The sequence below is a fragment of the Natator depressus genome, chromosome 5 (genome assembly GCF_965152275.1).
Source record: "Natator depressus isolate rNatDep1 chromosome 5, rNatDep2.hap1, whole genome shotgun sequence".
Classification (NCBI taxonomy): Eukaryota; Metazoa; Chordata; order Testudines; family Cheloniidae; genus Natator; species Natator depressus.
Genome location: NC_134238.1, coordinates 120,963,326 through 121,035,414, shown reverse-complemented (window position 1 = coordinate 121,035,414; position 72,089 = coordinate 120,963,326).

Here is a 72,089-nt window from a genome sequence, read left to right as displayed (position 1 = left end):
ACCTCCAGTGAAAATGAACGTTTATACAACAATTGCAAAAATATAGCTTGTGTTAGAAAAGACTTGGTCCCCATCATGTTGTAAACACACTAAATGAATCTGTGTATTAAATTTGGGTTACTGAAAACAAGAAGAGATGTAAAACAAACAAAAACTTTATTATGTTAACTAACTTAAACTATTTAAGATTGCATCCCACAGACCAAAGACACCAGACTATATCACACCACAAAAACACCGGAAGATCTCACTGTACCATGAAGGAACCCCCAAGCATCAAGAAAAGAAAAATGAAGTGTTTTATAAATAAGAGACTGGTGAAATACACCTTAATTGTCCATATAAAGTAGATTAAGTTAGCAAATCAGCCAGAAACCACTAGCTGGACCAGATTAAACTGTCATTTACTTTCAGTTTGGCTGTTGTGTAAATAACTGTATTATCGCAGTCCAACATTTACAACGTGCATAACTTTGCTCAACTGTTTAACCAACACACAGGCAAAAATCAACAAATGAATGGCAGTAGACAACATGAAGGCAAGGCAAAAATAAATTGGTAAAGGAATTAAGTTACACAGTAACTACAAAGTAGGTAAACAAATTCCCAGTTAGTACTAGTCACAATCTGGGGTCAGTGACCCTGCATCCTAAGTGAGGCACATGTTACTCAAAACAATCTGGTTCTGTGTCTGGGTACCAATCCTACCACCTGACCCAGCAATACTGGATACATTGCTTACAGTCCATTCCGTAGGTTATCTACAAAACAGCATCTATAAAAAAAACAACTGATTCCATTTCCGCGACTGGTGTATCACAGAGCAATGCAACAAAGACGCTCTCTGTTCCTGTTTCCTGCCCAGAAAGACTTACCAGAGAGTGACAGCAGTAATGGTAACCTATAACATGGATGAACAGTACGGGGTGGTAACTAATTACAGACATTTATAAAAAGGCCTCATTGGTAGTGTCACTACTCCACATTTCTGTTTTGTTTCTCATATACATAGCACAGTGGGGCACGTAATAATGCCTATCCCACTATTTCAAAACACTCAGCCTACTACTAATAATGATATCGAGGACAACTGTAATTGCCCTCATAGAAGTTTGTTGCTATCTGCAGTTCCACAAGGGCCAAACTCCAACACCAGATGGAAAAAGAATGGTTATGCTTGAATATAAGGTGGTGTCATATGTACACATACATACTATATACATATATACCCATATACACTACAAATATATGCACCATATCCATATTATCCATATATATTTGGGAGTGTCACCAAGGCTCAATCATAAAACTACATTCTTCAGGGCCTAACATTCCCAGGCCCACCATAAGGGACTACATACATTGGAAAATAAAATCTGTCCATCAGTCGTACGAGGGTATGTGCAGATGAAGGAACAAATCGACCATGAATGTATGGATGGTAAAGTAAGGTAACCACATAACAGTGTTTAGCCCACTGGGTCATCTTCAGTCCATACATTATGCTTTTCTGGGATGATGGGTAAACTTTCTCCACATAAAAAGACAAAATGTGGGGGAATGTAGTAAGTTGAGGACCTAAAACATGAGGCCTTCTATCAAAGACTTGGAATGAGGACTAAACTAAAGTGGTCAAAACTTTGCTGATATGAAGCAAAGTCAGGTTGTGAGCAAGAGGCAGGCCCTGCTCACAGAATTTGGTAAGCACGGGTGTCATAAATATAAAGGGAAGGGTAACCACCTTTCTGTATACAGAGCTATAAAATCCCTCCTGGCCAGAGGCAAACCCCTTTCACCTGTAAAGGGTTAAGAAGCTAGGATAACCTCGCTGGCACCTGACCAAAATGACCAATGAGGAGACAAGATACTTTCAAAGCTGGAAGTGGGGTGGGGGAGGGGGAGGACAAAGGGTCTGTCTGTCTGTGTGATGCTTTTGCCGGGACCAGGTCAGGAATGCTCTTCAGAACTTCTGTTAAGTTAGTAAGTAATCTAGCTAGAAATGCGTTAGATTTACTTTTGTTTAAATGGCTGGTAAATAAGCTATGCTGAATGGAATGTATATTCCTGTTTTTGTGTCTTTTTGTAACTTAAGGTTTTGCCTAGAGGGATTCTCTATGTTTTGAATCTGATTACCCTGTAAGGTATTTACCATCCTGATTTTACAGAGGTGATTCTTTTACTTTTTCTTTAATTAAAATTCTTCTTTTAAGATCCTGATTGATTTTTCATTGTTCTTATGATCCAAAGGTTTGGGTCTGTGTTCATCTATGCAAATTGGTGAGGATTTTTATCAAGCCTTCCCCAGGAAAGGGGGTTTAGGGCTTGGGGGGATATTTTGGGGGGAAGACGTCTCCAAGTGGGCTCTTTCACTGTTGTTTGTTTAACACGCTTGGTGGTGGCAGCATAGGGTCAAAGGACAAGGCAAAGTTTGTACCTTGGGGAAGTTTTTAACCTAAGCTGGTAAGAAAAAGCTTAGGGGGTCTTTCATGCAGGTCCCCACATCTGTACCCTAGAGTTCAGAGTAGGGAAAGAACCTTCACAACAGGGCTAATATTGCAGAAATACATTCCTAAATAATGCTAGGCATAAGAATACATATGCAAACACATTCCAGAAAGGTGGTACCAGAACACCCCAATACCAAACACAAAGATAACAGGAACATGCTGACCCAGCTTAAGGATAAGGTCAGGATGAGATCATGAGTAATAAAGATATTTTAATCGAACCTATAGGTACAAGGCAATGGGAGGCACCCTAACACGTCAAAAGGTGGCGCCCTGATACTTCAGGGGCGATAAGGAACTTGTTTGTATTGGTGCATAAAAATGTATCTCAGACAGAGTGTGTTTGACCAGCAAAGGGGGCAGTGGAAAGTCCCGCCACTCACTGAGCTGTGTCCATTGTCACGAGCATATATGTCTTAATATCCTCGTAGAGTCTCCCAGGTGCTACTACTGTGCTTCGTTGACAATAAACTTGGCCAGGTGCCTTCACTACTAAACCAAGTCTTGTGGTCTTATTGGGCCATTTGATCGGAGCCTGCTATACAGGCTATCTGGCCAGAGCCAGTGCATCACGCAGAGAGAACACACGCACGCAGCCGAACATCTGACGTCACACGCCTCTGCAAAACAGCAATGATTTAATTGAGTGGAAGATTGTGATTTAAGAGTTTTACCACTCACTTTGCAGAGGCATGTGCCCATAAGGTAAGGCTGTGGAGGATCCAGCCCATGATACACAGCAGCCCAGATGAAGACGGCAAAGACCTATAGTGGTATCTAGTCCATCTCCATTCCTGTGAGGGATTGTATATTATTCAATATGGACTTCACTTAATGCCCATTAAGTCATTAGAAATATATAGGATCTACTCCAATGCCTAACAAAATCACTGGGATTAATACTCTGTTCAGTCTTGTTTAAAGTGTCCCAAACATTGGAGTTTTCTCACAATTATCTTGGGCGTCTCTTCCACAATTTAATGGATCACACTGGCAGGAAAGCTTTTCCACTGGTATTCCTTCCAAATATCCTTTTCTTCATTTTACCTCTTTACTTCTACGCCCTTTGTATCAACCTCAATATTTCCTCCTCATCACTAGTGCTTACACCCTTAGGATATTTATCAAATCATGAAAATGTTAGCACTAGAAAGGACCTCAAGAAGTCATCAAGTCCAGCCACTGTGGTGAGGCAGAACCAAAGTAAACCTAGTTAGTTTTTTTCCATTATCATTCTTCAGTCATTTCTATATCACGATATATATTTGTCAACTCTTTTAGTTTATATCTCCAACCTCCTGATCATTTTCGTTGCTATTCACTAAATCCCTACCAATTTGCCTACAATTTTCTCATAGTGTCCAGAACTGAACATAGTATTAGAGGTGTGTTCTCCTCTCCATGCTCTATGATGTGTTGTTTGTGCACATACAGCCCAGGATTGCTGAGCGATGACCAGCCTTTCACTCAGACCTCAAGATAAATTTCCATACACTTGGAAATTTAGATCAATAGAGTAACCCACAATAGTTTGAAACTAACGAAATACCAGGCCTGGCCCTCTGTTTTGCCTTCCACGTAAGTAGACACTCAGGAGCAAAGTCAGTGAAGCAAAGATTTGGAAAAAATACCGTGAACTTTGGACTCTTGTTAACTTCCTTTTGCTTTAGGAATTGGGATGGAAAGTCTAGATCAACCTCTCTCATTCCACTTCAAGGCCCCAGATGAAGCTCACAAGTGCAAATAAGGAAGAAAAAAAGTTTACAACCAAATGCTTTCAAACCTCTAAAAGACTTGGCTTGTGTTCATTGCAAGTGTGAACAGGTGGCTCAATTCTTCATCCCAGCAATGAAATATATCCTTACTTAGAAGGCTAAACCTTTATAGAGCTGGGTGTAATTTTGATACATTTCATAGTGTCTCCATCTTTCCAGTAAATATTATGATTACCATGATGCCATCCTCGTTATACTACAAAAACTAAATTAAGTGGAAAGACTGAAAGCAGCATCTAATCCATCTTTGCCCCCTGACACACTGGGTCTGCCAGAAGGTACCAACTTTAATATATGCTGCAGTATTATTTCTCTGGCAACACCACAAGCCATTAAAAACGACACCTTAAGCATTTTCTTAAAGTGGACCCAGCATAATGTCATTACCATAAGTACATCATCAAGCAATTTAAGAAATATATTAATATGGAAGTGGTTACTCACAATATTTTATGGGTAGCCATAGTTGTCAGGGATACCAGTATTTACCATAAATGCCTTCCACAGATGTCTAGATTTTACAAACAAGGTAAAAAGAGCTCCAGCTATATTTGTTCCTGTGATCAACAAAATGTCAGCCTCAGCATGAGAAGCTTTTGTAATCATGCTATTTACACAATATAACTAATTTTAAAATCTGCTTAGCATTCTGAAAACTCTGAAAACCAACTAGCAGCTGAAGGAGAATGTTCTGTTATGAATAAAAAGAGAGGTCTGAATTTGTGTACAGCACGTTGATTACTGACAAACATTATTGTTTCCAGTCATCATTAAGAATGTCAGTGGTCTACCTTCTGCACACAGTTAACCTATTCACTCAAGACGTGGCTAATCCAAAAGAGTTTTGCTACCCACTGGCCTCTTGGGTGAGAGGTGCAGAAAAGGCTAAACAAGAGCGTGGATGAGTGGTCTCCAAAGCTGTTCTGTGTCACAGGTCCAATGTGACAGTAACAGATCCCCACTCAGGGGTCTGTGTTTCCAGTGCAAGTCTGGGTGGAAATTCCCAAAGCTGTAGTTCTGGGTTTACGTGCAAAGTTTCCTTTTCACATGGAATCCCAGGCAGATGGGCTGTCAGGAGCGAGGAGAGTTCTGTGAGGACATGCCAAGTCCTAATGCAGCTTTGCCCCAGGCATCAATGAGAGTTGTGCCCTAAGCTTGCAGATTGATTGGCACTGGGCACAGGGACAAATCAGTTTCAAAACCACTATTAATGATGCAGCACATGAGCCAGTAATGTTACACTAGCATCAGTTCAAAGCAGAGCATTTTTCAAATTTTGAAGCACAGTCCCTGCCCAAAATTGCTTTATAGTCTGACTGCTACAGTTGTCAGCTAGGCCTACTTCAAAGTTATCCATACTAGGTTATACCCTTTCTGGTTTTTCCTGAATGCTTGGGCAATGCATCTATGTCTGGACCTGTTCACAGATTACGATATCAGAAGAGCCACTGCAGACATCTAGCCTGACCTCCTGCATAATACTGGCCATTGGAATTCCCTAAATTCATTCCTCTTTGAACTAGAGAGACTCAAAAATGAGCCTAAACTTGTCTTCTTAAGGTTACAGCATATCTTCTAGGCTAAAGATGCCCAGCTTGCTCACCACATGCACACCTCAAGGTCTGAACCTGAGCAGTTGTCTGTGGTTGTGGTACTTTAGTTTGGTGGTCTTGGAACCTTGGTGCTTGTTTATCAGTTTGCTGCTTGAAACTTGCACTGAGAAGTTTCTCCATATTTTGGCTTCTGACTGTTTCTTAGGGCCTGATTCTGATCTCACTTAGACTAGTGAGACTTCTTGGCCAAGTCCCTCCTGGCTCATACCAGTGCAAGTCAAAACAGGATCAGAACCATTGTATATTTTCCTGGAGATGTTATAGGACGATTTTTTTTCAAAAGCACCTGATGAGAAGCACAAATCCCATTATGCTCCTGACTTTGAAAATCTACCCTGGGCTTTGAGAATAGAATTCTATTACAACTGGTACTACTGGAAAAAAAGGGATTACTCACTTGCAATACTTATCTGAAAATATAGATTGTGGTAAACCCATTCTCAGCCATCCCCACTCCTGCAGAGTTGAGGACATATGTTTGCATTTGTTTGTCCTTTCTTCCTTTCACTCCCAAAAGAAAAGATTAGTAAGGGTATTGGGTGCTTATGCACCCCTTGAACAAAAGGGGAATGTACCACTGTCTGGGGGGTGTGGGAGAAAGAGACAGAGAGAGGAGCTGTCCTAACACCGTGGCTCTGGAAATCCTCAGCAGCTGTTGCGGTGGGACCACAGAGCCACAAGTGTGGCTCTTTTACAACTTATCTTTGGAAAACAATCACTCTTTTCATCAGTTCTTGACTTTCAACCTGATTAAACTACTCTTAGGCAGACAGAGAAAGTTAGTTCAAAATACATTGATTTCTGTGCTTCATTATTTGAAATAAATCCCATTCCCATTGGAATAGCAATCATCTGAAATTAAATACCTCTTTTTTTCCAAGAGTTTATTTCTTATCTTGCTATAGGAGGAAGATCTTTCCTGTCTGAGCAATGAAACATTTATATTTCTCTCTGTTGATCTTTGAGAAGGAAATCACAGAAGTGCACACCCATACAGTCTAAAGGAATGAGCAGAACACTGGAAAGCAGGAATCTGAGTTCAAATCATTGCTCTGCCACTCACTCCTTGGTCTCAGACAAGAGGGAGACAGGATGATTTGCATCTTTGGAATCAGGACTTTAGAGCTTGATGCTGCAACACTCATACATGACTTTACATCACACCTAGATTTGGTGTGCGCCAACGTAGCTAAGAAACAGTTGTGTAATATTTATGTACGCCCTAAGTGTCATGCAAATTTTAAAATCCCAAAGAGGGCATCCCACTACACAAGCCCCCTATCAATTATTCCAAAATATATATTTCCCTCCCTTATTCCATCAAATTCAACCCTTTCTACCATCCCAATTGTATTAATTTTGCTCTCCTCCTCCAATTGAGTCATTTTCTCCCTCAATGGGTCATTACCCTTGCGGGGCTAACTCTTTACATTGTGATGGGTAGAGGAGAAGCAGCAATATGCTTTTAGTTTCTATAGAAATGATAAGGCATCAATTAAGGTCAGATCCAAACGCCACCCATTGTGGGAGCACTGAGAGGAATGAATCAAGATTAATTTGCTTGGGTGGAGAGTCATGAAAGCGAAATCTGTGTGGATGGTGTGGTGTGGATGGAAATCTGTGTGGATTTATCTGGCTAAAGAACACCGTAGAAGTCGAATGGCTGCTGAATCCTGAATATAAATGTGAGCTTACAAGTAACAAAGCTATTTTGCTGCTGTGGCAAGAGAACTATGAAGATTTCCTTGATAGAAAGAGAGAATGACCTCACCTTTTTACATCAAGAGAAGGTTCTCAATTCAGCTCCCTGATTTCAAGCTGTCAGTTGAGATTCCTCTTTGCTGGTTTTAAAGCCCCAAGCCAGACTTTGAAATGGACAATTCTTGTTCTGAACAGGGAGCCTGGACTCATACTATTCCAAATAAGTGAGAAAGCCAGCATTTAAAGTCTACATTTCACACACACCCCAAAAAAATCCACATATTTGAACGTTGCATTTCTTTGAAGGAAAAAGAAATACTGTATAATTAAGAATAATGAAGGTAGTACAATATGAATCAATCCCCATAATTCTGCTGTACAGTCATTAATAATTTGATCACAAACGCATGATGATTTTCAGAAGTTACATATACACAATCACCCGGACAGTTCCGAGGTACTTTGGAACCAATATAAACATTGCACTGGATCTTGATTTCAATGGAGGGATGATTTATGCCAGTTGGTATTCTGACCCTGTATCTTTTATCATAGAGTCCTGCATGCAATAATTGTTTTAGAATCATAGGAATATAGGATGGGAAGGAACCTTGACAAGTGATCCAGTCCAACCCCCCACACGGAGGCAGGATCAAGTAGATCTTGAATACTAATTTATTCAGTCTTAGTTTTCCTTTCTGTGATATTCAGGTACTACAGAGTCTGAATCCAAAACACAAAACAAAAAAAATAAAACAGAAGTGATGTTTTTCTCCACCAGACTTCCGGGAGTCTGGTGTCATTTTCTGTTTACTCTCTCTGTTTACTTTCTGTTTCTCAACTCTCTAAAGAATTCTCCTTTCACTGACAGCATGAACAACATTATAGAGTAGTGAATCAAGTTAGTCTGTAGATCCTTCCTCAGGGAAGAACATGTATTGATGAATGATTGATGATGACCATGAGTAGGCATTAGAATAGTTTCTTGACTACTTTCAAAGTGTCAAATAAGGAAGTCTAAGGAATCAGTCACCTCTAGAAATGCGGAAAACAAAACATCAAAACCAAGAAAACATGATAGCACATACTATATTTATGGTAGGTTTCAGAGTAGCAGCCGTGTTAGTCCAATTTCCATCCCACCATCAACCTCAGCCTGGACCAGTCCACACAAGAGATCCACTTCCTGGACACTACGGTGCTAATAAGCGATGGTCACATAAACACTACCCTGTACCAGAAACCTACTGACCGCTATTCCTACCTACACACCTCCAGCTTTCACCCAGACCACACCACACGATCCATTGTCTACAGCCAAGCTCTACAATACAACCGCATTTGCTCCAACCCCTCAGACAAACACCTACAAGATCTCTATCAAGCATTCTTACAACTACAATACCCACCTGCTGAAGTGAAGAAAGAGATTGACAGAGCCAGAAGAGTACCCAGAAGTCACCTACTACAGGACAGGCCCAACAAAGAAAATAACAGAACGCCACTAGTCATCACCTTCAGCCCCCAACTTAAACCTCTCCAGCGCATCATCAAGGATCTACAACCTATCCTGAAGGACGACCCATCACTGTCACAGATCTTGGCAGACAGGTCAGTCCTTGCTTACAGACAGCCCCCCAACCTGAAGCAAATACTCACCAGCAACCACATACCACACAACAGAACCACTAACCCAGGAACCTATCCGGGTAACAAAGCCCGTTGCCAACTGTGCCCACATATCTATTCAGGGGACACCATCACAGGGCCTAACAACATCAGCCACACTATCAGAGGCTCATTCACCTGCACATCCACCAATGTGATATATGCCATCATGTGCCAGCAATGCCCCTCTGCCATGTACATTGGTCAAACTGGACAGTCTCTACGTAAAAGAATAAATGGACACAAATCAGATGATAATAGCTCACCTTAAGTGATCACTCTCGTTACAGTGTGTATGGTAACACCCATTGTTTCATGTTCTCTATGTATATAAATCTCCCCACTGTATTTTCCACTGAATGCATCTGGTGAAGTGAGCTGTAGCTCATGAAAGCTTATGCTCAAATAAATTTGTTAGTCTCTAAGGTGCCACAAGTCCTCCTTATATTTATGATAGATAATCTAGTTTGGATAACTGTGCTAGGGAGATTCCACACAACCATGTCCTTTCTGGCTGGTAAAAGCTAGTACTGGAGGACGTTATTGAAGTTTCACTTTGGGAGGGCAAGTGCCAGCGTCTCTTATGTTTGGCCAATGCTCAAGGAACCATCTCCAGCCACTGAAAGTCTCCCTAATCATCCAGTTTCTAATCTCCCTTTCTGAAAAAAAGTTTTGGAGAAGGTGGTGTCAAAGCAACTCTGGCAATGTCTGAAGTCATCAGGTTTTTTCACCTGTGGTAAATCCAGGCGTAGGTCGGGGGAAAACAACTCCAATGCCCCCTTCTCAGGCACTCTGGTGGTACGGGTCCCCAGATCACCTGCTGCCTCAGAGTCCCAGTTGAAACTGGAGGTTTATAGCAGGGACAGAAAAGTCAATATAGGTGCCAGGAAGTATTACATTTTCCTGTCAAATTTGTGACTCTAGTTTCATATCAACTGAAACTTCATTTTATGCTGAATAAACTATTCATCCAAAAAAATGGTCTAGTGATGATACTCTTTCTTTGCAGGCTTGCCAGTTCTGTCCTCAACAGCTCCAATGGGGCGAACAGAAATCTGCATTTTGGCAGTCTCATAGAGATCTATTTCTAATGTCGACTTACCCTCCAGGTGTCCATCGCCTTGAAATACATCCTTAAATTGTTAGAATGCCGATCAGCGCCCACGATTCTCCCTCCTCTCACATGTTGGGGATAATCTGGGTTTATGTATCAGTCAAATCTATGGCTTGCATTGCCCTGCTGCCCAGCAGTGTTTGCTGCACCTGTATCAGCCACTATAAACTCTAGGAGATCTTGTCTGCTGGTCTGTGGAATTCTCAGGGGAGCGTCCCCAGCAGAGAGCTCAGGCAGGACGGACAGGACGGTCCCGCAGACTGCATGTGGCCCGCGGGCCGGAGTTTGCCCACCCCTTTAACAACCGGCTCCAAACCGGCTCGCGCGAACTGGTGCAAACCGGCTCCAGCTCACCACCGCACATAAATGGTTCTTTTTCCCACCCTTTGGGGCTTTTTTCTTTCTGCCTTTTATGTTGCTTTCCCCAGTATATACAGTAGATCACAATGCCTGCACTGTTGGCCGATCTGTCCTGCTTTCTGAATCTCTTTAGCTTGAGCCCGTGGACTTATTTTGCACTAGTGGCTGTCGTGGTTTTGATCTTTTTCCTGAAAGAGTTCATTTGTCTTTGCTATTTGGAGGCATGTCTCTAGCGGCCGATCTGCTTCTCTCAAGAACCCCTCCTGAAAGCTGGAATCACATGTCTCACAAATGACCTTTCACCAGTTAGGGAATCTTAGGCCTCCAAAGTTACAGATGGATGCCAGAGTTCTCAACTCTGCAACAGAAGATATATCTGTTCCCTCTTCTGCTTCTTGGTTTCAGGTAAAAACAGTATCTCTCTACAACCTAATTCTGTCTGGGGTCACAGAACTCAAACACTTCATCAGCTCTTTCAGTGTTTCAGACATTGATCCTGGAAACAGCGTCTCATTCACTTCTTATCTAGGGTAACCAGATAGCAACTGTGAAAAAACAGGACAGGGAGTGGGGGCTGGGGTAATAGGCACCTATATAAGAAAAAGTTCCAAAAAACGGGACTGTTCCTATAAAAACGGGACATCTGGTCACCCTATTCTTATCCCTTCCCCTCCCCCACAGTGAGATAATAAAAAGCTTTGCCTTCATTTCTTCCCCTCCCCCCACATCTTTATTCCCCGCAGTCAGCTCTGAATACAAACTCAATTCTTGCTTCAGTTTTGTTTGTGCAAAAATTTTGTCTGGAAATCCACCTGTCTCAGTGGACTGAAGTGCTCCATGCAGACTGTTTGCTCTGCTTCTGGATGCTGCTTTCTTTGCCTCTTACTCCCAATCTTCCTTGCTGTGGGGTCCCACTAGACCAGCTGCCACGGTCATGTTTCATGTACCGCATGCAGGGTAACACAAGAAGACTCCCGATTACTCAAACAAACTGTCTCTTTATTAAGAGAACCATTCACAGAGATGCTGCAACAGCAGCTCGCATTCCATTCCTGCGCACACAGACTGCCATAACCCTGCCTCCCCCAACTCTCCCCTCCTGCAACCTGTGCCCCTCCCTCCAAGTTCCATGCAGGTTGCTACAACATTAAAGACTTTCCCTTCACACTAACTCATTTAAACTCACAGTCCGATTGTTAAGACAAACACTGCTCTCGTGTATATGGATGTCAATCCAGAATAATTGCAAGGACTTCACTTGAACTCCTTTGGTTTAGGTTAAGTCTTTATACTGTGACAAGAGTAAACTATGCTTCAACAAAAATATGAATTACAGAATAATTTCTGTAGTAATTGAACTGGACATTTATTGGTCTATCCACCATTTCTTTGTATATACATAATTGCACTCTTACAGAGTTACAGAGCAGAGCACTAGGACTGTCCCACGATTAAACTGATGTGCAGTGAGGATAAGCTAGAAAAGCTGACAGAGCATGTGTAAGGAGGGATTTATTTCAAGTACAGCGTATGACGTATTAAAAGCAGCCGATAATGTCAAGCCATTTTTCAGCTCTGCACAGATAGAATAAAAGGGTAAGTGGAATTAAGAGTCCGATACCTTAGAGGCTAGAATGAAGAAAGAAGCAAGGGGCAAGCCTAAGAATTTGCCAAAACAGAAACACAAATCCCTGACGTGTACCAGAAGAGGAGGCATTTTTACTTTGCTAAGAAAGGATCCTGGCCAAGGATTTGGGGCTGGATCCTCAGCTGATGTACATGAGATTAACTCCACTGAAGTCAATGAATTACACCAGCTGAAGAGCTGGCCCTGAGGTCTTTCTCAAATGAACAAATAAATCTGCATCTCAGACATAACAAACACACTGTAGTAAATGCCTGCGAGGTCTTAAAAAGGTTCTTTTAAACAAATAACGTAGGTCCAGATTGATCTGATCTCTGGCCCACATAGATATTGTCAAGGCTGATTCCCCACTCTGGCACTTTGAGTGCAGAAGGTGGGGGCCCGCAAGGATTTTAAAAATGAATACTGGGCACTCCAGACTGGTACTAAACTTCCAAGGTTGCAGCTTTTCTCTGACCTTGGATGGGTAGATCCTGCTACCACCGAAATGCAAAAACCCCTTTGAGAGCCCAGGAAGGAGCACTTGGGAATTCCTTCCTTTGGGGTACCCTCAGGCCCTTTCAAACCCTCCCCTCCATCCCCCCAGGGAAGAGCTGAGAAAGAAAACAACGGAAATCAGCTGTTGCCACCAGCTAATTAAACAACATGTGCACAAACCTCTTAGGACACACAGTCCAATCCTGTTCTTAAAAAAGGTAAATGTTATTAAAAACAAAAGAAAGAAAATACATTTGAAAACTCAGGCTATTGCTAGATTTAAAAAAAACCCACTTACAAGAATTAAGCATCAAGATTAACCTTCTTGAGGTCCAGCTTAAAGGTTACAAGCAAAACAAACGCATTTGGATTTAGCACAGAGGAGTCCACAAGCCATAAAGAAATAAAAAGAAATAAACCTAACTGCATCTTCCTAGACATTTCCTGATCTACTTACATATTTGGGGGGTTTCAAGTGAGTAGTTCTGGGTATGATTCAGATGATTTTTCATACCTGGCCCCAAACTTCTTACAGCATAGTTCCAGCCTTGTCTCTACTCTCCGGGAGAACAGACAGACAGACAAAGGGGATGTTTTCTCCCAATTTTAAAAAGTTCTAACCTTCCCATTGGCTCTTTTGGTCAGGTGCCCACTCTCTTCCTTTTACCTATGCAGGGAGACTTTTTAACCCTTTACAGGTAAAGCAAGTAGAGAACAGCAACTAACAGGGATTTTATAGCTAACTGGCTGGCTGGGTGTCCATGAAAGGGAGCTCCCCCCCCCCTTTCATTATCACATTATCAGATATTTATGAACGTTTGTCTAAATACAGATTTAAGTGCCTACCTTGAGGAACTACAAGTTGGAAAAATGAGCTTTTGGTGAGTTCTAGCAAAGTGTTGTGAATCCATTTTCTCTCCCCACCTGATTAACACATTTCAAATTATGGAACTAAGAACTTCTGACTTTATGCCAACACAGAGAGAGATTACAAACCAGACCCAGTAAAACATTTTTAAATTCCATGAACCTTGTTATTACATAGCTTTTCCATAAATCTGTAGCTACTGCTGATAACATGATGTTGTGGGATGAAGGTTCCCTGGGAGTTCAGTGGGGATAATGTAGATAACTGACTCCATCAATGGTGAGCTATGTTATTGCACCACACTCCTGGCCGTACAACCTTTGTGTAATGCTCACATTTGCCTACTCTCATCCCCAACAGATATCTTCCTCTTTCCTTCCCGCATTCTTCTCTAGTGCCTGCTTCCCCATCCTCACATCTTGCTCAGTCTCACCCGCTCTCCCCTCCATCCTCTCCGCCCCATATAATTCCACTCATTCTTCATATCCCCAATTCATTTACTAATTTGCAGTCACTCCCCAGCTCAAAAACACATGCTATGGGTCAGTCCTCAACTGGTGTACATCTGCATGGCTCTCTATTTGTCTCAATGGAATGAGGCAAATCTATGCTACCTGAGGGTCTGATCCTTAATTTTAGGGCCAATGTAGCGAATGGCAAAGTTTCCATGGACTTCACTGGGAACAGGACTTGACCGCTCTTCAGCAGCTTGCGGGGAGTGGTTTGTCTTCAAACCTTGCTCAGCCATCCTACCATGCCTCAGCAGGATGTGATCCCTCTCTCCTCCCTCCCTCGCTCTGCTCTGGGTAAAGGCTGGCAAGATTCGGCCATTCAATTTACAGCTTTTCAGATATCAAAGCTGAACCAAAAGGACCAAGCTTGACATCCAGTAGCAGCCTATTAGTTGGGAAGTACTGCAGAAGATCATGACCTTTCATGAAGCCCAATCTTTTGAACGTAAGTCCATGAAATCACTTTAGAAATAATGTACATTGAGCCAAGCCCAATGTTTAGAAGTCCAGCAGTTGTCTCCCTAGTCCCAGTTGTCACAGGTATTACTTTTTGGCACTATCCAATAGCCTTGCCAAAGACAGGGGTGTTACTACTGTAGCACCACATCTTTTGCCTACATGAACGTGACTGCAGCATCCAGTTATTTGTCTTCTTGTGGTTTCCTCCCACCCCCGGAACAATCTGGATGTTAGAAACATCTTGTGCTCCAAAGCAATGCAATGAATAATCATTTTTCAATCACCCTTTCATGAGATAATATAAAAGACACTAGTGGTAAGGATCATGCTAGCATTGTGTCATGGTTAGAATGATTCCCTGTCTTTGCTAATTCAGAGCAAGTTCTCCTAATTTATATTTTAGAAAAGTGCTGAGAGGAGATTTGGTAGCTATTTATATCTATGTTTTCTTCTCTGATGGACCGCAACTTGTCGTGGTGAACAGGTATGCATGGGCTAAAGACCCTCAGAGCTACATCGTCTGGAGCTTTCATATTCCTGGTAGGGTCCCCCTTGGCAAACAGGTCTGTGGCAAGGCTTCTGACTAACCATGATCCAATCTTCACAAGACCCCAATGGTAGATCAGGTGCATATAGAGGACTCTGCAGCTGTGAAGGCAGATGAGGGCTGCAGCAGGAGGGAGGCCCCAGTTGTCTTGGATCTCCTTGCCACTGGGTCAGGGTTTTCCTCCTGTCAAGTCTCATGTGGTCACCACCTGTGCACTGGTTTCCCCACATTAAAAGATTTCATGCGCAGGCTTCTGCCAAAGGGCTCACATCTGCACAAAGCCCTGCGGTGTCGGATGAGTGGCGGTGAAGACATGAGCAGTGATTTCTGGGAGTCTTTAGTCTCAAAACTGCATACAGAGGGCAACCAGGTGACGGTCGTCTTGTGCTTGGATGAGACAGAAGTGCATTTCGGCGGAAGCAGCAGCTGTGACTGAGCAGGCCTTTTTAGGATCCCCTCAGCTCACCCCAAATGGGGAGGGGGCTAGAAAAGGTGCCCCAAACATAGGCTGTCTCTTACTCTTCCAACTGGATGGCCACATCTAGTGGGATCACTCAACTCCGCGGCCGAAACAAGAGATATAGGACAATGAATTTCGCCATCTGGAATGTCCACACCCTTACGCAAAAAGAAAAGGAGTACTTGTGGGACCTTAGAGACTAACCAATTTATTTGAGCATAAGCTTTTCATCCGATGAAGTGAGCTGTAGCTCACAAAAGCTTATGCTCAAATAAATTGGTTAGTCTCTAAGGTCCCACAAGTACTCCTTTTCTTTTTGTGAATACAGACTAACACGGCTGCTACTCTAAAACACACCCTTATGGGATCTCAGCACGGTGAATGCCCAGAAAGAACTGCCATAATTTCCAGAGAACTGGCAAGACTCAACATTGACATTGCAGCTGTTAATGAGACCCGCCAGGCAGATGAGGGCCAATTAAAAGAGGATGGAGGTAGCTACACCTTCTCTTGGAAAGGAAAGCCACCTGAAGAGAGATGCATTCACGGGATTGGCTTTGCCATCAAAAATAAGATCACCAGTCAGCTTTTGGAGCTTCCTGTGGGAATCAATGACCATCTCATGACTCTTCGACTCAAGCTCAGCAACAATCAATATGCCACAGTCATCAGTGGATACGCCCCAACACTTGATGATGAGGAAGACAAGGAGCAGTTTTATAGTGCTCTCGATGCAGTCCTCACAGCCACACCTAAGGCAGACGAACTCATCCTCCTGGGAGATTTCAGTGTCAGAGTTGGACACAAATATCATCTTTAGGCAGAGTAACAAATTAAGACAACTGGAAACACCCTCAGTCCAAACACTGGCACTTCCTTGACTATGTTATTGTGAGAGCCTGAGATTACGCCGATGTCCATATAACACGAACCATGAGAGGTACAGATCACTGTTGGACAGACCATTGATTAGTAAAATCAATCATGTACCTGCAGCTCGCTCCACCACACCGCAAACACCCAAAGGCTATGTGAAAATGGTACGTCAAAGCACTTCAAGACCAAGCCAGCTACGAGATGTTCCAGCAACACCTGTCTTAGAAACTCTCTAACTTGCCTGATAACATCATTGACATTCAAGAGGACTGACATCAGCTTAAAAATATCATTCACAGTGCATGTGTTGAAACTATAGGATATTCTGCTCATTGGCATGAAGACTGGTTTGATGAAAACAACAAGGAAATCCTATCCTTAATTCAACAGAAAAGAACTGCATTCTGTAACTGGCAAAATGATTCCTCTAACCAACAAAAACATGAGGCTTATCATCTGCTCAAAGCTGAAGTCCAAAGGAGGCTACGTGACATCAAAAATAAGCGATAGCAAGAGAAAGCCTCTGAGATCCAGGGTTTTGTAGACCAGGATGACATGAGAAGCTTCTTTCAAGCAACAAAAACTATATACAGGCCAAGCTCCAAAGGCCCAACCCCCTTACGTTCCCAGGATGGCTCCACCCTCCTCAAGGACAATGCAGCCATTAAACAACGCTGGAAGGAGCACTTTGAGAGCCTACTAAACTGTGAATCCACAGTCTCTGAAGACATCATTGAGTCCATTCCACAACACTCATCAATGGAACACCTTGCTGATCCCGCATCTTCTGAAGCAGTCCAGCGTGCCATCACCCAGACAAATAAAAACAAACACAAGGCACCAGGCCCAGATGGCATCCCAGCTGAGGTTTTTAAAGCTGGTGGGACAATGCTCCAGCACAAACGTGGCCAACTCCTTGACAAAATCTGGACCTGTGAAGAAATTCCACCTGACTTTAAGAACGCCAACATTGTTACAATAGTCAAGAAAGAGGACAAATCTTTGTATGGGAACTACAGAGGTATTTCCTTCCTCTCCATTGCAGAGAAGATCCTTGCCCGGATCCCACTAAAGAGCCTTTTCCCCTTGGCCAAGAAACTCCTCCCCGAACCAGTGTGGCTTCAGACCATCCCTAGACACAACTGACATGATCTTTGTGGAACGACTGATTCAGGAGAAGTGCAGAGAACAACACCAGGAACTGTTCATGGCATTCATCAACGTAACCAAGGCCTTTGACTCTATCAATCGTGATGCCCTATGGAAGGTGCTGTGTAGGTTTGGCAGTCCACAGAAATTCATTTCCATCATCAGACTATTCCATGATGGGATGACTGCCACCATTCTGTACAACGGATCAAAGACCGAACCATTAATTATTCACACTGGTGTCAAGCATGGGTGTTTCATTGCTCCAACACTCTTGTCCATTTACCTTTCTGTGATCCTGATTCTCAACCATGACCACCTTCCTGATGGAACTGAGATTGAGGATCGTATGTATGGTCAACTCATCAATCTCCAACATCTCTAAACAAAATCTAAGATCATGAGAATTGGCATCACTGACCAACAGTATGCAAATGACTGCGTCATTCTTGCAGACAGAGGCTGACCTGCAAAGTACCCTAAATCTTTTTGCAGATGCCTATCACAGCCTGGGTCTCTTTCTCAAAATCAGGAAAACCAAGCCCTCTACCAGCCCTCACTTGCACAAAACTACTCTTCGTACTCCACAAATCACCATCATCGGAGAAACCCTGGAAAATATGGACCATTTTCCATACCTTGGCAGCCACCACTCCCAAACAGCCAGCATTGACACAGAAATTGAATAAAGGATCTGCTGCACCAGCACACCCTTTGGAAGACTACTCAAATGAGACTTCAATTATAGGGAGCTGCAAAAAGAGGCACCAAGATCTTAGTTTACAAGGCAGTTGTCATCCCTACCCTTCTCTATCGTGTGAGACCTGGGTAACCTAAAGAAGACATCTCAAGAAGCTGGAGTGGTTCCAACAGCACTGCCTCAGGAGGATTCTCAGGATCGACTGGGAAAACCGACGCACTAACATCAGTGTTCTCTCTGCAACCAACATCAGCAGTATAGAAAAGCAGGTCATGAAACACCAACTCTGCTGGGCTGGCCAATGTGTACGTATGCCTGACACTCACCTCCCAAAGCAAGTACTCTTCTCTCAGTTAAGTCAGGGAAGAAGGACTCGTGGAGGGCAGTTCAAGTGCTTCAAGGACATACTGAAAGTACATCTTAAAAAGGGAGGCATCAACCCAACAAACTGGGAGGACTAGGTGAAGAACAGAACACGGTGGCACCACACCATACACCAAGCCACAGCTCACTTTGCGGAGAACAGACATGCTCATGAGACAGAGAAGCGACAAAGGAGGAAAGAAAGGGCACAACAGTCCAGCCAACAACTATGTCTCCTCCAAGATTACAACTCACACTTCTGTGGGAAAATCTGCAGGGCACGAACTGGGCTCCTCATCCACTAAAAAACCCACCAATGAACCCCCTTGGCAGACATTATCCTCAAGGGATGAAGGAGATAGCTATGTTTTAAATGATGAGCTTATAATACTATATATTGATTATTGCATGCTATTATAGCAGAAAGATGTCACGGTCTGGTCAATAGGCACTGGCATTAGACTCTAGCAAGCAAGGCTCTATTCCTGGCTCTGTCATTTATCTGCTTTGTGATTCTAAGAAACTCAGTATATTTGGTTTACCCAAGAAGAGGAAGTTAAATGGTGACTTCAGAGTTTAAAAGTACTTACCTGGCTCTTTGCTCAAGAAGAAAAGAGATAACATGATCCAGTAGTTAGATGCTGAAGCTAGACAAATTCTGATAATGTAAACAGAGAGGGCAATTAACCATTGAAACAGCTTACACAGTGAGTTGGTGGATTCTCCATAACTTGAAGTCCTTAAACCAAGGCTGGATATCTTTCTAAAACATAAGCCAATAACTTCTCGTTGAACATGATACAGAAATTACTGGGCAAGGTTCTAGGTCCTGTGCTATTCAGGAGGTCAGACTAGATGATCATAATCGTCCCTTCTGGCCTCATAGTCTATGAGTATTGGGGATTTCCCTTTCAACTCAATGTCTGTCTTGTCTGTTTATACTGTAAACTTTTGGGGGCAGGTAGTGTCTTACTATGTGATTGTAGAGCACCCAGCACAATGGGGCCTAATTTTGGTTGGGATCTCCAGCACCCCCTACAATAGAATCAGGAATAATTGTTATTTGTTCAGTACTGATGGTTATCCCCATAGTTACATAGGAACAAACAAAACAATGTTTAAGGGAAAAGGAAGGAAAATCGTAAGAGGTGAGGAGGAAAACAAGGGGAAGAGAGCTCCACTTACTCCCCTTTGCTTTGGGTTCTGCAGTCCCAATGCTGCCTTCCCTGCCTCTTCTGTCAGGCCCTGTTCCTTCAAATGGATCTATGCTGGGGAACCCTTATGCCCACACAGAGCATTGCAGATATCAGTGGAGCTTTTGCACAGGAGTAAGAGTTGCCTGGCCTCATCCATTTTCAGAATCCGGGCCCTATACCAGAATGACCAAGTCCCAAAGCAAGTTGCTTAACCAATCAAAAGTGACACAGGGAAAAGTTCTCGTAGATCAGACCAATCTAATGCAGGACTCTTCTCTACACCAGCGGTTCCCAAACTTGTTTTGCCGCTTGTGCAGGGAAAGCCCCTGGCGGGCCGGGCCAGTTTGTTTACCTGCCGTGTCCGCAGGTGTGGCCAATGGCAGCTCCCAGTGGCCCCGGTTTGCTGCTCCAAGCCAATGGGGGCTGCGGGACCTACTGGCTGCTGCTTCCAGCAGCTCCCATTAGCCTGGAGCAGCGAACTGCGGCCACTGGGAACCACCATCGGGCGAACCTGCGGAAGCGGCAGGTAAACAAACCGGCCCAGCCCGCCAGGGACTTTCCTGCATAAGGGGCGGAACAAGTTTGGGAACCACTGATCTACAGCATATTTCCAAGGGTGAGATTTTCAACGGTGCTCGCCGTTGGCCTATCTCTGCCGCTTCCTTGGACGTGAATAGTTTTCCCATTCACTTCAACAGGGACAGATGCCAACACTTCCTTTTGTAACAGAGCACGTTTTCCTTTCAGTGGGAGCCGATTGTAAAATAAAGGCTCCCGTTCCTTCTGTATGGCCAGGATGCCTGGGGAAGTTAACAGCACCGAGGACCTTAGGCTACCTCTGTGGACATGCTGTGGTTGTTGGCAGTATGCAATACCAACTACAGCAAGTTAACAGTCCCTGCCTTCATTTGTGTAAAAAACCTGCTAGGTTTCCGATGCCCATTTGAAAGCGCCACTACAACCTCTAACTAGAGAGGAAGTCTGTCTAGCAGTAATGCCCGGAAGGATGAATGGACGTCATTACTATAATCACTGCCAATGATTAGCTGTCTGGACAATTCATAGCCACTCTGCGCTAACACATTTTAGCGGTTTTGTAATCCCGTCCTCTCTCCCCTCCCCTGTCCACTGGTTTGTTTCATCCGTCTGGTATGTCCTGTCTTCCATATCCTAAGATCTTCAAAGCAAGGATTGTAAATTATGCTACATGTCTGTACAGTGCCCAGCACAATGTGTCGCAAACTTAGATTATGCCTCTAGGTACTGCCATATCATCAGTTAACATGATTATGTCCATATAATTTGATTCCAAACTCCAAGTTGCTATACCACAGTCCTTATCAAGGACCAAGCCATCCAAAGATGTAACAGCTCAGAAATGCGAGCTTTTCTGGCAGAATTAGCATATTACCACATTCAGCTTTCATATGAATGATGTTATTCAACATCTAGATTTTTCTTAGTCAATGGCTATGAGCCACAAATAAATCAAGACAAGGCAAGCATTGGCCACCGATAATATCAAAGTGCTGCTGATTTAGATGCTGAATATTAAGGCAAGAAGTGATTAAGGAAAAGTTCTTTACATGTAATATGAAGGGCTCAGCACAGATCAAAGCCCTAGATCCAAACATTCTGCAGCCCTTGGGGAAGTTTGGATTTGGACCCAAGCTTCATGGCTAGAGGCTTTCTGTAGGACGACTGACTCTGAACCAGAAACCCAGCTCTAAACAACCCTGAATATGGGGAAAGGTCAGCTTTGGATCTCTAGTAACAAGAGCATCGTTTTCTCTGGCAGTCACTCAGCCAGGCAGAAAGTGGCTGGGTGCCACCAGTGGGCTGTGCTCATATTTTCCGAGTCTGCAAGGAGCAATGGGGATGTATTCATTGAAGGTCGCCCCAACCCAGCATACAGGGCGGAGGCTATAGTATGTTGCCCCCCATCCCCGAGCTTGGCAGAGGCAGCAGCTGCAGAGAGACACCCCCACTCTGGCCGAGTGGCCATGAACTTCTTCCCTCCCCAAACTTGGCAGGTGCCAGAAGGCGATGAGCCCAACAGCAACTGCTCCTTCCTGGTGCGTGGGCTCCCTGGTGCGTGGCAGTCCAGGGAGAGGATGGTGCCCAGCCCTGCCCTATGTAGGGCACCTGGGCAACAGAGTCTAGCTCCCTAGTGTCTCTTCCTCCCTACTGATATCGCTATGCCTGCGCCAGGCAGTGCTGCTGCTGGGGAGGGTTTCTGGCAGGCATCCTGCTGCCACCACTGGGCAACATCCAGGCCAACCCTTTTTTAAAAAAAAGATTTGAATATTGTGCAAGCCAGTGCCCTGATGGTCACTTTCCACTGGACTAAGCATACAGATCTGCTTGTCTGGCTTTTTTTTCTCCTGACTGCTTTCGCCTAGGGGCTGCTCTAAACTCTACCAGTTGGTAATCAGAGCTGGCCAGGAGTTTTTCAGATGAAGGATTTCCATAGAAAATTAAATGTAGTTTGTGGAAACTGACACTTTTGTGGGAAAGGGTCTGTTTTGAAGAATTTCCTGTGTGTTTTTTTTTAAAGGAAAAAATCTTAAGATCGTTGGAGTGTCTCATTTTCATAGACTCATAGAAATGTAGGGCTGGAAGGGATCCTGAGAGGTCCTCTATTCCATCCCCCTTTGCTGGCTGGTGTCTCGCCTGCCTCAGGCCCCCCATGTCCCTCCCAGACCCCAGTGTCCCTTTCCTCAGGGTTCTGCCCCAGCAGTCCCCACACTCTGGGTCTCCCTTCCCAGGGGAAACCCCAACCCTCACCCTGCCTCAGCTGCTACTGCCAGTCATCATCTAGTCCCCGCCCACTGGGGCAGACTGCAGTCCGTAATGGCCACTCATCATTGGCAAGGGGGTAGGATCTGCTGCCTTTGCTGATCCCCAGGCTGCCCCTCTGCAGCCCCACTACCTTTTGTAGGCTTTCAACAAGGCCTGCAGCCTGGGGAGTTGCCAGGTTGGAGCTCCCCAGCTCCCTTTGCCCTTCCCCAGCAGTGCTCCTCTTCAGGTACCTTGCTCCCAGGCAGCTAGCCCTTCCCACTCCAGGGCTAGAGTGAGACTCTTCCAGCTCCTGGCCCCAAAGCCCTCTTATCAGGGCCACCTGGGCCCAGATTGAGCTAGCCACACCTGTGGTCACCTACTCCCTTAGCTGCTCTCTCCCCTTCTATCCCAGCTACAGCCCTCTCCAGGGCTGCTTTTAACCCCTGTTCTGCTGGAGCGGGGCAGCCGCCCCACTACAACTCCAGAATGACAGCCTTTTTCACAACTGCATCACATTAAGTCCACGATTTGTGATCTTCAATCCCCTGCTAGTTATTCCCCATTTCGTAGCTGTGTATTTGAATTTTCCTTCCTAAAGTGTAATATTTTGCATTTGTCTTTACTGAATTTCATCTTATTGATTTTGGATAAATTCTCCAATTTGTCAAAGTCACTTTGAATTCTAGTCCTGTCGTCCAGAGTGCTTGGAACTCCTCCCTGCATTGTCTCATCTGCAAGTTTTATAAGCACACTCTCCACACTTCATTATCCAAGTCATTAATGAAAATGTTGATTAATACTGGATCCAGGACAGATCCCTCTGAGACCCCACTGGATATTTAAACCCAGTGTGACAGCAAACCATTGATAACCACTCTGAATATGGTCTTTCAACTAGCTGTGCAACTACCTTATAGTAATTTCATCTAGACACTTCCCTAGTTTGCTTATGAGAATATCATGTGGGATTGTGCGAAAAGCCTTACGAAAGCCAAGATAAATCACATCTAGTGCTATCCCCACCCGCTGGGCCAGTAACCCTGTTAAAGAAGGAAGTTATCATACCAAACTAGTCTTAGTTCTTGATGAATCCATGCTAGCTATTACTTATTACCCTATATCCTCTAGGTGCTTACCAACGGATTGTTTAATAATTTGTTCCAGTATCTTTCCAGGTATCAGAGTTAGGCTGTCTTGTCTATAGTTCTCCAGATACTCTTTGCTCCCCTTTTTAAAAAGATAGGTACTACTTTTGCGCTTCTCCAGTTCTCTCTGAGATCGTTAAATTCTGCTTTTTGAAGTCCATTGTCCTTGCTGTAATGCTCTCACTCTCACTCTCTCCTTAGAAAAATGAAGCCTATCATTTCATTATCCCTTTGGCCAGAATCATCTTCCACTTTCAGCCATTTTGATATTTTTAACATGAAAAGTTTGGTTTTGGTTCAAAATGTATGGGGGGGGGTTGGTATAAATTAGTTCAACATAAAAATGCCACATTTTAGAGTTATTGAAACATATTTCACCTGAACCAGTTTTGTCATCCCCTGTCCCCATTTGCCAAGATTTAAGATTTTTGCTTTTTTGTCCCACTTTGGCATGGGAAGCTTTTTAAATTTTCAAAAATTTCCCCAGGATGGAAAATCCATTTCCCACCCTGCTCTAGTGGTAACACACTCCTATCACCTGATAGAAATAGCCAGAAAGTTCCTCCCCACCCCTAACCTCCCTTTAAATAAGAAACTGCAAGGTAAGGTCATAGAGACTGCATTGCTGGCTTCTGTATGTTTGCCAGTGAACCCCTCATGTTGACGTAATCCCAAAAACCTGAGGTGCAGCCTCCTGTTTCGGCACCATAGCCGAGTGGATCAAGAGAGAAAAATCAGATCCAAGACACCTTATTACATGTAGCATGGAAAGTCAGACTAGGAATATGCTTCTTGCAACAGGTTGTCACACAGCTCGAAAAGAGTTAAAGGAAAGACCAGTGTATTGTCAGCCACTGACAACATGCAAAATAAGAAACCTGGGCTCACTACAAAGTCAAGACCTGACATCTGAGGTCAGTGACTGATCATCATAGTTCTGACAAGCTGACCTTTTGTAAAGTTCAGTAAATTCTGGCATTGGTATTTCATGAATCGTGTGCTCTTCTGTACAGCACCTTGAAGCAGGATGTCAAATTTTACTATAGCTGCTGCATAGTGCTTTTTCCACGGTATTATTAGAAGCTCCAGAGGATCTCAGTACCATTTACATGGATTTAAATGAAAAGAAAAAGGAAAAATACATTTTTCAAGCAGAAAGCACAGACACCAAAGCCCTATGCAATTAGTGTATACAAGTATTTCCTAAGGAGGTTGTAGAACTAGAAGGGAAACCTAAGTTGTAAGATGTTCGGAACAGAAGCATGCCACATTGGATTATCCTTAGACTAAGTACTTTTGCTCCCTCCACAGTATCTGAGCACCTAGCAGTCAAGCTGCCTGGAGTAAGCCAGGAGCATGAGTACCAGCTCAAGAACCAAATCATATCCCAGCTCAATTGCACTTCAGATCTCACACCAAAGACAATGCCTGTAGCCAGTCCTATAATTAAAGGTTTACTAACTATGAAAAAGAAGAGAGTTATTTACAAAGTAAAAGCACTAAACATATACACAAATGAGTTAATCGCAGTTAACTCACGTGATTAACTCAAAAAATTAATCACACTGTTAAACAATAGAATACCAATTGAAACTTATTAAATATTTTTGGATGTTTTTCTACATTTTCAAATACATTGATTTCTATTACAACACAGAATACAAAGTGTGCAGAGCTAATGTGATATTATTTTTATTACAAATATTTGCACTTTAAAAAGATAAACAAAAGAAATAGTATTTTTCAATTCACCTCATACAAGTACTGTGCTGTAGTCTCTTTATCATGAAAGTGTAACTTACAAATGTAAATATTTTGTTACATAACTGCACTCAAAAACAAAGCAATGTAAAACTTTAGAGCCTACAAGTCTATTCAGTCCTACTTCTTGTTCAGCCAATTGCTAAGACAAACAAGTTTGTTTACATTTACAGGAGATAATGCTGACTGCTTCTTATTTACAATGTCACCTCAAAGTGAGAACAGGCATTTGGGTGGCACTTTCGTTGCAAGGTATTTATGTGCCAGACATGCCAAACATTCATATGCCCCTTCATGATTCAACCACCATTCCAGAGGACATGCTTCCATGCTGATGATGCTCATTAAAAAATAATGCATTAATTAAATTTGTGACTGAACTCCTTGGGGGGAAATGTTATGTCCCCTGATCTTTTTACCTGCATTCTGTAACATATTTCATGTTATAGCAGTCTTGGGATGATGACCCAGCACATGGTGGTCACTTTAAGAACACTTTCACAGCAGATTTGACAAAATGCAAAGAAGGTACCAATGCGAGATTTCTAAAAATTGCTACAGCATTCGACCCAAGGTGTAAGAATCTGAAGTGCCTTCCAAAATCTGAGAGGGACAAGGTGTGGAGCATGCTTCCAGAAGTCTTAAAAGAGCAACACTCTGATGTGAAAACTACAAAACCCAAACCACCAAAAAAGAAAATCAACCTTCTGCTGGTGGCATCTGACTCAGATGAAGAAAATGAACATGCGTCGGTCCACTCTGCTTTGGATCGTTATCGAGCGGAACCTGTATTCAGTATGGATGTATGTATTCTGGGAATGGTGGTTGAAGCATGAAGGGTCATATGAATCTTGAGCGGATCTGGCACATAAATATCTTGCGACACCGGCTACAACAGTGCCATGCAAACACCTGTTCTTACTTTCAGGTGACATTGTAAACAAGATGTGGGCAGCATTGTCTCCTGCAAATTGTAACCAAACTTGTTTGTCTGGGTGATCGGGTGGAGTAGGACTGAGTGGCCTTGCAGGTTTTACGTGATTTTATTTTTGAACGCAGTCATTTTTTGTACATAATTCTACATTTGTAAGTTCATCTTTCATGATAAAGAGATTGCACTATGTATGATACCTGTATGCGGTGAATTGAAAAATACTATTTCTTTTATTTTTTACAGTGCAAATATTTGTAATTAAAAATAAATATAAAGCGAGCACTGTACATTTTGTATTCTGTGTTGTAATTGAAATCAACATATTTGAAAATGTAGAAAACATCCAAAAATATTTAAAAAATCATATTCTATTATTGTTTAACAGCACAATTAATCTCAATTACTTTTTTTAACCGCACGATTAATCAAGATAATTTTTAATCGCTTGACAGCCCTAATTCCTACCTGTACTATAGTCTGTCTTCTTGAATATTCAATCAATATATAATATTTAAAAAATTCTAGGCACCAGGTAGACCTTCACAGAGGTGACTTCATTTCTGAACAAGTCACTTCCATTTTCCTGAGTACAAAAGTGTTTATGCAGAACTTCTTCATTTGCAGATCTTCTTCATTTACACAAACTTTAGGAGAACAGCTTCCAAATGCTGTCAGACCCACTAAATGGAGAAGGACCCCCAGGAAATGCTTTCACATCATCTGCTCAAGGGCTTGATTAGATAACCTGGTATCAGGAGCTTTGCACTGATTTCTGGACATGATTACTTTTAAATAAGATGGACTAATCATATGGATTTTCACCCTTTAGTACCCACCCAGGTTCCTTAAAGACTTCCTGCCTTAGTATCTGATATTGTATATTGCAGCAACAGTGTTCCTTTAGAAAGAGAGGACAGTAGCATGTTACCTCCTCTTTATCAGCTACATTTGTGGTTTCTTTTCTATGTAATGTGTATGGTACTGATAATTGTGAAGCGATTTCAAGGAGACTGCTTGGAATAAACAAGACTCCGTTGCACCAGATTGCCAAGTACTCTAGTTATCTATGCAGTCCAAGCACTGAGATGCCAAAAGCATGTCCAAGGCAGCAAATTATGACAAATGGAGGATCATAAAACAAAACGAGAAATGGAATTAGTACATTTCCTCAATAGATTCCTCCCTGAAAACCAGTTTACTTAGTTCAGAAGGGACCTGCTTGCATAGAAAACCAACTGTCAGACACCGAAGAGTAAAAATGTAAACTACTTTGCAAGGCTTGTGTGTCAGTTTAGGGCAGATTACACGTAGGAGCATTAAGTAGGGAAGGGTAGATTAGCAGAGAAGCCAGTGAAAGCTGCTCTGGATTTGTTTTTTGACACACTAGAACAATGAGGTTGGAAGGCACACATTGTGTCTGCTAGCAGATAGGAGCTGCATCTTTGCAAGCAAAGAAATACATTGGTACGGAGATATCTAGCCACTGATAATTATGCTCCTTAACATCTTGTTTGTTTTCATTCTGGTATGACAGTTTTTTAGTGCTCTTCAATGTTTCTACCCTTTGATGGGAGAGAACAAGAGACCGAGAAATAGAGATGAACTGAAAAGACCATTTTGCAGTTTTAGTCGTGTTTCAAAAGCACTCAACAGTTGCCTAAATCTCCTCCCACTGAAGTCAATGGTGGATGCTATTTTACCAGCAGCTGTTTAAAGTCCAGCTAAAGCTCATATGGTTAATAACCAGTATAGCACAGAGCCGCTCAGTGGAGAGCTTTGCAAGAGAAGTGTTTATGCAAGAGGAAAGCAGATTGAATGAGATGGTGGGTTCTAAATCAAGCTTTTAAAAACAAAGGAAAATATTTGTCGCCAACCAGTACAAGGGAAAAGTTGAGGTGAAAGTTGAGGCTTCTTGTTTTAAGTGACAGGGAAAATTGTCTACCTGAGAGCCATCATCAATATATAGACCACCTGTCCCTTACCCTCCTGCTCAGAAGTGATCTGGATTATCGTCTCAGTTCTGCCACAAATTTCATGTGACTTTGCGCAATACACGCAGCCTATCCTTCTGTAAAAGGTGGATAATGATGCCTACTAAAAGTCAATGTCATTAAAAGGTCAACAGTTACTGTAGTGCTCCCTATGCTTCCACAAGAAAATAGCAGCATCTCTGATACCACAATTTGGTAACTCTGTGTATATATTCACTTTTAGATGGTGACCACTTGCATCCTACTAAGATGTTGTGAAGATTAAGGCTGGGATTTTCAGAGAAGCCTAATTCATCAATGTTCACAAAGTTCTCAGAGATCCTCAAATTGAAGAAGCTACAAAGATGCAAGCTACTATGTCATATATCCCTCTCCCTGTAGTTACTGTAATTCATGGATAAAGGCTCTGAAACAGGATGGAAAAAATGCACTAGAATTAAAGTCCCAGTTCTACAAATCTGTGAACTTTGAAATGTTTGGAATCACAGTCAGTATGTGGAACTGAATTTCACAGAGAATTCCTATTTCTGCCCTGGGTTAAGCCAAAACCCCAGATCCAAACAACCTTGAAATCTAGCTTTTATGGCTCAGCCCCATCTCTACACGTAGCACACAAGTGGCAGTATCCCTAGGATAGCAAGCATATTTTTACTAGTGCATCTAACCTCTGTGACTACTGAGTACTTGGAAACTTCTTTGTCAACTGAAAGCAAATTGTAGCTCTGATCCTTCACCGGGTTCTATTAATAGAAGGAAATGGCATGTGCCTTTTTAGATGCACCCTTACATACAACTCAGCATCTGTACTGAACTCTTACCTGGATGAATTAGAGCTCCTAGCGTGTGATTTCATTTTACTGTAGATTAAATATTGACTACCGAAGAGTGTTACTCTCTGCTGACACCTGGATGAATGATCATAGCCTGATGCTTAAATGGTTAGGTTGGCTGGTTTCTTTAAAATTACTTTGAATGGGGGCGGGGGAGAGAAAACACTTGCAAGGAAAATTATAATGAACTTCATATTGCTGTGAACGTTGCCACATTTTCTCTCCTTGTGTGCTAATTTGATGTGGAAAATATGTTGATTTGTGAGCTGCACATAACTAATTTGTATGCCTTTCAAAGCTTTTGTTGAACAGACAGGCTGAGATTAAAACGATTAATCCAACATATTAAAGAACAAAACAGCTGGATCTCTCTGGGTACCCTTGTACAGTACAGATGCAAACTTATAGGCATTTTGTTGATTAAAAAATGTAAACATATTGGAATGAACATGCAGAGCCAGATTCTCAGCTGGGGTAAATTGGAAGTTAGTAGAATTACACTGGTTTACAGGCTAGCTTAGAATGTGGTTTAAAGTTCAGAGACCAACTTTTCACTGTAGCAGTGGTGACAACAAAAAGCTCTCAGGCTGCAAAAAAAAAAAAAAAAAAAATAGGGAAAGGTACATTTTTTTAAACTACTTCCTGGAAGAATTAGTCGCTCAGTTCTCACGCATGTTAGATGTAGGACTAGATGTTTGCTCGCTGTTTTGAGAACATACCCACTGAATTTAGAGTGGGTAGAACAGCAGTATTTTCTGTAGGCATTTGCCTCCAAACTTCTTAACATGTTAACGTAGCGCCAGGCCTAGTTACAAGACAAGATCTTACGTCTCTGTCAATATAGTCAAAGGTGTGAAGGGCAATAGAGAAGTCAACCTGGAAAGCTAGGAATGTTTTAAAACAGGAACTTAATTCTTCAAAGGATCAGTCCAGGAAGGTGCTGAATAACTCCTGATGGTGGTCAGCACCTGCAACTGGCACTGAAGTCACTGGGATTTGATAGGTATCAGTACCTCCAGAAGACTCTCAGCATCCTGCAGGGTTGAACCCTAAATGATTTTTATAGCCCCAACCAAGGTGTCGTATGCATCCTTGAAACGTCCTTACAAACTACTACTAACAGCACTTACTTATGACCTGAAGAAGAGCTTTGTGTGGTTCAAAAGCTTGTCTCTCTTACCAACAGCAGTTAGTCCAATAAACTACATTAACTCACCCACCTTGTTTCCCTAGCACTTCATTAGTTAATTAATTATACAGGAGACTAAAACAGAAACATTTTAGCTTCATTAACTCTATTTACAGTGGATATTAGGATTGGTGATTCCAATGATCACGTCTAGGCATGACTGTATAAGTTGCGCAATCCATTCTGTTGGTCAACCAGATGTGACGAATCTCCCCTGCGTAGCAGCATTGTTTAATATTTATAGTAAAGCCCAAAGGGCATAATCAGTATCAGGACCTGAACGTGGTGGGTGCTGTACACACACAGGGCCACACTCCCTGCCCCAACAACCAATATTTTATTGCTTTACTATTTGATATTTTTCAAACTAAGATAACACAGAGACACTAACATTAAACAGCCTCCAAGTAATTATATGTTTGAGCTCCCCCTGCCTCTCTGCAACTCAGGGAGACACCATGGCCCATAGCGCCTATTTTGTACGTCAGTGTTGGTGGTGTTAAACGTATGGACAGCAATCACTGTAGGCATTTGATAGACATGCTAATTTGTTTGTTTTCCAGTTTGAGGGCTATGCAGCTCTTAGGTCACTGCCAACTGCTTTTGGTCGATAAATAAGGCCCAGAATCCCCCTCCCACAGAAAAAAAAAACTCACTAGAAGGTGCTGTGAGGGCTGCAGAACATCACAATGTTCTCATGTGGCTCTGGTCACAATCAAAAGCAAACTATATTCACTGTTGTTGGGTTTTTTAAATTTATTTTATTTTAACCACTTCAGTGCATGATTTCAGTGCTGTCCCACTGCTCCTTGCTCATCCATATGCAATGGGCAGAAGGAGTATAACATACCAAGTGGATCTCTATGAAAAAACATGACATATTTAATGTCCACAGAATGGAATATTTAGTAACTCACCATTTTCTTTTCACTACTTTGGCATGAAGTCAATGCATGAAATACCAGAGATACTCAAATAATAGTATTTACCAAGAGGGATGAGTTGTTTGGCCAGAGGCCCAGCCTTATCAGCCATTTGAGGGCCTTTTATCTTGTCCAAAGTTCAAGTTGGTTACAGGTCATAGTTAGGTTCCACCTATACTATAAATTGAAACAGTACTCTTGACAGGTCATGGTCTGCTGATAGTTGTTATTGTAGATTAATCATAGAAGATTAGAGTTGGAAGAGCCCTCAGGAGGTCATCTAGTCCAACCTCCTGCTCAAAGGGGAACCAACCCCAGCTAAATCATCCCAGCCAGGGCTTTGTCAAGCCAGGCCTTAAAAACCATTAAGGATGAAGATTCCACCATGTCCCTAGGGAACCCATTCCAGTGCTTCACCAGCCTCCTAGTGAAACAGTTTTTCCTCATATCCAATCTAGACCTCCCCCTCTGCAACTTGAGACCATTGCTCCTTGTTATGTCATCTGCCATCACTGAGAACAGCCAAGCTCCATCCTCTTTAGAATCACCCCCCCTTTCAGGTAGTTGAAGGCTGCTATCAAATCCCCCCTCACTCTTCTGCAGAGTAAACAAGCCCAGTTCCTTCAGCCTCTCCTCATAAGTCATGTGCCTCAGTCCTGTCATCATTTTTGTTGACCTCCGCTGGACTCTCCAATTTGTCCACATCCTTTCTGTAGTGAGGGGCCCAAAACTGGACGCAGTACTCCAGACGTGGCCTCACCAGTGCCGAATAGAGGGGAATGATCACTTCCCTCGATCTGCTGGCAATGCTCCTACTAATGCAGCCCACTATGCCATTAGCCTTCTTGGCAACAAGGGCACACTGTTGCCTCATATCCTGCTTCTCATCCACTCTAATCCCCAGGTCCTTTTTTGCTGAACTGCCGCTTAGCCAGTCAGTTTAAAATTGCTCCATTTAAAATTCCAGCCACTTCTGTTTTTCAATGTTAATCCTGATTTTTGAGATCTGGATTCCAGAGGTCAAAATTAGGTTTTGGTGGGGATTAAGCCTAAAAACACAATGTTAGTTCCTCCCTAAATTATTAAATCATGTTGCTGGCCCCTGTTGTTGATAAATCTGTCTGAAGTAGGCAATGTAGTGGTGCAACCTGCTCATTGTACCACTCCAGCAGGGCGGTCACAGCCGTCCCTATCACTGGCCAAAGTGGGAGGGGTTTCTTTTTTTGGTCACCCTCCACTAACAGGCCTCTAAGGAAGCCTGATGGGATTTACAAGTGCCAAGGTTGGTTGCATTGCAAAGGGAAAGGGGTGTCCATACTGCTGTTGCCCTTCTTCTGGGCATGAATCCCCTTTCTGGTATTGTGGTTCCCTTGGATTCATGGTCTGACTCACTTTCTTATTATAGAATCTTCAAGTGAAATAGCCTTCACTGATCTGATTCCATAATGTGAAAAGTAATGAAGAAATTATGCTTAAATAATACATTAAAAGAAAATCTATTCTTTACTAAAAGATCTTTATTTCATGTTCCTCTTCTTTAATATGACCTTTCCACAGGGCTGGGTTTATCTGGTTTGGCTAAAGTACCAAATTCATTGACTTTTTTAAAATGTTGTAAATTTCAACATGTTCTTAAAATGTGTGCAGTTACAGACAAACAAATCTGATCCGATTATACAAGAATGTCACTTAAAAAAAAGGTAATTTTAAAGTCTGTTGAACAAGGTATTGAGCAGTATTCTGGTCGACAGAAACAAACATGTTATGTACAATTTTCTGCACTAAGCAAAAGGCTTAAGTTGCCTGAGATATGACATTGACTGATGGGTAAGAATGAAGAAACAAGATCATTACAGCTTTGTCTTCCGAGAGACCCTTCAATCAATACATGAACGGCCCGATTCATTACAATCAGCAGCACTGAGCAGCTAATGTAAACTTATTTTTTGTTGCACCAGACAACTAATTGTCTAGATAAATTGCAACTCACACAAAGCACCACAGCAGTATACAATATCCATTAGATTTGTCCAGATTTTGTAAAGAAATGAAGCACATGCAATTGAAACTAATCTAACTATACTTTCGCAGATTTGTCAGGCTGGAGTACTGTACTCTGGATACTCCAATTAATCGGCAGGTCTCCTGCTTTCAAGAAAATGTGGGGGATCTGATTCTAATCTCTTACACCAGTGCAAGTTAGGATCAATGCCACCGAGGTCAGTGGAGATTCAAGAATGAATGTGATATCAGAACTAAACCCTTTGAATTCAATAACCATAATTAAGGTGAGAACTTTCTCTGCAACATGCTTGATCCAAACATCCCTCTGCAGAGCTTATGTTGAGGTTTGTGGAGTCACTCAAAAAAGATACGCTAATTTCTGGAAGGGGGCTTTCCATGTAAACACTAGGGAGTGTGCAAACACTTAATCCAAGCTGAAAGTGTTACTGGAAAATGGATGCTGTATTTCATGCACAGGCAGCTGAACAACAGAGATGGGTACAGCTCTAAAGCAAGTTGAGGTCCTCCTGCTTGAAAGATACTATATGGCTGTAGGTTTATTCCAACATATTTCTGTGTCCTGCAAGTCTTAAGTTGCGTAGGACCTGAAATGAACTGCTAATCCAGGGCTGGACTTTCCATGTTGTCTAGTCACTGTAACTTTAAATTTGTTCTGCCTTTGGACTCTTTCCCCCATAAATCCAATTGTCAGACTCTGCATACAGGTCTGGAGCTATAGTATTAAAATAAATGCCTCATTTACATTAGAAGAATGCCTTGCTGACTCACTGCTATGCTGCTGGAGAGCGACCAGCAGCCTGCATATGCATGTCCAAGCAGGGCTGGAATTGCGGGACTGGGGGACAAGCTCCACTCCAAACAAGCTTCACACATTTGAATGACCAAAATGACACAAATTATGCAGATGTTCCATATACGATGGTGCACTCTTTGTGGGCTACTAGTCTTGGGCTCTCCCCTTACACTCATGTACAGCTCTAGGGGGCTTGTCACACTTGGCATTTCCTCAGCGGGGTTCAAATATGCCCACACGGACAAGACTTAGCTCTTTATGTCTGGCTCACGGGGGTCCGTACAAATGGCTCACCCCGGTGGGATTAAATGCGCCCCCTAAATTCTGTTGCTCCACTCTGGCTGGGTCACACTGGGAGAGAGGGAAAAGGTGGTGGTACCTTGCAAAGCTCCATCCACTTGTGGCAGCAAATGAGAGGTCACTCATTGTAGATTTTCCCTCTCCTTTCTAACCGGCTTTGATCAACAGCGAAATAGTTAGCAATAATGTTGACATTCTTGTCCTTGGGGTATCGGAATTAGCACTCCAGTGGGGGTGAACAGGATGGTCCCAACATCTCTCAGAGCTATTTCACAGACCATGAGACAAACTCAGGCAGAGTGCTCCATCAGCTTCACTTGCTTTACGTTTGAAAGCTTTCCTTCCATAGACTTACTCGATTGTTTTAAAATGAAAGCTGAGATTCCAGAGAACAAGAATGGCAAGCTTAAAAATAGCAACGTCACTGACCCAGCGCCACCACGCCCACTTGGAGGCCTGTGTCAATGAATGTTGAGTGCAGTGTAATTGATAGCAGTTGCATTTTATTCAGAAACTTACAAAAGCAGGAAACAATTTCCTTTAAAATTTCAAGGCGATTCTAAAAACCACAGCACCAAGAGAAGCAAAACTCCTGGCTTCTGATATAACATTTAAAGAGCTCTACAGATGGTCTTACAGGACAACAAAGACTAGAAAAGACACTCTGTAATATAATTGTGAACCTAGCCCCTGGGTTCTTCTCCTACCAGACTTGTTTGTCATCTTGGATGATTCAATGAAAATATGAGACCAGATTCTGCACTCAGTTACAATGGTGTAAATCTGGAGTAACTGATGTTAGTGGAGTATCTTTAGATTTGCACCAGCGTCAAAGAGCTCAGAATCTGGCCCTTAATGGCTCGATCAGTATTGTCACCAGCAGAAAAAAAGGTCCGACTCCCAACTGTATACTGAAATCAGGCTAGTGCTGTTGTTTCATGATATGGACAGCACGCTATATCTATCAATTTGCAGCGCTTCTGGAATGCAGATAAGCAATTGACTTTGCAAAGCCTACAAGATCATGTTGACCAAATTCCCAGGTAAAGGCAAGAGTGCAGCTAAAAAGCTATTTATTCTTGTTTTAATTAGTTGTGCAAATCCATAGGGGTTTTATTTTCTTTTTTTGCCAAAAAAACCCGTCTTCCCAAAGACATCCAACTTGAAATGCAAAATAGTCTTAGTAATAAAATATACTTACAAGAATGAACAATGCATGGTAGGATTTACTAGAAGAGTGGAAAATAGAGAAACATCACCTGGGCCAGATTGTATCTTGTGGCACAGCTCTGTGAAGGGAGGTGCATAACATGTAGCCCCAGGAAGCACAGTGACTCTGAGACATTCCTTGAATGTCTAATGCCTGAATTCTTCAACTTTGGTCCAGTGAGGTCATAGTTTGCTGGTGGCCTATATCAGCAGTAACTCACTACCCTTGGGGGCCAGCACATTTGAGGGGACACAGCCAAGGTTCCACCTACTTCCCTCTGCTCTCCATTTAGTTCCCAGCCACCTTCTCCAGGGAGCTAGGGAGAGTAGTATTCCTGTTTAATCTTCTGCATTTGGACTTAAAGCCAGGGAAGCTCACACAGGTTTTAATAGGAATAATTCTTCCTTGTTGCACCCTCTACAGACAGGTAGTCCAAGTCATAATCTAGATTTTTCAACGAACCTGCCCGTACCTCATTTTCCCCTACTGTAAAATGGGGTTAATATCTCTTCCTTGTAAATGGCTTTTAGACAATATAAAGTGCAAAATGTCTGATTCCATATGAGATGCCTCTCTTAGTTATTGCTGTTCCTTGTGTTCTTTCATTTCAGTGGATACTCAGCACAGCATTCCAAATGATGGAGCGTATCTTGAGATAAAAACCTTGAAACCCCCACCCATCCCAGGATTCCACAATAGAATCACAATATTTTCATCTCTGTGGCAGTGAAATGAGCTGCTTGCTCACAGATTCTGAATTTATTTGAGAAAACCGATGTAGTTTCTGGGTCCAGTATATTCAAGGATGTTTTTTATACCTAGGGGAGGATGAAATCCGTCTTCAAGTCCCATAATATGCATTCTGGAGAGAAGGAAGAGTGATGTAAACAATGCTAAGATCAGAGAACTAAGGGGAAAGAATGATCTTATGGTTAATTCATGGAACTTGGAGTGAGGGGTTCTCCCAGATCTGCCACACACTGCCTGTACAAGCTGCTAAACCATACCTTGTCTCAGTTATCTCCATTTTACAGATCCGAAAATAAAATTTGCTCCCCTCACAGAGATATTCTGAGGCTAAATTAATGCTTGTAAAGTGACTTGAGATTCTTGGATAGACACTGTAGGAGTGCATATTATTCTGACAGGTTGGCTTCATAGCCTAAGGGCTTGATTTTTTTTTTTTTAGGTGAGCAGTTGCAAACCATATTGCCTTCAACTGAAGTTATGGGTGCTCAGCAACTCTTATAATCAGTCCCTAAATGCCCATCTTCTAACACTCTGCCTGCAAATATGTAGGATCAGACCCAGTCTGAGAAATTTCAATGATATGGATTTTTAAAATGGCCCAGTTCCTGAAGGCTATGTTTGGATCATAGTGAATGTTTGAAAATTGAAAATATTCACCCAACAGTGCTTTTGGCTAAGCTGTTTGTGATATTTGAATAATCAGGTCACTTATGTTCTCTAAATAAATCCAAATTGTGACTTTAAGATCAATGTATAATTCATTTAGAAATGAATGATAAGAAAATGAACAGACTTGCTCTGTTGGATCAGACACATGATCCCTCTAGTCCAGCATCCTCTTTTCTCACAGTGACCAGCACCAGATGCTTCCAAGGAAGATGAAAAAAAACCCTCCTAATCCCTAGTGGTTAGAGGCTGGCTTAAACTGTGAAGCATGAGGTTTAATATCACTTTCAGAATTTGTTAAAACTATTATAACTGGATATTCCAATTAACCATATAAATGCCCAATCCCTTTCTGAATTAGAAAGGTCACCCCACCGGCCTATCCTCCAGGCAGGACTGCCTGCCAACCAGACTGTGGTGGTAGGGAGCGATGTCGAATTCCACTGCAAGGTGTACAGTGATGCCCAGCCTCACATCCACGTGTTTCAGCCACTGGAAGTCAATGGCAGTAAATATGGATCCAACGGAACTCCCTATGTCATGGTTGGTAGACGCCGTTTGCTTTCTCATACAAGGAAGGATGAACACCTCGTCTGTGTTGGTCTCGGTATCTCAGTGATGCCATCTGAACTGCTTAGATATTTCAAGGATTTCCAGAAACGTTACCTTCCTGGATCCCTGTTTTGTCCCGTGCTAATGCAGTATTGCTAGAAAGTTATGGATCCTCATGTTAATCCATAGGGGTGTGCTCTGTACTTCCATGGCAGTGAACGTGAAGACTCCCCAGTTAGCCAAGGGATAGAGGTGCCTGTTCAAAACAATCAGTCACAAAGCTTGAAGGCATAAAATTAAGGAGACCTTCTGAAAATGTACATCCATAGGGTAAAATCCTGACTCCATTGAAGTCAGTGGGGATTCTACCATTGACTTCAGCGGGGGCAAGATTTCACCCATAATGGGTGAAATAGATGAGATGGTTTTTATGTTCAGCTCTATTAATTTGCTGTATTACTAATACAGATAAGGAATCTTTCTTTTGTGTTTAAAAATGTGATGCCAAATCCAGTCTTCAGTGACCTCTATGCAAAAACCAAAGGCTGGCCTATGTTTTATACCTTGACAGTTTCACTTTTAATTAAATCTGTGCATTTCAAAAAAAAAAAAAAAAAAGAAAAAAGAGAGAGAGAGAGAGAGACGTAAAAAACAGTTGTGTTCCAAGCCTTGCTCTGTCAGGAACTCCATTTTCTGCCTTTTTAGGATCATGTTTTTGCAGCTAGATGAGGCTTTGGCACCTATGTTGATGAGACACAACAATGATATCTAGTGTCATGTTAGATTAATTAATTGCAGGAGTGGTGGGTGAAATTCTGTGGCCTGCGTTGTGCAGGAGGTCGGACTAGATGATCATAATGGTCCCTTCTGACCTAAATATCAATGAATCTTGCTAAGATACTGGCCTCAGTGGCATGCCACAGCAGTGAGTTCCACAGTGTAGAATAGGGCCCTTCTCCCCCGGCATGATAAGTAGCATGCTGCTTACCTGCCCAATTACAGTCTTTTGATTATTTAATGCACATTTCATATTGGTGCTATTATTAAAGACTTATTATTGCTGTTACAGAGCTTGATTTGTGCATTGGACGTACATGGCATAAGGCATTATTCATCCCTCTTGCACAAAGCCCGATTACATAGCAGGAGTTAGAAGGATGAAACTGACAACTCTCCAACCCACAGACAGGTCACAGGTCTGCAGCGCAATCCATTGGTAGTTGCCACTCCCATCCATTTGCTAGGGTAATATACTTTTGATGAAGCTTATGGAGGTAGAATTGCTTGTGCTGTCAGTTATTGCAGGCTGGCCTTAAGATCAGTATGTGGTCACTCTCATTTTTATATTTCCTAATTCAAGGCCAACTTTTCAGCCCCAACCTGTTCTGCTTTGAGGATTTCATTTTATAACTATGACCTTACTATTGGCTCACATGTATTTTATTGCAACCCATGGAGAAACTCAGTTAAACTAGCTGAATAAACTCCACTGGTATTTACCTAAAATATCATACTCTAATTCCACAATCTTCCCATTCAGATTTGATTATACAGTACCGCACAAACTCTGTTTATCAGTATTTAACTTACAGTGGTGTCTTCCTTATTTACATAAATTCTCTATGTACTACAGTAGGGCAAATGCATTAGGCTACTCATGAAAAAATAACATACTGCCAGAGACTTGCATTTGCATGGAATTTCACGGACATGGAGTTAGATTCTGCTCAGTTACGCTGGTGTAAGTCTGAAGGAACTCCTTTATTGGAGTGGTCCTGGACTTACACCATTGCAACAGAGATCAGAATCTGGCCCCCTGCGTACCTTTGATCTCACTACTGTAATCTTGCACTCATTACTGTATACCATGTTCATCCAAATAGAAGGAGACTCACAACAACTGTCAAGAGGAACTAGCTGGTTTTAAGTAGAGAGCAAAAGTTTTGCCACAGTGTGTGTTCATTCTCAGGGCCCTTCTGTGGCTTCAGTCACAGATGGCTGATGAAGCAGCCTTGCAATAGGTTGCTGTGGATCAGGTGGCTGGTACCTATCTACTGCACTCTGACATTTTTATTATTCCTCTGTCACTATTGGCTTTGTGACTCAGTGTTATTTAATGCTGGGCTCCATATGTCACCCCCCAGACCACCCATATATGCCAAAAAAAAATTAAGGGCCAAATAATCATGCTTACATACAAGTAGTATCATTCAAGTCAATGGGGGTTAGTCACTTAGGCCTGAGTCCTGTAAATGCTTGTGCATTGAGTTACTTTATGTACCGGAGTAGTTCTATTGAATTTACTCAGGTGAGAAGAGCACATGAAGTGTTTGCCACCTCACGACCCTTAATGCTACTCTGCATGAATAAAGATTGCAAAATCCAGCATTTAAAAGGTAAACCATGACTTGGCCTGTATTTCCTGAATTTAACCACCCTTCCAGTTTTATTTCAGAATGTAAATTCCAATCTCACTGCAGAAAAAAAATCACAGTATAAAATTAGAGTAAAATGTAGAGCAAAAAAGAGGCATTCAGCTTTCATCTATGAAATGTCTCTCTCTATTCCCCAGCCTATTCCTCTTAATTTCTCCCTCTTTCTTTACCATGACTTATTTAGCTCAGTAACTATATTATGCAGGGAGGAATAGCTCAGGGGTTTGAGCATTGGCCTGCTAAACCCAGGGTTGTGAATTCAATCCTTGAGGGGGTCATTTAGGGATCTGGGGCAAAAACTGGGGGTTGGTCCTGCTTTGAGCAGGGGGTTGGACAAAATGACCTCCTGTGGTCCCTTCCAACCCTGATAGTCTATGATTTAACTGGGTAAAGTGTTGTGGGATCCAGCTTGTATGAAAAATGCTACCTAAAATAAACCTGTAGTTTGCACCATTCCCCCCGGAATGAAAGAGGGTTCCTTTTCTGTGGGCACAGATAAAATTTTGCCAAGTTTCCAGTGTCGCTCATGGTGCCTTTAGAACCAAGAGTACTGACCTTGACAATAATTCAGTGTTTTTCTTCTGGAGGGAAGCGTTACAGTTTAAGCTGTTGCCAAATACTAGACATCAGCCCCCTATTTCTGTTAAGTAAATGCCTCAGGATTAAGGGTTTACTCCCAGGTCTCTATAGGATACCGAGAGCCATTATGTTGGAATGTGTCACCTTTTAAGAGTCTGATTCAATGCTTACTGAACAGGAGTTGCTTCCAAAGGAGTCAAACCAGGCTCTAAAATACTTTTAGCTACAGTTATAAACATGGACACAAAGTGAAGAAAAACCTAACAATTAACATCCCTGTGATGTCCACACCCCCCACGCGGCTGGAATGGGTTAAGGTGGCCAGACTGGCCAATTAACCCAGTGAGGTGCACCTGGAGGAGGAGCCAGGCAGCTGAGAAATGATTAATTAGGAACAGCTGTGTGGAACAGGCAGGGCCTGTATAAAACCAGTTAGCTGTCTGCAGCTGCTGGGAAAAGGCAGGTCAGTCCATCCCTGGGAAGTGGGATCTGTGGTTGGAGGCTGCAGGGAAGTAGGCTGCAGCCATTCCTTGAGCAAATGGAGTTGGTAGGTTGACAAACCCAGATGGGGGAAAGCCAGGAAAACAACAGCAAGGGGTCAGATGGTAGGGTGCTCATTATAGGGTCCCTGGGCTGGAACCCAGTGTAGAGAGTGGGCCGAGTTCCCTACCAGCCTCTGGGAAGTGGCAAGGAGGTTGGAGACACCAGCCAGACAAAGTCCCTGGAAGGGAAGGACCTTTGTGGCTTGGCCTCCCATGTGCCTAATGGCTGCAGGGACCTGGCAGCGGCTTCCTGGGAAGAGCAGTAAACACCGCTAGTGTTTTCAGAACCCCCAACAGGTTCACCTTAACTATTTCACTCCAGGCAGTGTAAGGAATAAACCAACAGGAGCATAGCATTTCTGTCCAATATGATTAATGGAAGTAACCATGCTCTCTAGAACGGCAGTTTATTAGATTTAAGCACTGTAGCAAATTGCTGACTCACCAGCACAGCACCTCCTGCTGGTTGTCCAAGAATTAGATCAATTCCAGCCTCTGGAGTGCCTCCTGCTAGAGGCAGTCTCACCTAACTCAGGCCCCATATCCTTCTCAGACTCCAGTGTCCCCTTTCCTTAGGGGTTCTGCCCACAGCAGTACCCCCCACACTCTGGGTCTCCCCTCCCAGGGGAACCCCCAGCCCCTATGCCTACCTTGCCTCAGTGGCAACTGCAAGTCATCATCTAGCCCCCATTCTGTGGGGCAAACTGTAGTCTGTAAAGGCCACTAATCATTGGCAAGGGGGTTGGACCAGCTTCCTCTACCTATCCCTAGGCTGTTCCTCTGCAACCCCAGTACCTGCTTTGGCCTTCAGCAAGGCCCCAGCCTGGGGACTCACCAGGCCGGAGCTCACCAGCACTGCTCTACTCTGCTTCAGATCCCCTATTCCCAGACAGCTAGGTCCTTCCCCCTCTAAAGCTGGAGTGAGACTGTTCCTGCTTTCTGGCCATGAAGCTCTTTTATAGGGCCCAGCCTGGCCCTGATTGGCTGCCTCCCAGCCTTTTCCTATTGGCTCTCAGCCCCAACCCTCTCCCAGGGCTGGCTTTTAACCCTTTCAGGGCCGGAGCTTGGTGACTGCCCTGCTACAAGCACACACAGACATAAACAATAGGTTTAGAACATCCCAGATATTCGCCTAACATCTGGAACGGTACTGAGTAATTAGCAGCAGATTCGCAGTGGCCAGTTGCTCACCCACCGAGGAGAAAGGGCATCAGGAAAAACATCTCTCAAGATGGCTTCAGAGGGTTGCTCCCAAGTACACTCTATTAGCTAATCTTTTATCACTAACTTCTACAAAACACATAGGTCATAATGACCCCAACTGGATCATCACTTTTCCTAACTTTCAATAAACTTTTAATATCAGAGGCCTCTAGACTCAAGGTTTTCCACCCACCAAGGTTTTTAATCTCAATTGTTTACTTGTTTGTCTCCTCCTCCCATTCTGATTAGCAGAAACTGTAGCTAGTTTTGACCTTGCTTCTGAAAGCCTGTCTCCAAATTAACTCTTAACTATGTGGTTTTTTATTTCATTAATTAATTCATGGTGGCTGAATGCACGCAATATGATTGCAATTAGCTTGATCACATTATGGGGTATACACACCCCTCAAATCCAGGGCAACACCAGGACCCCACATACCCCCTGCCCCAGCCAGGAGTCTCCTCCCACACCCAAACTCCCTCCTAGAGCCTGCCCCTGCCAACACCCTGCCCCACCTCTGATCACCCTCCTGCACCCCAAAACCCTTATCCCGTGCCCTACCCTAGAGACCACACCCCCAGCTGGAGCCCTCACCCCTACCCCCTGCCTCAGCACAGAACCCTCTCCTGCACCCCTCACCGCCCACACCCCTAGCCGGAGCCCTCACACCCCAACCCCCTGCCCCAGCCTGGTGAAAGTGAGTGAGGGTGGAGGAGAACGATGGAGGTAGCGGGGATAGAGTGCAGGTGGGGCCTCAGAGAAGGGGTAGGGTCTTGGGAAAAGGGGCAGACATGTTTGGTTTTGTGCCATTAAAAAGCTGACAACCCTAGAGGGGTTGTATGGCAAGATGTGGGCGGGGAGATCCCCTTGGAGTGGGAGCATACACCTGGCAGAGCTAAATCCCAGGTTGGCCAGCAAGAGGCGCTGCAAGCGGTGAGTGGATCCAGTGATGTCCCAGTTCTGAAAAGAGTTGCTTAACTTTAGTCATGTGAGCATTTCCATTGATTTCATTGGGCTACTTGTGTGAGTGAAACTAAACATACATGCAGGCTGGGGCCTAAGCTTGCTGTATGGTGTGTTTTTGTGGTGTTGTTTTTATCAGCACTAAGGTCTCAATCCCGGATTATCCAAAGGCGTGGACGTTCAAATGGTAGTAAACCCTTAATCGCTTTGCCTCTAACTGGTAATATAAACAAGTAACAGTGAGAACAATTTATGATTGTAAATAAATATAGAGAGCTAAATCTTCTCCACCCATTTAAAAAAAGCTGTGGGAGGGCACTGGGAAGAGGAACAATATAGAAATTTATCTGAGCATCTGCTTGTAAAGACGTCCTCCATATTTTTTCTGTTGGGGACAAGTATTCCCTTCCCCTCTCCTCCCCTTCCTCCCCCAAGCAGGACGGTCAGGGGACTCAAACCTTAGCATCTGTGTGTCTGCTGGGATTCCACACCAACTCTGTGACCCCTCTGGCATTGTGTGGCCCCAGTGGGGTTGTGCTTTCAGGGCTTCCCTCCCTCATTGCTGCCACTAGTACCCTCCTTCGGGTTGATTCTGCAGTGTGGAGGGGGTTCCAAAGAGAGGAAGAAGGTGTAGTGGTTAGGGCACTAACCTAGAACATGGGACAATGGGATTCAAGTCCCTGTTCCGCCATAGACTTCTGTGTGACTGTGAGCACTTCCTTGATGCCTCAGTTCTCCATCTGTAAAACTGGGATGTAGCTCTTAGATACACTTTTCCTCAGGAGCTCTCAAAGGAGATCAGCATCATTTTACAGATACTACACAACCCCCAGCTTCGTCTGCAGCTGGCGGAGTCCCGCTCGGTGCGCCAGAGTTTGGTCCTGGCGGAAGTCATGAGAGTCAGAGACCTCCTGGACTACAACCGGGGAGACTGGCTGGATCCCCTGACGCTCGCTCGGCGCATGGGGCTCTCCAGACCTCGTACCCCCCGGCGCGTACTTCAGGAGGTGAAGGCCACCTTGACGCCCGCTGCTCGGGCTTATCTCAACCGAGCCCTGCGCGAGGGCGCACCCCACCCACCCTCTAGCCCAGGCCCACCAGATCTTTTAATTGGGCCCCTACCCCGTAGATCCCAACAAACCCCTCACCCTTTCACTGCGAGCCGGCTGCATGAACTGCAGCCGGTCACCTTCCAAATTGCGCCATGGAAACATCTATACACACTCACGCTTCACACCCTTCACGCCCACACCCTAGTGTCCCGCCCCGATACAAAGTGGCGGGACCTCCTGCCACCTTTGGAGGGTGAGCAGCCCCGGTGGGCCAGCCTGTATTCCACCTTGGTCCCGAGGCCCGTCGGGGACATTAGTTGGCGGCTCCTTCACGGAGCTGTGAGCCCGGGCGTGTTTTTGACACGGTTCACCCCCATCCTGGATACTTGCCCTTTTTGCAATGTGGGGGAAACCCTGGCGCATGTATATTTAGAGTGTGCCAGGCTGCAGCCCCTTTTCCGGCTCCTCACAAATATTTTATTACGCTTTTGGCTACACTTTTCCCCTCACCTTTTTATCTATACACTCCCCATCTGTGGCCCCACAAAGTCGCGGGATCTCCTGGTTAACCTCCTCCTAGCCCTAGCTAAAACAGCCATTTATAAAACCAGAGAGGGGAGGTTGGGTAATGAAGCGTCCTGCGATTGTAGGGCCGTTTTCCGATCCTCAGTACATTCACGTATCCAGGCGGAGTTCCTCTGGGCGGCGTCCACCGACTCCCTTGACGCCTTCGAGGAGCAGTGGGCGCTGTCCGAGGTTCTCTGCTCGGTGACCCCGTCCGGTTCCCTCCGTCTGACCCTTTGATTGAGGGGAAGAGTGAGAGACCCCAGCCCCAGCCGTTGCCGCTGTGGATACCATCATCACTGTCACCTGGGAGGGGTCCTATCACACGTGGGTGTACGTCCCCCCCACCTCCAAACCGCCCACCCTGCAGCCGTGCCCATCTTGTCGGGCACTCTCAGGAGAGGAATAATCGGTGACACTGGGTGTGGCACTAGGTAACTCAAGGGGGTGGAAGACCATAAGTGTCTAGGAAGCCCCCCCGCTCTGGGCCCAGGCTAGCCTGAACATTTCTCCCTCCTGAAGGCTGCTGTGTTATACCTTGTGTTTGCTTTTGTTTTGTTGCACAGTTTTGCTTGATCCTTTTTGGTGATTCTTTGTAAGTGTTACACAAATAAAATTATTTTCTGCTTCAAAAAAAATCATTTTACAGATAGGGAAACTGAGGCACGGGGAAGCTATTTCCCTACCTCTCAGGTATGTTGTGAAGATAAATACCTTAAAAACTGTGAGGTGCTCAGATACTGTGGCAATGAGTCATGTAGGTTCCATAGTTACATTCTGCTGATGCCTTGTGGGGTTGGTGGAAGGAGATTGCACCTGGGAACCATGGGATGAACAGATCCCAGATCCTGAGTACGCGCTCCATGCTGTCTGAGGAAATGGTGAGAGAGAGGGGCAGTTCTTTCCCTCATGTGTGCATGAAGACTCCCCTCTGTGTAGATCTGGGGGGCCCAGTCTGGCCTCCAGAGTTCTTAATTCATAATGCAAGTATGCAAAACTTAAGGATGGAGCGGTGCTGTATTTTTTTCTCCCATTATTTCAGAACAAGGCCACAGAAGTCGTAAGGTATAATATTAATTACCCCACTTTTGTTCAAATGAATTTTTGAAGAAATGGGGAATTGTATGTGTAATTCTACTTTTCCAGGGTAGGGTTTCCAGACCAATTATTATTACAATTTGAGACATGCTATACCTGTGTTTCCTGCCACAGCAAAGAAAATAAAATGTGTAGCTTTGTAATTAGGTGGGTAATATCTAAAATGAAAATCAATTAGGTCCTAATCTTGCTTCCCTTGAAGCCACTGGCAAAATTATCATGGACTTCAGTGGGACCAGATTCTGTGCAAAATGTTATTAGAAAAAGACTAATAAACTATGCCTTGTCATACTTATTGAGAAGGCGACCGATAGATATAAATCTCCGTTGTTACTATACTGTCCTTTCAGACTTGGAGAAAGCATTTTGCACCATTAATTTTAATTAATAATTGAAAAAATTGGATTTAATGGAAATTCTTAAAATAAATGAAGACTTGTTAATGGAAGAGAGCATGACTAATTGAGATAAATAAAAATTCAGGCTTCCAGATTATTATATTGCTGTTCCTCCGAAATCACAATTGTGAACAATTTTAACATCATGTTATATGGAAATATTATAGTGTATAGCTGCACAGGATCCATTCCTCTCTTCTTATAAAATTCACTGGACAAAATCTGAAAGAAAAAAATTAATCCTGCGGAACGTTATTGGAATTATTGTGCTGGATATTGGATTCCTCTCAATATCCTAGGATGATGAGTAATCTGTATTTCTTAAATTATGTATGCCTTTTTTCTCACCAAATTTGGCACTCTACAGAGTAGACATGTTAGATAACTGGCCCTTTCTTTTATTTTTGTAATTTACTTTTTTGTGCACCTGTGCATTTTATTCAATGGATAATTGTATCTATTTTGTCAAATGATGGACTAATATTCCCATGCCATGCATTTGTATCCATTTAATGGTTTGAGATTTTTATAAACTTATCTGTCATGGCACCAGATTTTTTTTTAATTATCTGGAATTGTAATGATAAACTAAACTCATGTCAAGAGATCCCTGCAGTCCTGATATGATCATACAAGTAAGGTGAAGATGATTGAATTATTAGTCATCAAAATGAAGCAGAACCAATACAAAATCTATAAAATCAAAAGCCCAGAAGTTAAGGAAGAAGCCAATATTCCACAAGAGTAAGTGGTTGTACACAGAGAACCAGATTACTTTTATTTATGTGGAATAGTATCCTACTCTACATGTCCCACTAAAGTCAATGCAGCTGTTTTTGGAGTAAGGTATTGCCCAAAATTCGTAAATGTATCAGAATCTGGCCCATAACAGCCAAACTTCATAGAGGAAGGTTCATCCATCGTTTTGCCATGAGTCCCGTGAATGGGGAAGCCTATTATAAGGAATATTATTATTAATTAGGGAGGACAGCCTGATGCCTGGAAGTGGGGGAGCAAGGGTACTGGCAAATGAATCCTCTGCTTTAGGAATCTTGCCAAAACAGTATTTCACCACACAGGGTTGTGGGCTTCATTTGCTGTTGCTCTGTGACAAAGCAGCATGCATATGTGGATAGCATGTGCTGATCCCTGTGGCATACAACTGGCTGGAGAGCATCTTATGGCCCTTATCAGAGCACAGTGAGTGGGCCATCGCGGTAGCTGCCTGTCTGGGGAAGGGTTGGGTAAAGAGGCTGCCATTGCTTCTGCATTTAACTCAGGAGAGAGAGGGATCTGATACTTATGAAGTGCTTTGAAGAGGTAAAGCCTTTTACATGTTCTTCATATTCTATTAACTCATTATTAAACTTCATCTTTAGTGGAGGAATTTTGTAGCTCCTTTTCTTTAAAGTAACATGGCTGCTTCAGATCAGTCCCTTGCTCCCAGCAGCCAAAAAAGCCTGATTGGTCCCAGAAGACATGATGGAAAGGAGGAGGAGTTGAATGTTGTTTCTAGAACTCGGGCAACATGCGTGATGCCCATGTGGTACTGCAAAAGGGGACCATAGCCAATCACTGCTCTACAGCAGTCCATTTGTCTGAAGCCAGATGATTTGAGCCTAAATCTGCAGCTGTGGTTTAGTGGAGAGCTAATCAGGGGATTAAGCAATGCCTCAGAGGGTCAGAAGACCAGCAAGCACAGAATTTGTATTGTGTTTTTTGAAATCCACAATATGTGTTGTGTGTCCCCTTTGGTGCCTGATCTGTTACAGGCCTCAGCTATAGAGCCTGGCTCTGGGCTCTTTAGCTCAAGCTGGAGAGACTTATGCATTTGGCTCTGGAGGTCCCTGTGATGTTCCCCCCTGGTGTTATCTGGACCGGTGATCTGCTAGGTCACTGCAATCCTTGACTCTGGGAGCCAGCCTTACCCTGTTCTGCTGTGAGAACCCCCACTCCTGGGCAGTTCACGCACAGCCTCTGGCATGTAAACTGCTCCTAGGATTGTGCAACTGAATGACACTAGCCAATATCTCCAGTCCCAGACACAACCCGAGGAACCTTCGTCCTGCAGTGCCCAGTTATGTCCGCTGGACACTGCAAGCTTATATGCGTTTGTCAATTTAACAAAGAAATTGATATGTATCAGGCTTGTTATCCCAAGGGGAGCCCCTGACCTGCTTCAAACCAAACACACTGCTTCAGGTAGAATAAACAAACAGATGTGTTAACTATAAAGATAGATTGAGTGATTATAAGTCAAAACATAACAAGTCAGATTTGGTCAAATGAAACAAAAGCAAACGTATTCTAAGCTGATCTTAACACTTTCAATGCCCTTACAAACTTAGATGCTTCTCACCACAGGCTGGCTGGCTGCTTTTCAGCCAGGCTCTCCCCTTTGATCAGCGCGTCTGTCGCTTGTTGTGGTGTCTGTAGATGTAGGTGGAAGAGAGAGGAAGAGCATGGCAAATGTCTCTCCCTTTTATCATGTCCTTTCTTCCCTCTTGGCTTTGCCCCCCCTCCCCCCCGCCCAGGAAAGTCTTTGCCAAGAAAATACCCATTGCCAGCAAAATATTGGCAGTGACAATGTTTCTGTACAAGTTTCAATGCCGGGTTGGTTGAAACTCTTTGGAGAACTTCTGTGAGCACTTATTCAAAGCTCAAACATTGTTTTGAATCTCAGAAATGTTGGCATATCTTATTTTCTTAATGTCCATGTGCTTCTGCACTTCTTGCCTTTGGGCCTAACTCATTGACTTCAATTGGATTCCATTGGAGCAAGCTTTCAGCAGGGACTATGAGCAGAAATACTGAGTATATGTAGTAGAGGTTACTTTCATGGTATTTCTGCCTTACTTTAAAGTAGGAAATATAAGTAACATCCTATTTCCCTCCTCCTCTCCCAAATTCAGGTCTCTAAATCTCCATGCTATCTGAAATTTGCATCTGGCAATTCTGACAGAAACCAAAATTCATTTTTATGATTCCCTGTTTTTATGAAGATTTAATGTGCCCTCTTTCCTAAAGGTTGGGGCTACCTGCGCTGATAATCATATGGAACTACCTATATTCATGAGATTTCTGACCCAACTTGGAAAAATTCATAAAAGCATACCAACTTCTAGATATTTGTCTGACCTGACCCTTTCAAACTTTTGAGTTTCCCTATCACTGTGTGATCTACAATAGTCCCCAGCAGTTAAAAAGAAAATTATTGTCCAGATCTACTTATCCTATCAACTTTCTTTCCAAGTGCACACATTTCCCAAGAAAGTAAACTTGATTCCTTTATTCAGACTATGTATAGGCTTGGAGAAGCTTATGTGTCATAACTTGATGAGTGACTCTATGGCTCTTTCACCATTGTGCTCTATTAATTATGGATACTTGCAGGGACATTGCTGATGTTCATGTGGGAGACCGTTGTTCATTTATAGACTTTTAAAGTACCTCTTATCTCCCCTACACTCATTTTTCTTGCTTAATTAGAACTTCAGCATTTCATTAATTCACAAATTTGTGAAAGTAAAATAGATTTACCTAGGTCTCTCATGGAATTAATCTTTGATACACCTGGTCTAATTAGAGGTTTAATTTCTCTGCTATATACAGAATTAAATACACCCTGGGCTGCTTCTGGGAACAAGAGCCAGAAAGGTCTGGGAGATATTGAACAAAAAGCCAGACAGATGGAGTAAAATCTTGTTGAATGGTCATAAAATTTCTGAAACAGTCACACAGGAGACTGTATCAAATATCTCATAGACTGTGTGTCTCCATAGTCGGTTTGTTGCTAGAGCTGGTCAAAAATGTGTCAAGTGCAAGGATAGGATGATCAGTAATTAGAGCAACTGAGGAATTTTTTTAAATCAAAAACTGTTGATCTGTCAAAATGGAAACTTTTTGTGGGGTAGGGTTGGTTTCAACATATTTCTCGACCACTTTTTTTTTTTTTTTTGAAAAATAAAAATTTTATAATTGTCTAAATCTGCATTGACTCTTTCAAAATAAAAAAGTCTGTGTTTCTGGTTCAAAGCAGCTTCTTATTTTGAATCTTAAACTAAGCAGAGTAAAGAAAAATGGCCCAAATCAAAATGAAATGTTTCAAAATATTGAAACACTACATTTCGACTGACCCAAACTTAAATTTGTTTGGGAGTTGTCGATTCCTGAAAATATTCAAGAATTCTACCCTTTAAGTCCTGAGTCAAGATGAGAACATTTTTCAAAATATCAAAAATGTTCGGGGAAGGGGGAGGAGAACCATTTCCCACTTAGCTGTAGTTAATTAGACACATTATTTGGTAAAATGTCCTTTGATTTTGGGTCGAGGCTATTTTATAAATATCAAGCTTCATTGTGGTTCCTGCACATCTTCCCACAATTGATACTGATGAGTGATCCCATTTTAACTCCCCAGTAGTCTGAGAGAAAGGATGTTAGTTTAGGTCTTTATATAGTCAGGAAATGTGCCTTATTATTTTGGGTTCAGAACTATCCCCCTCCTGTCCCTCTCTGGAGTTTTGTTATCAAGTCTGATTAAACACTCTGTTCTTGGAGGAAAAAGGCAGTAGAAGACCTTTGCGTTATAGCCGTCTCGCTTGAGCGCTCTTACCAGATAGACCAAAATAAATGTGGCACATTCTGGTGTGAGCCAACTGTTATAGCTGCTTTCTTGTAACTCCCTTTGAGATTTTTCAGCAGTGGTGGGAGCTGGAAGAGTTGGGGTGGTGAAGAAGCAGTTCGTTCTTTAGAGAAGTATTGGCACATTCAGCGAGTACATGAGGGAGTAAGATTTTCTTTGGTTCGTTTATTTTGATGGTGGAAGGGGAAGTTAAAATAAATCAGCTTCCAGATATTTAGTCTCATTATGAGACTGTTGTGCTATATCCTCTTCTCATCAGCCTTATTTACTGTTTATGGCCTTGATTGAGCAAAACACTAAAGTCTGCACTTAAACCTTTTCCGATTCAGCAGAACATTTAAGTACATGCTTAGTGTTAAGCACCTGCTTAAGTCCCATTCAGATCAATGAGATTTAAGCAGGTGCTCAATGCTAAGCATGTACTTGAGTATTTTTACTGTATTAGGGCCTATAGGAGGCTTGAGTGACTGATTGTGCATTCGCTGAAGTCAATGGCAGCACTTTCATTGGCTTTAATGAGTAATGTTTGAGCCATTAGACCCTGATCTGTAAAGGTATTTAGGAGTTGCTGCCCTCAGCATTGCAATGTCCAACTGATTTAAGAGCCTTAGGCCTGGTCTACACTGGGGAGGGGGGAGGGGAAATTGTGAATAACGTAGCTGAAGTAGACATAGTTAGACCTACTCACCGCGGTGTCTTCACTGCGGTAATTCGACTGCTGCCACTCCCCTGTCGACTTCGCCTGCGCCTCTCATGGTGGTGGAGTACAGGAGTCGACGGGAGAGCGCTCTGGGGTCGATTTATCATGTCTAGACTAGACGCGATAAATCCACCCCCGCTGGATCGATCGCTGTCCACCAACCTGGCGGGTAGTATAGACATACCCTTCGTCTCATTTTCAAAAGTGACATAGGCAATTAGGATTTTGATTCCTAAGGGCCTAGCTTCCTTTTGAAAATGAGATTTAGGCTCCTAAATCAGTTAGGCATTGCAATGCTGAGGGCACAGCTGCTAAATACCTTTACAAATTTGGGCCTTAATGTTTTCAATACTTACTGTACCTGCTATTATGTCTGTGAACCAATACGATTTACTTAAAATAAGCCTTTATGAACACTTGCTATTAGCTCTCTCGCGCAGCATTTATACCCTGGTATCTGATCACTAGATGAACTATTCATAGTGAGTGATTTACAAGATCTGACAATTTTTGGTCCTTTGATTAATATGTGAATTATTTCTGAACATAATTTTTATGAGTGTATATGTTAGGTCACATCCTCAGCTGCTGTAAATCGGGATAGTTCTTCTGAAGTTAAAAAAGCTATATGGATTTACACCAGCTGAGGTTCTGGCCGATTATCCACAATTGTCTGACTGTATTCAGTATTAGTTTTTCAATCTCTACAATCGGAGTCTCTAAAATGTAGAGGTTTAAAGCCTCACTAGACAAAACACTGCTGCTTTAATTCTGTGAAATTTCGAAGGTGTTCCACTTTTCCCTATGTAAATATTGCACAAGAAGAGTGCTATTTTAAAATTAAAATTGGGATCATTTCCACTGTAGCGTCTGCTTTCTCGAGTTTTGATGAAATGACAGGGAAATTGAAATGAGCCAGATGCAGAGGCTGAGTCAGAAAGAGAACAATGCCGCTTTAGACTGTAAATGACATGGGATCATTCAGACCTATTTCTGTCCATCAAAATAGAATGGCTTAAAATTACCCAACCCTGCCCTTTAGCAGAGCACAATAGCACACTAATGAAGACATTCCTCAGTCCAGGAATATTGTTTATATAATTTAGAAGCACAAGAGATTTAGCAAATGCAATAAGTTATTAAAAGAAAATAAGTGAGTGACTTGCAGTGAACGTAGTTTGAATTCAAAACTATATGAATTGACTCTCTGCATATGAAAAAAGAAAAGGAGGACTTGTGGCACCTTAGAGACTAACAAATTTATTTGAGCATAAGCTTTCATGAGCTCCAGCTCACTTCGTCGGATACATGCAGTAGAAAATACAGTGGGGAGATTTTATATACACAGAGAACATGAAACAGTGGGTGTTACCATATAGACTGTAACAAGAGTGATCAGGTAAGGTGAGCTATTACCAGCAAGATGGGGGCAGAGGGGGGGACTTTTTGTAGTGATAATCAAGGTGGGCCATTTCCAGCAGTTGACAAGAACCTGTGAGGAACGGGGGGGGAATAAACATGGGGAAATAGTTTTACTTTGTGTAATGACCCACCCACTCCCAGTCTTTATTCAAGCCTAACTTAATGGTGTCCAGTCTGCATATGCTATATGAATACCCTAGTCAATTAAGCAATTAAGCAACATTCTAGCGATTGATCATGGTACATAAGCATGTTAGAGGGAAAATATTCAAAAGCACCAAACTTCAATATTGCACATTATTTTTTTATGATCAAACCAAACATACAACCCATTTTTAGTGCTATGTACTCATGCTGGAATCATGGCTTATCCTCTTTACTGGAACAGGGGCCAAGGAACCTTCCTCCTGTGTCCTCTATGAATGTGCCGGGGAGAGCATGCACTGCAGTTAGCTGGCACTTTCAGAAGGGGTACTAGCTTTGACATTAATGGATGTAGAGCTGATTGAAAATGTTTGGACAAAACATCTGTTGTTGGAAAATACTGACTGATTCGCTGAAATAAATACTGTTTACAGGAAAGGGTCGATATTTGATGAATTTCCTATTTTCAAAAAGATTTTGAAAAGCAGTTTTAAAAGTATTGAAATGTCCCATTTTGACATTTTCAAAACAAAATTTTTCTGGTTTTGGGTTCACAGTGACTTTGTTTTGTAATCTAATTTATCATTTTTTTAAAAAGTAAAAGGGTATTTTCTATTATGCTGGCTATCATATTTATATGGTATGTATTATCCGCTCCATATATATTAGTTTGCACTAAGCACAAAAATATTATAGCACTTATATATCCTAAATTGGCCTATGATTTTTATATAACCCTGCTCACTTATGCTAAGTATTCCACAACCCCTTCCATTCATTGAAGTAAGGTTTGGCTTGAGTGAATAGGGAAGCTGTCAAGATCAGGGCTGATTAATGCTTTACCATAGCAAGAAAAGGGGAGTTATACTCACAGGCCTGTACTGGAATGTCCCAAAGGAAGAGGACATGATGTATGGTTGTTCTGAAGATATGCATTCCAGGCTTCAAAGGACATGAGGCACTTGCTAGGCTTTTACTAGAGTAAAGCAAAGAGATAAGGGATACATCATGGAACCATAAAAACAAGGTAGACAACTCACTGGTTAAATCTAATTTCAGATGGCGTACATACTGCCTTGACTTGTAAACAGGTTGGGTATTAAAAAAAGATGGGTTTTGGGGTGTGACTTTGGGAGCACACCTGCATACATTGAATGGAACATCACCGCATGAGAGAGCTTCCCAGAACCTGGTGTCATATAGAAACTTTTCCTGTTCTAATGTCATGTATATGCTGACACTGGTTATTGGATCTCCTGAGTGTATTTCATAATGAACCAAATTGTGGTTAAGGAACTGACTATACAACTTAACAACGGCTGAGATGGAACTGGAATATTTTTGAAATGTTTCAGTTCATGTGAGCTGAATTTTTTTTTTGGTTCACAAATTTCCAGATTTCTAATTTTTGCCCTGATTTGGGATTTAAAACCTTGACATTCTTGCAAGACAGGAAAACCATGACCAGGGTCAGCTCTAAATGTAAATTCTGATGTGGAAAGAACTCTACATGAACTTTCATTTATTTAACTTATAGCTAGGCACACAATGTTCAGAGTCTGTGTGTGGTGGTTTATAAATAATTTCTAACACACAGACAATACTTACCAGATCTAAACTGCACATATACAGCAAGGAGAGAGATCTTATTGCCAACTTCTGTTCTTCACAGAGCCCAGTATAAAACCAGGAAATTCATTACCAAATAGACTAGTCCAAATGTTGCCCTCTTAAGTTAAATGGGTTGATACTAGGGATCTAAAAGTAATTGTGAGAGGGAATCCTTTTCTCTGACTGGTGGCTTAGGCCTAAACTACACTAGAAAATTAGGTTGGCATAACTACGTCACTCAGGGGGGTGAAAAGTCCACACCCTTGAATGTCATAGTTAAGCAGCCTAAGTCCCTATGTAGACAGCACTAGGTCTTTGGAAGAATTCTTCCATTGACCTAGCTACTGCCTCTTGGCATAGTTAATGGCATAGTTAATGCGAGACAGTTAATAGGTAGTGTATGCACTGAAGCCTTTCAGGGATGTAGCTGTGCAACTGTAGTGTTTTAAGTGTAGACAAGTCCGTAAAGTCTGACCCAATTCCTATTAATATCAGTAGATGTTGAATGAGGCCCTTCGGGAAGAGGGTCATGGGTAACATTCTGTGGCCACTATTAACAGCCTGGGAAACATGAACAGGAGAGGATATTATGTGCCCCTGTTCCAGAAGTGGAAGGGTGATTCCCATGGGCCCATACAGTAGCAGTTTTTCAGGTGCCTACAACCTCAATCCCTCTGTGCTGCCAGAGCCTACCTGCATGTTCTTTCCAGCTCACGCCCACCCTCTGTGCAACACAACCATGCTGGGTCTGCATTATTTTGTGCTACGTGTGCCCATGGAAGGATGGGTCTAGTCGTTGGAGGCTTTATAAGGTACCATAGCGTGCACACTGTTTTCTTTATAGTCTTAAAGACAGTTACAAATGGTCTTTTTATGATGTTGTCCAATGGAGCGTGGCTTGGTTGCAAAAACAAATACATAGTTGCAGTTCAGCCCCTCCAGATGGGATCACAGTCACGGTAGGCCAGTTCTTTTTGGTCTAATACTCTTGACTGTACCCTTTTAAGTAATTCATCTGCAACTCCTTTCATGTGACTTATTTTTACAATGCCGTGCCCACTTAACAGAACATGGAGATAATCTAGGGAGGTTTCTTTTGCAATGCAGAGATTGTTTTTCTGTTGTTGTTCTGAAAGAACACCTCTGGAGGGTAGCTTCCTTTTGAGATTTCTTTTATAGTTCTGTGCAGCTGCAGGGGGAGGGGAAGAAAACATACACAGAAGCCGATTTCAGACATTCCTCTGAGTCTCCACAGTAGCCTTATTAATATCTCTGATGATGGAAAGTGGCTAACTTAAATCACTTGAAGTTACACCAAGGAGCACTAGGAATGGAAGAAGATTTACAGACCATGGGAGAGGTTCTGAGAATGAGGAGATGAGTGGAAGGCTCCCATTTCCTAGTTCGTTCATACAGTTCATGTACATTGGAAAACTGGCTGATAGAATTGTTACCTGAAATATAGTACGTATAGCTCTCTGAAAAGCTGTCCTTGGGTAAAGCTACTGCCTATTTTATGGAGTTGCATGTTTTCAGAAGCCTGCCATTCTTTTGGCTTGAGACTTCGAAGGGCATAACTCAACTTTTAATTGACAGGGGTTACGAACAAACTTATTATGAGTAGGTTATTCCATAATGGTCTTCTATATGGTTTCTTACCCTTTCTTCTGATGTGCTGGAACTGTTGGAGATGGGCTACAGGACTAGATGGACGTCTGAAGGCAAGTTCTAAATCCCTATATTCCTTCAAAGTCTCTCAAATCCCACTTCTTCCATGAGGCCTATAAATCCTAGTGCACCAACCCTAGCACAGGATCAAACAACTATATTTTGCTTAGGGGTATGGTAATAAAAACGTGCAAAGCAACAAGACATCTTAGATTTATCTCATGCTCAGTTAGTTTCCCACCCCTTCCCTTGTCTGTGTATCTTCTTAGTTAAATGATGGGCCTGGATTTTTTTTTTCTTCTGCCAGAGCTCCACTCTGCACAGGAGGTGGGTCAGGCATCAGGAAGTTGTTTGCAGTTCCCTGATTCTCAGGGTCAGCTCCAGCAAGTTGCATCTCTGGTGACTGGTGCTTAATGAACTGTGTAGAGTATCTGATCCTCCTTGGGAGAGAGAAACGTCCTCTGTGTGAAGCACTGAGCACCCAGTTGGAGCTATATAAATTCTTCTTCTTAATAAAAGGAATGCAGGAATAGACACTTAGAGCCTAATTGTATATTATTCCAGTTAATGATGCCTGTTAGTGATGGGTTAATTTAACATGGCTCCCTTAATGGAGTCTGACTATAATTTGAGCATTCCAGTAATGCTGATTATTTTTGATAGAATCCTAGGCAGGCAGTGTCTAGAAAGAGAATGCTAAACTCCTCCCTCCCCAATAAATACAAAAATAAAGGATCTTTTTTTTATGGATGAAGTTGATTTTAATATCAATAAAACCATTCATTTTATATATGAAAACACATTAAGGAGATTTTAACATACAGGCAGATTCCTCATTGAGAATACTTTATGTATGAGGAAATGTTAATTTGGAAAGCAAAGACGTTTATCCAACAATGAAGCAAATACAGATGGAGACAATCAGAAACGAATACCAGCAATACGTGCAAAGTCAGCCTACAGTGGATTATACCAGCAGGAATTCCCAAGGGCAGGCTGCTAGCTGAGAGGTTTGCTGAACAGAATGGCAAGTTATTTAGTCAGTGTCAGGCTCAGCCATGATCTATCACTTTTTTTCAGAGAGATGTGACATCTCAACTGGTTCATTCCCAGTATCTCTTGGGATTAGTCTCTGTTTTTCTCACTTTACAGCTATGGGAGAGAAAAAACCTGGCTCCCCATTTGAGCCTAGACCATACGTTCAGATTCCCTTTAATTGAAAGGTGGATGGATAGTATGTCAAAAGACATTTAATTACAGTGAGACACTGCAACTTGGAATTTTTGGGCTAAACAGACACCTTGGGACTGATGCAAGGGACTGTGAGGGAATAAGGAACCCCACCTCTGTTCATCTTTGTGGGCTAAACCAGACATGGCTGTAGACTGCATGGCCACTTACTTCTTCCCTGGAGCAGGTAGGTCAGGAGCGGGCAGGGGAAGGGTGAAGGCTTGGTTCTCTAGGTGGGAGGTGGGTGTAATAATTGGCTCCTGGTATAGTCTAGCAGTAAATTACTGCTGGGACACTTTTGGGGGCAGGAGGCTACTTGAGGTGTCTGAGGTGAATCCCTATCAAATGCTTACAGTGTGAGAAAGGCTTGTCTGTGCCCACCAAGGAAATCCTCCCAACTCTGCCAAGTACACAAGCGCTCCACTCTGGCTCCGCAAGCCCAGATCTTTCTCTCTGCATGCTGGCAATTTACACGCCCCACTTTGTTCCTCTCAAATCCCAAGCCCCTTGTCTTCTGGACACCCACTAGATGCATCCGATGAAGTGAGCTGTAGCTCACGAAAGCTTATGCTCAAATAAATTGGTTAGTCTCTAAGGTGCCACTAGTACTCCTTTTCTTTTTGCAAATACAGACTACCACTATATACACTGATTCTCTGCCTCCATGGAAGTAGTGCATCACAGTTTACCAGCTTCACCTCAGTTCAACACTCTCCCTAGCAGAATTCGCTTAGACAGGTTTATAGTAAAACCAAACTGAAGTTTGTTTAACCAAGTTAAAGATTCACTCAAAAGCAAATAAGATTTGGAAACATAAGGTTACAGGTATAAGAAAAACATAGGCCACAAGCTATTGCCTATACTTATTAAAGAGTTACTTTCCTGTCTAATAAGGTAGTTCTCACCCAATGATCAGTTTTCTAGTGCTTGTCTAGCCTAGTCCAGAAAATTGGGATCCACTTTTTGTAAGACACTCCCGTTGGCACATTGGATAACATTTATACCCTCTTTCCTTTTCTCATACAGTCACAGACCTCTCTGTCTTTGTCAGTGCTCACGTCTATATTTTCCCCAAACTGTAAGCACATGGTTGGGCTGGGTCAACGGGTGTTGACTGTTCTCAGTCTTGACTGAGTTGGCGCTGAGACTTGCCCTGCCTCAGGTGAGAAGTTTCACCTCCACCGGTTTTGGAAATCAATATTCTACATGCTACATAACTCTAGAAATTAGATGTTTTCTATACAAACATCCTGCAATAACCATGATAAACTGCCAGTTATTAGCATTTGGTAGAGACCACACATGACCCCTGTAACAGAGCTAAGACTCACCAGCATGGCACCTCCTGCTAGTTGTTTGGGAATTAGCTCATACAGTACTCAGAGCACCTCCTGGTGGCCAGTGTCTCTCCTGCTTCAGGTCCCCATGTTCCTCCCAGACCACGGTGCCCCTTACCCATGGGTTCTGCCCACTGCAGTACCCCCACACGCTGGGTCTCCTCTCCCAGGGGAATCCCCAACCCTCTATCCCCATCTTGCCTCAGTGGCTACTGCCAGTCATCATCTAGCCCTCTCTCACTGGGGCAAACTGCAGTCTGTAAAGGCCACTCATCACTTGCAAGGGGGTCGGAGCAGCTGCCTCTGCCTATTCCCAGGCTGTACCTCTGCAGCCCCAGGACCTGCACAGGCCTTTATCAAGGCCTCAGCCTGGGGAGTTGCCAGGCTGGAGCTCCCCAGTTCCTCTTGCCCTTGCTCCGCTCCAAGTACCCTGTTCCCAGATAGCTAAGTCCTCCACAGCTGAAGAGAGACTCTAACCCAGCTTCTTCCTTAGGCCTTCTTATACTCCCCAACCCGGCCCTGATTGGCTGCCTCAAGCCCGCTCCTGATTGGCTCCCTGGGGCAGCCCTTTCCCAGGGCTGTTTTTAACCCCTTCCACACCGGAGCAGGGTGACCGCCCCGCTACAACCCCCTTCAATGAAATATCAAGAAGGTGGTCGGACACAGACGTAATATACCTGCCAGGGCATGCTTGAGCATATCTCTGTCAGAATTACCTACTTGGAGCAAAGAAAAGCAGAGAAGAAAAGTTTCAGAGTGGGAGCCATGTTAGTCTGCATCAGCAAAAAGAACGAGGAGTCCTTGTGGCACCTTAGAGACTTAGAGAAGAAAAGATGACTTACGCATGTCTGTGTCACTGTGTGTCCCAGGGCTACTGGAGTAGTGCAGTTTTGTACTACCCCAGGACCAGGCCTGTTCATAAAGTCATAATCCTGCCCATAATAATTAAGGGCCGTTACCTTTGTACAACTTGAGTCGTACCTTTCTGTGTAAGATTATCATAGGGATTACAGTGGAGTCAGGTATGGCTCAGTGAGGGTCAACTGACAGAATCTAGTCCTCTTAGAATCCAGCCAGAGTTCTGGCTTTTTTTGCATTGAAATTCAGTAGGAACTCAGGTAATCTACCTGGTCCCCTTTGTGTGGTCCCACTGGGATTATGTGGCGTTACTCATGAGAGTAATACCGCTCAAATGCATAAGTTTTTGCAGGATTAGGGCTTGAGGCCAAATTGATTCAGAATCACTAGGAAGTATTTTCTTTCCTGTTTGGGGTCACTCAGTTAAATCCTGGCAATGGAACCATGCCGAATGTGCAATAGAATTATATTTTGAGCTCTCCTTTACCTCTGCAGAGTATTATCTCTTCAAAAACAAAAAGAGATACAAATTAGAGTTGGGTTTTTCGATTGAGTGGCTGAATCAAATACTTGGGGGGAAATGTTTTATATGTAACATTTTTTTTTAAACTTCTTGGTAAAGCAAAAAATTAAAATATCATTTTAGATCAAACAAAACATTTGTTTGACCTAAATTGTAATATTTCATTTTGTTTTGAGAGGTTTACATGTGTGTCAATTTTTTTAAATAATGTTTTTAGGGAAATGATGAAACAAAATATCTTTTTGAAACCACAAGTCGAAATATCTTGTCTTGGAAAAGCTGAAACAAACCATGTTAACCATGCTGATTATTTTTTAAAACCATAACTACTTGCTTAAATCAACCTGAACTTGCAAATAATTTTGGTTGCCCCGAATCTGCATTTTTTCAACCTCTCCCCTCCAATTGCCCAGATATTCTACTCTGCCGTACTCTGAGAATAAAACAAAATCTTCCTCAAGAAGAGGCTGCAAAAGAACATTTAGGATCCAATCCAGCTCACACTGAAGTCAGGAACAAAACTGCTGTTGACTTCAATCATGCAATTTTGGATCCATAGGAAGAGGGTATAAGTGATATGGCTAAACCAGGATGCGGTCTTAAAATGTTGTAACAAGTTAAATTGTTCCAATTGGCAGGCAGAAATTAGAAATTGAATTTGGCTAACATTTTTCCCAAATTGAGGAGTGATTTTTGGGTGCCACAATTTTTCTGTGCCCAACTTGAGACACTTGATTTTGGGCACCCAAAATGACCCAACAGGGTAATTATCCCTTTTTTTGAAAATCTTGTCCTGATGACTTTTACGCTCACTATGCGAAACATAGTACACTTAGCTATTACATTATATTGAGATTATCTGTTGAAATGTTGTAGCTAGGAAGGAGGAAAAGGGACATATATCATTTCTATAATTTATATAAGTGAGCCCCTTATAATGGTGGTGTTTGTATGCAAAGACAGAGGACAACTAAGGACTCCAGTCAATGATATCTAGACAGACCAGAGAGACTTAGAAAAACAAGCACATGATAGAACTATATCCTAGAAATAGCTGTGGGGCCAGGTGGGTGTATATTAGTTACACTGCTCTACACCGCTCTGAATCTGGCTTCCCCAACCAGTCAAAACTTGCATTGCAATTACTTGCTATTGCCAGAGCAGCACAAAGCAGCCGGGATGTTCCTTTAGTTATTAAACACTGACTCTGTGTAAAGAGAATCTAAGTACATAAAGCTCTCCTGCAGCAAGGTCCACAACGCTCCTCTCTGAGTAACAGGCAAAGGGAGATATGAAATATGATCTGCTGTCCTGCCGTGGGGATGTGAGAAATGAAGAGACGTGCTTGGGGCCATCATTGTGCACTTCCCATCTTCGGTCCGACAACACACACATCTCAGTGCCTGCAGTCTCTAAAGAACTGTCAGCTGCTAACTACCCATTTGGCCCCAGGCTTCCTGGTGCTGCACCACATCATGTCCAGTGACATCAAGAAGGAAATTGCTTTTCATTCTGCTGGAAGGACTTTGCGGGAACATCTCCTCATCCTGAAACCTTTTACTATTGCCAGTGAGCAGTTCAGTATTTAAAAGGGACCCTTAAACCAAGTCACCCTACTGTCCACTTGTTGGAAAAAGAGAGAAAATGGAGGAGCTCTTAACAAGTCTCTAGGCCTTACATCAGCAATGGAGGCTAATCAATGTACAGTCCCAGGTTTCTCTGGCCTACGTGGGACAAACGAATACTCTGGGCCGAGCCCTGCAATATGGTGAGCACCTCTTGCAATTCAAACATAGGGGTTCAGTGGGATTTAAGGGGGACATAGGCCTTGTGCTGGCCCTGTGCACAGAGATGAATTTCACTCTCAGGAGCCTGATTCTGTCACCATTATTACTTGCCTCAAGTAGTACCTTGTTCTCTGAGGTAACCTTACCGACCTCAGTGGGAGTAAGTGTTATTTCATGTGGATAAAGGTGACGAACTGGGCACTAAAATTTACAGAAAGGAAGAAAAAAAAAATAAACAGTAGGCATAGAGAATGAACTAGTATCACCCCCTTCACTGTGCTCCCTCCAGGTCAAGGCTGAGTCATGTTAGTGGTCCATTATGGGGGAAACTGGCACTGCCACTCCCATGTTGTACCTGCTCTATGGATCTTTAGAGGTCCCAAATTTCTGGTGCTTTTATCTCCGTGTAGCCAGCTCTTGTGGTCTGATAGTGAGATTCCTGATACGTGGTATGTTCTTACAGCTCCAGCCCCAGAAGCAAGCAAAGAGGTGGGATTAGCAATACTGTAACCTTTTATGAACACTATATTAAGTTTTAGAAAAATGGCCCACCATAGTTTTAAAAAAAATGTTAGAGTTTCATTTTTAATATCAAAGCCAAATCATTAATATCAAAATCCAACACAAGTTACTGGGGTTAATAGAGGAGTAACTGGATGGAATTATTTGGTCTCTGTCATGCAGGAGGATAGCATACATGATTTTATGTTCCCTTCTGGCCTTAAAATTATCAATCTACATTAGGGTTTTAAACTGCTGCCCATCACCATAGTATCTGAGTCCTTTCCATTTAAGCAACGAGGAGTCTGGTGGCACCTTAAAGGCTATCTGATTTATTTGGGCATAAGCTTTTGTGGATAAAAAACCCACTTCTTCAGATGGATGGAGTGCATGCATCTGAAGAAGTGGGTTTTTTATCCACGAAAGCTTATGCCCAAATAAATCTGTCTTTAAGGTGACACCGGACTCCTCGTTTTTGTGGATACAGACTAACACGGCTACCCCCCTTACACTTTCCATTTACGTGACCCCTCACTTTGAGTGGGAAGGCTGATATTTTGAATACATCTAAGGGATGTATTAATGGATATGTAATTTATTCCAGAAGGTGATGTAAGTTCTGTAACCAAATTTTTCAAATGCTGCAAGTCAAAAAGGACAAAAAGCCAGAGTCAGTTGTGACTCAGTAGAATTGGAGGGGTATGAACTTAATTATTTTTGCATTAGAAAGCATATTCCAGCATTAGAACACTTCTGAAGCTTCAAATACATACATATACTTTCAGTACAGAGCTTTAACTTTTACATCTGAATCAGTAAATCATGTCAAAAGTGGCCGAGGAAATGTAAAGAAGGATTAAGCATGTGTCTGTTGTTTTTACAAAAGTGAGTCCTCGTAGCTTTGGTAGATTAAGAACTTTTGTTGGGCCAAATACATTCTTGACTTCACTGAGATTATACAGGGATGAATTTAGTCCATGGGGTATGGGAATTTTTTGTTTTTATATTTTAACTCCATGAGTGTTCAAATATATCAGTCAGATCAGAACAATTCAGGTGACTACTAGAGGGTTTTTTAAAATGCCTGGAAGCCTTGCAAATTTAAGAATATTCAACAGAGCAGAAGAATGGCCAATAATTGCCTACTTACTTTCTTTGTCATGGACACTCACCATTTTCATAAAATTCCAGAAGTGCCCATGGCAACCAAAATTTCCTTGAGTACTTGTTTTCGGTTCTACTGCAAGCTTCTTGATTGGGCACCCATTCATCTTTTATATTGTCCTCTAGCTCAGCGGTTCTCAAACTGTGGTCAGGACCCCAAAGTGGGTCATGATCCCATTTTAATGGGGTCTCCAGGGCTGGCTTAGAGTGGCTGGGGCTCAGGGCCAAAGCTGAAGCCCAGGCTCCACTGTCTGGGGCTGAAGCCGAAGCACGAGGGCTTCAGCCCTTGGTGGAAGGGCTCAGGTTACAGGCCTCCTGCCTGGAGCAAAAGCCCTTGGGCTCAGGCTTTGGATTTGACCCCCCAGCCCGGGGTGGTGGGTCTCGGGCAGGGTCAGGCTTTGGACCTCCCTCCTGGGGTCATGTAGTAATTTTTGTTGTCAGAAGGGAGTCGCAGTGCAATGAAGTTTGAGAACCCCTGCTTTAGCTAATAGGTGTAGTCACTTGGTTAGTAACTGTCTACTCAATTAAGAGTCCCGTTTATGAGGGTGGCCCCTTTTTCCTATGTACTTAAGTGCATTAGCCATTTGCTAGCTTGCAGCAGCAGAGTTTAGGGTTTAGGTTCTTTTACAGATACTTCAGGAGAGAAGCTCAAACTTCTAAGGTTATAGCTTCCCAGTGTAAGAAATAGGGCACAAAGAAATACAAGAAGACTCAGGCACTTAACCCTTTTTTCTGCTCCCCCAGTCATGTTCATACTGATTCTCCTGACACAGGCTGGCAGGGAAGCAGCACAAGGCGGCTTAGAGGCAAGAAGCAGCCTAGAGAAACAGCAGCATGTCTGAAGAAGCAGATCTAGTCCCTGACTGGAGACCAGAGTGAAAGGAGCCCTGGGGAAGGAGCATGTAAACCGAATTCAAGGAGCAGATTATGCTCCTTGGAGAGTGACCCTGAGGGAGGGCCAGTAAGGATACTTCAGTGGAGTCTGAGAGAGGTGGAAGAATATTATTTGGATGTTTAGCTTGGATTGTCAGTTGGACCTTTCCTTATCCTGGAAAGGGACTGACCTTTGTGACTTGCCCAGAGAGCCAAGCCATGGAAGATCTGTTGAGAGGCCAATGGCCTGCAGGGTACCAAAAACAAGGGCCCTTGGCAACATTGCATCTAAGGATGGTGAGAACACTATTTTACATCCCCCTGTTTATACTGTTCTGAGTTTGGTGGGGAGTGGGTTTCGGTCCTGGTGGGTAATATCTAGCAGCATCTGTCAAACAAAGTCATTTATCCCTTCTCATGACTGAAAGGAGGCTCATCACCCATCCATTCATGTTCCCTTAAACAACCTTAACGGACAGCCACTTATTGAAATACAATCTTTCATGCATCATAATATCATTCATAGAATCACAGAAGATCAGGGTTGGAAGAGACCTCAGGAGGTCATCTAGTCCAACCCCCTGCTCAAAGCAGGACCAACACCAACTAAATCATCCCATCCAGGGCTTTGTCAAGCCAAGCCTTATAACCCTCTAAGGATGGAGATTCCACCACCTCCCGAGGTAACCCATTCTAGTGCTTCACCACCTTCCTACTGCAATAGTGTTTCCTAATATCCAACCTAGACCTCCCTCACTGCAACTTGAGACCATTGCTCCTTGTTCTGTCATCAGCCACCCCTGAGAACAGCTGAGTTCCATCCTCATTGGAACTCCCCTTCAGGTATGCTCCTAACTAGTAAATTAAGATATGGTTCAAATTTTTCCCACTTGTCAACTTTAAAGCTCAAGGCTAAATAATGCACGTCTTACTGCTCTTAGTCCTGGTCTACACTGGGGGGGGGGGACGGGAAATCGATCTAAGTTACGCAACTTCAGCTATGTGAATAACGTAGCTGAAGTCAACGTACTTAGATCGACTTACCGTGGTGTCTTCACCGTGGTGAGTCGACTGCTGCTGCTCCCCCGTCGAGTCTGCCTGCACCTCTCGCAGCACTGGAGTACAGGAGTCAACAGGAGAGCGCTCGGGGGTCGATTTATCACGTCTAGACTAGATGCGATAATCGATCCCCGCTGGATTGATTGCTGCCTGCCGATCCGGCGGGTTTTGAAGACATACTGTCAAGGTTCCTCCCCCACTCTGAACTCTAGGGTACAGATGTGGGACCTGCATGAAAAACCTCCTAAGCTTATCTTTACCAGCTTAGGTCAAAACTTCCCCAAGGTACAAAATATTCCACCCTTTTGTCCTTGGATTGGCCGCTACCACCACCAAACAAATACTGGTTACTGGGGAAGAGCTGTTTGGACACGTCTTTCCCCCCAAAATACTTCCCAAAACCTTGCACCCCACTTCCTGGACAAGGTTTGGTAAAAAGCCTCACCAATTTGCCTAGGTGACTACAGACCCAGACCCTTGGATCTTAAGAACAATGAACAATCCTCCCAACACTTGCACCCCCCCTTTCCAGGGAACTGTTGGATAAAAAGCCTCACCAATTTGCATAGGTGACCACAGACCCAAACCCTTGGATCGGAGAACAATGAAAAAGCATTCAGTTTTCTTACAAAAAGACTTTTAATAGAAATAGAAGTAAATAGAAATAAAAAAAAAATCCCCCCCTGTAAAGTCAGGATGGTAGATACCTTACAGGGTAATTAGATTCAAAACATAGAGAACCCCTCTAGGCAAAAACCTTAAGTTACAAAAAAGATACACAGACAGAAATAGTTATTCTATTCAGCACAATTCTTTTCTCAGCCATTTAAAGAAATCATAATCTAACACGTACCTAGCTAGATTACTTACTAAAAGTTCTAAGGCTTCATTCCTGGTCTATCCCCGGCAAAGACAAAATATAGACAGACACACATACCCTTTGTTTCTCTCCCTTCTCCCAGCTTTTGAAAGTATCTTGTCTCCTCATTGGTCATTTTGGTCAGGTGCCAGTGAGGTTACCTTTAGCTTCTTAACCCTTTACAGGTGAGAGGAGATTTCCTCTGGCCAGGAGGGATTTTAAAGGGGTTTACCCTTCCCTTTATATTTATGACACATACCCTTAGTAACTTATGAGAAGGAAACTTGTGTCTAAGGGCTCTGCCAAACACACACACATATTCCACTTAAGATGAAGGACACTTTTAAATAAAGTCCTTACTCATGTTTAAAGGTGCCTTTGATTATTTGCTAAAAGAATTCCTAGAAATCTAACCTAATATTCATTATTTATCCTGATCATCTGTTGCATTTCAATCCTTTAAGTCTTTGAAACTGGAGTTGTAACGAGAGCTAATAGAAAAAAAACTATTTTTCCCAGGAAATTTTTTGAAAACTCAAAGCTGTCTTCATTTTGAAGAGTTTCTGAAGAGGACCAATTTCCCACCATTTTACTCATCAAATTTTCTCATTTAGGAAAGGTTTGCTTTCAATAATGTCACAAAACTCTCACATTGCTTTTTGAAAAAAGGACATCTTTTTGACTTTCCCGGCCCCCTTGGAAAAAATTGCAATGAGCTGTACTTGTCAGTTTCACTTTTTGTTTGTATTCATATTCATCCCCTTGTTCTCATGCACTGGTACAAAGAGGGCATTTGTAGGGGTCCAGCAGCTTCAGTGGAATATTTAAAATATGTGAACTCTATAACAATTTTTTTAAACATCATGACAAATTCTATTCATTTTAGATTTTTCAAAGCCATCATTCTAAATAAATGAAATCTGGTGTTGGGCCTAAACTACTTGAGAGTATAGACTTCATGTGTTGGTGCCATTCGACCTTCATGATTTCCCTTTCCTCTCAATCTTTTACTTATGCTGTTCCAAATTATGCTCTGATTCTCCTTTGCCTTGGGAGACTTGGTTTCAATTCCCAGCTTTGCAACTGCCTTCCTGTGAGACCTTAGGTGAATCACTTAATTGCTTTGGCCTTAGCTCATCAAATCACATGCTTAGATGCTTGCTGAATCCAGGACCTCTGTACTTCGGTTCCTAATATTTAAATTGGTCTTATTTAGTATATCTATTAATAGTCTGGAACAGGTGAGATAGAGAAGGGTGGCAACATCTGGAGATGACAAACCTGAATAGTTGGGTAGCAAGACTAGAGAGGAAGGTGGGGCACTTCAGATGAACCCAGCAGAGTGTGGTCAATGGGCAACACCACGGCAGATGAAATTCAGTATTGAGAAATGCAATGTGGTTTTCACTGAAATGAAATAGTTAAATGGCTAAGGCACAAATTAACTGTAACCATTTACAGAAAAGACATGGTCATCACGGATGAGTGGGCAATGAATGCTTCTGTTCAATGCCCAGCAACACACTGAAAGAGCAAGAGAAATGCGAGGATGAAAGAATAGATGACAAATCTGGAAAATATTATAATTCCTCTAGATACATGTCTGATATAGCCAGTGTCTGATTTTGGTCACCCATCTCAAAAAGATACAGCAGAAAGTGTGTGTCAAAAAAAGGCATAAGAGAGACTTCTATTTGAAGGGAGACTGCAAAGATTGAGATTGAGTTCAGAGACGTGATGAGAGAAAATGAGATACATATACAGAGTAACGAATGGTATAAAGTATGTAAATTGATATGGGGGAAGTGCTTCTACTTATCCTTTATCATAATACAAGATAATTTACTCACAAACTTAGCTCTTGGCAAGATGAGGCTCTTATAATGCTTTGGTTTACAATCTATATAAAATTAATGGAAACTAGAGACCGAAAATACCTATAAGGTCACATAGTCTGCTTCTTCTGCATCAGTACAAGATTGTTTCCCGTAATATATCTTCTAGAGATTTGTCTAAAAACAGAGGAATGTCTACTCAGTCTGCATTCAGAACACATGAGTTTGTCTGGATGGTGCTGCTGTTTCTGGGTTGCGAAGATCTCTCAGCTACTCAACATGCTTAGCATCAGAGCACCCCCAGCCGGCCCTTTTTATTTTTTTCAAGCAGTTGTTGATGTATGTATCATTGTAGCTTTTACAGGTATCTTTTTTTCCAAACCTGGAATATTCTCCAAAATATGGTATCGCCTGTTTCCTGAGAAATACAGGACATGGCTTCAGCGAGAGATGAGAAGGAAAATGGCACGGTCTCTAGAACTTTGTATGACATGATCCTTCCAGTGATGTACTTCTAGCTCTTGGAAACACAGTGCTTTCAATTCTGCCATGAAAGCATGGACTGAGCACTAGAATGAACACCATTATCCTTGCCAAAGCTTTTGCTGCTTCTGTGGGTCTGTAGAGAGGTTAAATGCTAGGACTTCTGCCAGTCTTAGTTGAGAAATGTCTCCTTTCAAATTCCATTGGCTTGCTTTAAGACAAGGTGCTAATAGTTGATAAGTAGCATCACTGGGTTAATATGTGCGGATATACGGTGTACTTGGTTCATATAGAAACCAAACTGGTAACACCATTATAGCAAATGTAGGTAAGGAAAAATTGCCCTTCTTATCTTGTGTTAACCAGCATTGTCATATTTGGGGTTGGGATGGAATTTTCCTTCAGGTCAGATTGGCAGAGACCCTGGGGTTTTTTTTGTTTGGTTGTTGTTTTTTTGCCTACTCTGTAGTATCGGGCCCAGGTCACATGCTGGTTTGAATTAGAGTAAAGGGTGGATTCTCTCTAACTTGAAGTCTTTAAATCAAAATTTGAGGACTTCAGTAACTCAGCCAGAGTTATGGACCTACTGCAGGAGTGGGTGGGTGAGGTTCTGTGGCCTACAATGTGCAGATGTTCAGACTAGATGGTCATGATGGTCCCTTTTGGCATAGAGTCATGCACAACAGACTTTGACTACTCCAGAAGCCTTGTAAGGATACAATAGTTAGATTTCAAATTATTTGGACTCTTGTGATTGATTTCAGGTTTGGGCAAGACATCCTTTCTGAAAGCAAGTTTTAATTGATCTGAGTTTGACAGCAGCAAAGACTTTATATGCTGTTCTTAAGGTATTTTCTCTTTCCCTGTTTCATGTGGGAAGACATTGATAGTACATTTCAAATAATGTGCAAAGTCATTATTTACCTATCATTCAATAGATGTGCATGATTTATTGGAGAGGGAGTGTAAGACTCAAAGACGTACACAAGACTCCCTTGCTTATGCTTTAACAGCAACAGAAAGCTATGCCTTATGGTTACTTAGATACAAGTCTGCAGTTTTCCCACAAGTGAGATTTCATGATTTTTCATGTAAGTGATTACATGAGATGAAGGACTGTAGAGTACATGAAGGCTCCCAATCTTAAGACACCCAGACACTTTCATGGACTTCCACACTGGAATTTGCTTTCTCAGAACTTTTGTCTACCCCTGGATTGATGTTTTTGTGATAGATCATGCCAAAAGGCTTGCGATGGATTTAGTGGAGTCATGTAAAAAAGCTTATTTATCATCATGCTTAGGGAAATAAAGATTATTGGACAATACCCATTTAAGTACTGTGCATTTGGGTGAGGGAAATGAACAACCTTTCCCCCACACTTCCTTTTCTGGCCATTACGCCGCAACCCCATGAGAGCCGCTTTCATGCTCTCCTCATTTTAAGTAATTTCTTTTGAGTCTCCACCCTTTCTCTTAGTTTTGTTATATGGCCCCCTGCACTGGGGATATGGAATGTCAGGCATTGTTCTCAGTTTCCTTCCCTTGCTCTTGGCATAGCCGCTTCGTCAGACTCAGCAACTCTGTGGTAGATTGTATTGCCTAGCATTTTGCAGGCACAGGTGGCATAAAACTCAGACCCTGAAGCTGTATCTACAGGTTCTGCAGTTCCTGATGTCCCTAAAACAGTCTCTAAATCTATTATTCAAATTTATCCCTTGTGCAACTGCACTGACATTTTATCATCTGTATCCTTCAAGGACCTGGGCCCAGCTAACCCCAGTTAGTAAGGAGGCACACCTGAATTGTGATCAGCTGATTCCCTATAAATAGTAACAGGAAGTGGAAGAGGGAGAAGCTCAGGAAGGGACAGTCTCCTGCAATTGTCCCTGAGGACAGAAGACTGCAAGTGGCAAACCATGGGAGTCATGGTTGGGTAGAAAGATTCAGCTGGAAGTCTTGTTTTCCTCTTGTGAGTTGTGGTCACTTGGACAATAAATGGGGCTTAGAACCAAGGGTTAGAGACTGATTTTGTGTGGCTGATACTTCCCAGGGCTCGTGAGGAAGCCACTGTCTCTCGTATGATGAAGAATGTGGGCGTGACAATTGTCCCCAGTACACAGTGTGGTCAAATGTTAGTTTAAAAGGGTAAACTGAGGTATGATGCTGCACATATACCCCAGGCCACAAGGAATATGGGAATGGCCCAGACCATTAAATGCTTCTATATCTGGGATTAATTTTTATCTTGGGAGATAGAAGGATAGAGGGCTGCACATGATTCAGTAATATTGCCATGTAGTCAAATTGGCAATCAGCTCTGAGATCATGCCTTTTCAGAGATGGTGGCTTGCTGGATCGAACTGCAGCCGCAAAAATAGCTGTGGAATCAGAGGCCTGGTGTCAGATGTTTACATGTGCCACCAGAGAGTCTGAACAAGCTTTCTGCAGCATTCCTGTTTCAGCACACAGTGAAAGTAGGGATGGAACCAAATAGCAAAATCTGTAACCCGATCCAACCTCTCACAGGGTTTGATGTTTGGATTCAGGGATTTGGTCTGACCTGTTGTAGAGCCATGATGATATTTTCATTTCATGAAGAATGGCCATTTTCATCAAAATCTTGCATGGAGGTAAAAAAGCAATAATTTCCCAAACAGTTGAACATAGATGCTCGTTTATACCACATAAGGCACAGATGTCAAATTTTAAGTAA